The sequence below is a fragment of the Glycine soja genome, chromosome 17 (genome assembly GCF_004193775.1).
Source record: "Glycine soja cultivar W05 chromosome 17, ASM419377v2, whole genome shotgun sequence".
NCBI lineage: Eukaryota > Viridiplantae > Streptophyta > Magnoliopsida > Fabales > Fabaceae > Glycine > Glycine soja.
In genome coordinates, this window is record NC_041018.1 from 27,531,664 (window position 1) to 27,584,259 (window position 52,596).

General features: G+C 34.0%; 1 protein-coding gene across 5 annotated transcripts; it reads left to right on the forward strand.

Moving 5' to 3' along the window:
- The first annotated feature begins 8,679 nt into the window (after positions 1 to 8,679).
- Positions 8,680 to 34,951, forward strand: LOC114393808 (protein FAM135B-like). Of its 5 annotated transcripts, XM_028355264.1 has the most exons (17): positions 8,681 to 8,861; positions 9,493 to 9,866; positions 9,954 to 10,039; positions 11,870 to 12,024; positions 15,208 to 15,272; positions 15,368 to 15,547; positions 16,204 to 16,258; positions 22,272 to 22,517; positions 22,939 to 23,072; positions 23,868 to 24,033; positions 24,149 to 24,208; positions 24,410 to 24,658; positions 31,647 to 31,905; positions 31,988 to 32,193; positions 33,071 to 33,121; positions 33,742 to 34,028; positions 34,487 to 34,951. In XM_028355264.1, the coding sequence occupies exons 2-17, from the start codon at positions 9,763 to 9,765 to the stop codon at positions 34,488 to 34,490; spliced, it is 2,307 nt and encodes a 768-aa protein (XP_028211065.1). In that variant the 5' UTR covers positions 8,681 to 8,861; positions 9,493 to 9,762; the 3' UTR covers positions 34,491 to 34,951. The 5 variants fall into 5 exon arrangements, with proteins under 5 accessions (XP_028211068.1, XP_028211065.1, XP_028211064.1 ...); XM_028355267.1 differs by lacking the exon at positions 34,487 to 34,951 and having other exon boundaries at positions 8,680 to 8,861; positions 33,074 to 33,121; positions 33,742 to 34,153; XM_028355263.1 differs by lacking the exon at positions 34,487 to 34,951 and having other exon boundaries at positions 33,742 to 34,153.
- The last annotated feature ends 17,645 nt before the right edge of the window (positions 34,952 to 52,596 follow it).

A 52,596-nucleotide genomic window follows, 5' to 3' on the forward strand; every position in this document is an offset into this window, starting at 1 on the left:
CCTTCATGAGGTTAATGAGCCATGTTTTGCGAGCTTTCATTGGAAAATTTGTTGTAGTGTATTTTGATGACATTTTGATCTATAGCAAAACATTAGAGGAACATGTTGATCATTTACGTGTTGGTTTTAATGTTTTGAGAGAAAATAAATTGTATGCCAATCTTAAAAAGTGTTCTTTTTACCTTGAATCTGTTGTGTTCTTGGGTTTTTTCATTAGCTCAAAAGGAATAAGTGTGGATGAAGAAAATGTAAAGGCAATTAGGAAATGACGTACCTAAGAATGTGTCATACCCTAATTTAATCTGGGAACTATCGTTTATTGATCTTTTGATCCTTGCTAGTCAACTTACGGTATTGAACGCCAGTTACAGTGCGAAATAGATGATCATTCAATGCTTTGATCAGGATGCGAAAAATACCTGTCGCAACCTACTCTTTTGCGGGTGAGCGAGGCGAGGCTCATTGGTGCGTCTTCCATAGGAGGAAAATGCGCGGAGTCGCCACCAACGTTTATTGAAAGGAAAACGTTAGAAAAACCAAAGGAAACCGGTCATGAAGAATATTCCAGATTCAAGAGTTATCTTTACGTTTGAGGAAGGTATTAGCACCTCTCACGTTTGTCCCAAAGGACAATAGCCATAGATTAAAATTGTGTGAAATTATGTATCTAAACTTTTATTTCTTTTTTATTTTTGAGGTCGACAAAAGCGGGGCTCTTGCTCCTAGGTACCCTCCATCGAAGAGGAAATCAGACCTACGTAGTTCTTTCAAAAGGCACGAATCAAGCGATTCTTTTTACTTGGAAGGTGGTCATTTAAGGCGTTGGACCTTAAAACATTTTCTCAGTGATTTTTGCGGACAAAGCTTGATTTTGTGAGTTGATTTTAGCCTTAGTTTCACTTTAGTTATTAGTCAATTCAATTAAGAAAGAAACATCCCAAAGAGAAACGTTCGATTGATTTTTTTGTTTTATTTTACTAAAAGATATTTTTATTATTATATTATTATTTTACCTCTTTTTTGGTTTCCAACGTGGTTACGGCATGACCGAACGGTCAGATTTCATTTTAACAGAAATTAACGGATGTTACAATTCAAATGATCGGTGGAAATTTATTTTATTTTTTGATTAGGCGAGAAAATGACTTAAATAAATGACTAAAGCACAACAAAAGGGGTACAGAAAGTAAATAAAATGAAAATAAAAGTACGCAAAACAAGTGGGGGCCACCAAGGGTACATAGAATGAATTGAAAAGTTCGATTTCAGGAACTTACCGGTTGAAGACCGAAGAACGACGAAGAGCGAACGAAAGACGGCAGAAAATCTTCATAGAATCACCCACGAAAACATTTCGGATGCGTTACGGAAGCGCCTCGGCTTGAATTTTCTTCACGGAAACAATTTTTTCACTAATTTCAAGTGATCCACAGATACTAGGAGGGTTGCACATTTTTCTTCTTCCCTCCTCCCTCTATTTATAGGAAAATGAGGGAGGAGCTTGCCACCCAGCTCGCCCAGGCGAGTTAGGTTGCTTCCTCTAGAAGGCACCGCCTTCTAGAGGAACATCCTGGAAGGCCCAAGTGGGCTTGGTTGCTATTTGCATCCCCTGATTACTAAATACACCCCTTACCTTTTTTTGCTGATTCTTTTTCCATAACGTTACGAAATTTTACGAATTCCGCAACAATACTTGTTTTCCTTCCGTAATGTTACGGAACCTTACAGATTACGTAATCATCCCTTTCTTGGCTTTTGGAATGTTACGGAACCTCACGAATTGTGTAACAATACTTCTTTTTGATTTTCGGCATGTTACGGAACTTTACAGATCGTGCAACAATGCTCTCTTTTGACTTCCGGCACGTTATGGAACTTCACGTATTGTGCAACAATGGGTGCCAAGTACCTCGAAGCGGTCAAGCAAAGGTTGCATGCCATCAAACAATGGTCCCCAGACGAAATTAGGGTATGACAATACCCAACGGGAGGGGCAAAAAGGTCATTTTAGGCATTTTTCTGGGCCCTGGCTCGCCCAGGCTAGTCTCTGGCTCGCCTGGGCCCACAAATAGCTTAGGGGTGAAGTAACCAGCTCGCCTGGGCTGACAAGGTTACTTCAAGATGAAGCAACAGCTCGCCTGGGCGAGCTCCAACTCACCTGGGCGATCTGCCATGACCCCTAATGCCATCTTTTGCTATAAATAGGCGTGAGGGAGGCTGAGTAAAGGGTTCCAAGGTCTAGCATTGAGAAAAATTGAGAGAAATCAGAGAGAAGAAGAAGAAAGAAGAGAAAAACGAGGCCGAATTGCGACCATAATCGACTTCTATATCGTTCTTCATTCGTCATCCGGTTAGTTTTTGTTTTAAGGATTTGAATGTGATCTATGCACCCTTAGGGGTCTTTTTTTGTTTTGTGCATCTTCATCTCCTTCTTCTAGCATCAGAAATCCCATTTTCTTCTTGTAAAGTAAGTTTTAACCAATCATTATTGTCGCAAGTTATCTTTAAAAAAAAAAGATTGAAGGTTAATAAGCAAAACCAAAATAAAACCAACTCATAAACTTCTTCATTTCATCAAATATCGCTTGAGATTGTTTCAAGGTCCTATGCCTTAATGATTATCTCCGCCTTTTATCAAAAATCAAAAGATCATTTCAAGATCCAATGCCTTAACGACTCTCCCCGCTTTTCAAAGTTTAAAACATCGTTTCAAGGTCCAACGCCTTAAACGACTTTTGTTCACAATTAAAATCAATCTTTCAAAAAGTATAAAATCAATGTAACACACAAACTTTCGGACTTAAAGAATTATGTAGGTCTGAATTCCTCATCACACCTGATGATACGTAGGAGCAAGGGCAACACCCTTGTCAACTCCAAAAAATAAAAAAATATAAAAAGGGAAAATAAATAATATTGAACTCATGTTTTTGCACACACGATTAAAGTTGGAAATTGACAAATCAACCTGCATTGGTGCAACCATAGCCACCATTACTGTTGCCATGATGATCGTCGTTGTTGCCACCCTTATTATAGCTATTGTGCGTAGAACCACCTCTAAAACCAAACCAACTTTCAGGATCCAATTGAGAACTTAACTTGTTTGGCATAGTGTAATTTTCAGAATGCAAATTTGCTCTCTGATGTGCACGAGTGTAATTAATCGAAGGCAATGCTACTTGATTATTGATCATCCAGACGAGACTCAATGATCACAATTATCGAGTGATAATCTGGAGAAATACCTTTAAGAATTGAATCAACGAGCTCTTGAATCATTATAGGGCTTCCTAATGAAGCAAGAGCATCAGCGAGTACCTTGATTTGAGATAGAAACTATTGCATCAACTTGCTTCCAAGTTTCATTGCTCGAAGTTGAATGTGCAACTGACGCGTTGTGGCGATGCTCTGCTTGTGGAAGTAATCATGGATGTGCTCCTAGACTTCATAGGAGTGATTATAACCGATTACATGAGAAAAAATCAGTGTAGAAAGAATGGATTGAAGCCAGATTAATAACACCTAATTTTGCTACTCCCATGCCTCATAAACTGGATTTTCACGTCCAACTTCATGATCTTCTTTAAAGAGAAATCAAAGTGGAATTTGCGGATTAGCAATGAATCATTGAAGTTTGTTTGATTTGATAATAGGCTTAACTAGTTGACGCCATAAAAGAAAGCTTGAATCTTCTACTTTATGTGATATGTAATTGGGGAAAGAAGAAGCAAAATGAAATGCGTTGTTGTTCGTAGCCATTGAAGATCTCTTCAAGCTTTAGATACCATATTAGAAAACTAATGGATCATATTATAACTCTAATTAGATCATAAAAAAGGAGAAAAGAGAGAAGATAAAATTCAAAGAAGGAATGAGAAAAATATTATTGAGGTGATTCAATCTTGAGTTACAACACTCTATTTATAGAGTTATGAGGTTGGTTGCAATATAGTTAGGTAGTTAGGAAACAATTAGTTAGTTATGACAACCATCAACAATTGTCAATAACTAACTTTACAAACTGACACAATGTGCTAACTACTAACTTGAGATAGTGTAGTTGAATATTGCACTTCTCAATACAATACTCTAACAAAAGGTAACTCATGCTTAGCTCTTTTATCCTGAAAAAGTTTATTTTGTCTTAATTATACTCCCTCTCTTTGTTATTTTGCCTTATCATTGTTTGTCACAAAGCCAAGATAAGCATATCCATAGATCAATATGTTGAGTCACACGAAGTAATGGAAACAAGGAAGAATGTGCTTACAAAAAAGATAACCACTTTTGCAAAAAAGGACAGTACGACACGTTTCTCTCTCTTCGCTAGACTAGTACATGTTGCAAGAAGCACATGTCATGTTTTGAATGAGACAATTTGGGTTCACACTCTCATAACACAAAATTATTCTAAAGCCTATATACCAAGATTTAATTTTTGAAGAATAAAAATTAATATATACAAGAATACGAAAGAAAAAATTGTTACATTCAAAAACTCTCAATATATTGGGTGAAACACCTCTAAATTTCCCTCATTACCAAAGCATCTCTAAGCATGCATACCCAATCAAAAAAGTAGACAATGAAAGTAGTATCATTCCCTCGAGGACTTTGACAAGTAAAGAAGAAAATTCTTCTTGAAGATATGTTAGTGGAAAACCATAATCTGAAACTACAACTACTTCGAACTCATCTTATAGAATGATGGTGGACTTTCACTTGGGGCAACCATGAAAAAGTGTATTGAAGAATGGTGAAATAAACCTATTATGAAAAATGAATTTCAAGGACCTCAAACTACAGCAAAATGGATGAGTTTCTATATATTATGAAAAGGGTAATGAGGGAAAAAGATCCCCTCATGACAAAATAACTTCAGATGCCAATTTTGAACCTGCCGATGAAAAGAAAGATGTTGAACAAGCATATAAAAGGTTGTGTAAGAAGGAGTTTCTAACTTAAGCAATCTTCTTGAGTTGCATTTTGAGCAAGCTACTATTAAAGCATTGAAATAATTGTTGTGGTACTCACCCAACTTATGATCTTCAAGGAGAAAGAAGATTAATCTTCTTTAAGGAAAGCTCTTATACATCGTGCATCAACCAAGAGTCCTTTAAACAAAAACTCACTTCCGCTGCAAAGATGATGAGGAAGAATTTAAGATGATTAGAAGCCTATTCCTGCCAAGCTATAACTACAGCGAAATTCCATGAATGATTACATGGAAAAGCTTCTATATTTTGAAGAATGGTTCAATTATGAATGTGTGTGAGACTCATTCTTTTCCTAAAAAAGATCATCTAGAAGAGCCAAGTAAGATCTCACGTTCCTACACTGAAATATAAACATGCCACTCGAGTGGGAAGAGTCTTCAAAAGTACATTGAATAAAAAGTTACAGTACACTATTGCAATCTATTCTTGACTTGTCTTGGCTGCTCATAAAGGCATCAAGATCCTCCATTTGAAGATCAAGAATGCTTTCATGTATAATCATGTGGCTAAAGTAATCTATATGAATCAACCACATAGATTTATTTAAAAGAGCAAAACATAAAAAAAATCCAATAGTCAAATTCATCCAAATCATAACAAAATTAAATGCTTCGGGATATTCACAACCCATCCAAGAAAATAAACTTGCTAAAATCATAAACCTTAGATCATACAACCTACTCGTGACTTATTTTTACTCATACAATAGAAGAGAAAGAGAGAACCCATTCTCCATAACCTTTAAAGAATCAATTCCTCAACATTGAAAAGGAAGATGATCTTGTGACCACCCCCATGAACACATTGATCCAATGACATTGTCCACCATGATCTCCACGATAACTCTTACTATGGTAAAAACTTGGGTGAGATTTAAAACACAAACTCAAGTCGCCTACATGCCTCGAGGTTGGAAACTCAAAGGGAAAGATAAAAATATTAACTATAAGGGGCTTTGCAACTAACATTGAGCCCAATATTAACTTTGGTGTTCCTAAGGCTTGGTGGTCTCCTCTCTATATATAGGAAGAAAGAGATTCATAAGGTTATTTTGCCCAATATGAGATTTAAAAACATGTTTTTCTTGATCATGTGAAACTTTGGGTCAATTTTCACTAAGATAGTGGTCGGATTTGGTTTATAAGGTGTAGGAAAGAATTGTAACTTTTACATCAAGTTTTCCAATAGCACATACAACACCTTAAACAACACACATACAACTCAAGATATGACATAATCTTTCTAGGGTTTTAATCATAAAACTCCACTAGACTTGGAAACTTTTCAAGTTTATCTAACACTCCTCTAGCATCAAATACAATATAATACAACTATAATGACAATGACACTATCAACAAGAAATATAATACAATAACAAATAATCATAATATCATTATCACTAAATACAATGCACAAGAAGCACACATGTACATGGACATGCACAAACACAAGACAAATGGTAATATAGAACAATGAAAATAATAATATTAACAATCAAATTACAAATAATATAACAAGGTCTTGATAAGGATTATCCTTAAGGTATGTACCCAGACCCAGTACTCAAAACTTGGGGTTTACAATAATTATGTTGGCCTTCACCATCACTCTAGAACAAATGTTGCAACCTTCCTTCATTGTACATTGTGAGTTTTATAAAAATCACAGGATTAGTCATTTTCAGACCATGAAGGAACTTTAAAGCTCTAGTAGCATTTATATACTCTTATCTTCTTTTTTTGGCAATGTGGTTGTGAAGATCTTTCTTACGGAATTCAACACTATCATACCCACCACAAATGTTGGCAAATGAACCAAATATTTGAGGAACCCTTATCCTAGCTTTTTTAAGATTCTCAATTTGCAAAACATTGCCTACAATCATCCTTATATGCGAAGGTAACATTGAACAAGAATCTTCCTCCAACAGCTCATGATTATGGTCATCCATAAATTTCTTTACTTCCCAACGCAACCAGTTCTTCTTAACATTAACAATAAACTTAGCAACACAACCACATCTACTATCATTTTTTGGTTTACGCTTCCTTAATTAAGTTGTCAATCCCATGTCTTCTCGATGACCCTCTCTATGACAAACAAATGTTTACTATATTTTTCCCCTTACAACTTTTAACAACATTGCTCCTCCTCACAATAAACTCACTAGTATACCAATAGTAAAACAACTAAACTACTTCCAAATCACCAAATAAATACCTTGCCACTTCATCACTAGGGACGAATCTAGGAAGGGGGGGGGGGAGATTTTATTTGTACTTTAATTATTCCAACTTCTAACAAATAAATATTTAATAAATAATAACTTTTCTAAAATTATTTATTAGTTTTACACATAACATTAAAATAGTTTATTTTATTTTATTTCAAATGATACAAGAAGAAAATACATATGTTTATAACTCATAATTTTTTAAAGTTTTGAAATATTTTTTGGTCTCACAAGCACAATAATAATTAAACATGACTCACAATAATAATCTTACAAAAAAACTTATCAAATATAATAATAGCTAAAAATCATCAAAATTTATAATGATTATATATAATATATATAAATATGTTTATCATAATTAATGTTAATAATTAGACATATAGATAGATGAATGACACTTATAATCATATACAAAACAAAGTTAACCTAGATAATAGTAATTGATAAAAAAAATTATAGAAATGTCATTCTTATAAGATCTAATAATTAGTATATATATCTCTTTGAGTTAGATTATAATTATTGAGAATATATATTATTACTGTGAAAAAAACAAAGACAATATATATTATTATAAATATTAGTATTAAAAAAGATTATTATATAATCAATGCTAACAATATTAATTATCAGATTTATTAATTATATATATATATATATATATATTATTTTTACTGAAGTAGTATTTAATTATTAATTAGTATATTATTACATATTATTTTTACTAGAAATATTATATTAATTAATTAATATATATTATTAGTAATTTTTTTTCAAAAAAATATTATTATATATTATTGTTGAAAGAAGTTTGAGGGGGCTAAAGGTCCTGGCTGTCTCTCTATAAATCTATCCTTGTTTATCACCACTACTATTTCTCATATCAATGTTTAAAATATCAACTAAATCATTAATAGTCTATGGTACAACTTCAACATTTTTCTCAAACAACCCTCATTGCAAACTATTAGTCAATGGAGTATCATCATCATTAAATGAATTATCAGATCCATCACTAACATCATTATTTACTTCCCTAATATCATCATCATCGTTCACTTCAAAATCATGTATTCTCGTATTACAATATAAATTATTTATTAGTATAAATATAAAATATAATTTCTATTATAAATTTTAATTATAATATACTTTATGTATTACAAAATATTTATTAATTTCAAATTTTAGTTATATAAAAATATTTATTTTGTATATTATGCATACTAAAATACTATTAATTACCTTAAAAATTATATCTATTATAATCGTTACTTGATTGAAAATTCTAGTTCTAGATGGTGAAAAGATTTATTTTATTTTATTTTATATATAATTGAAATCATATATATATATATATATATATATATATATATATATATTTTATAACCAATCAAAACGCACACAAACTGTCCAAAATTCAAAGTGCAACAATAACAGTACGAGTTGGCGCAAACCAATCAAAACGAGGAACAGCACACGTCGTTCAAATCCGCATAATAACATCTCAGATTACCTCGGCGTGCGTTTCTTCCTCTCTTTCTTTCTACTTTTCGCAGCAACAGAAAAAACCATCTTTCACACAACCACGAACCCTAGCAATTCCCACACATTCCCAATTTCAGGTCTCTCTTACGTTTCCTATTTGCATCTTCTTCTTACTATCGTTCTATTTCATTGCCTTATCCTTTTAACTTTTCACCGTAGAAGCCTCGTTTTCGGAATTTCCGGTGCCCGGTAATTCTTATTCGATATGCATGCCATTTTGTGCCTGAAAACGTGTTTAGCTACGCCCAATTAATCACCATATTAGTTGTTTTTGTTCTTTTTACGAACTTAATTTTTATACTATCGAATTATTTGTTGCTACGGTGTGTTTATTATATAGGAAAACCGTCTCAGCATAAATTTGACCTTATTTTCCTCTTTATATCATGTGAATTGATTTGTTTCCATGATTCTAAGGTTATTCAGACACTTCAAAGTTTAGTCATATTAGGCTGACCGCATATGCCATGACATGAACACCTTAACAAAAGTTTGGTCACCACCTAGGAAGCAAGTGAATATTAATCTCACTAAATAAACTGCCTATGGCGATTGTTTGTCATGTGTATTCGGTTTGCATGTGCATGTGCACGTGTGTGTGCTGTTGTTGCTTCTTACAAAAGCTCGCTATTGTCAATGTCTTTGTTGTGTCTTTTTATGTTACTATCTCACTTTGTGATAGTGTCCTGTTGTTGTTCTTATTTGCAGCTGTAGTTTACCGTGGAGGGAGCTAGTGAATGCTACAGATTACAATCCAGTGTTTCATTTTTATAGATGGTTAATTTGGCCAAGAATTAGCAATATGCAACAAATATGATTTGATATGATAAGAACTGAAGGGGGGCACATGAATTCACTGCTTATTATGACTTAAGAGAATGAGATACGTGTGTTATTACAGGTTATCGTTGCACATAACTAGGATTATCTGTTGGTGTGAAATACAGAAGCTGGCCAGCAAAGTGGCTTCCTGATGTAATGCCACACTCTCTTAAGGTCAGAGCGGTGGCTATGTTTGAAGCTGTACAGGAGATTGCCATATACATTCATAGGTTTCACAATCTTGACCTTTTTCAGCAGGGGTATACACCAATCTCTATTTTCTTTCCAGTTTTTGTTATGAAGTTTCCTTGGTTACCTAATTGACATGCATATTTTGGGTTATGCAGATGGTATCAGATTAAAATTACTATGAGATGGGAAGATGATGAAGATGTATCTTTTGGAATCCCAGCTAGAGTTGTTCAATACGAAGGTAATTTGTCAAGATTATGCATTATATTACTCGTGTTTGAGGGAACTGGTTATGTATCATATAGTACTAAACCGCATATTAAATTAAAATTTGCCAATTATTTAACCTGCTGATAAGTATTGTAATTGTGCTGCACTGCTGCCATTTCATTGGACAAGGGGTCCTCACCCCAGAAATCACCATGTCATTGGTAACTTGCATATGTAACAAGTTTCATGTGTATGACATGTATATATCAGCTTGAGGGGGAGTCTTGATTAATGTAAATTTCCCTTGTTGTATGTTGTTACTAGAATAGTTATACCAATTATTTACAATAAATACATCTATCCCTGTATACCTATAGTTTATGAAATCCTAAAAATTGAGGGATATGGTTTTGAAGTACATTCAATATCAACAAGGGCTGAGAAGATTTCTCTTTAGAAATTAAATAAACTTTAGAGTGCGTTTGAATGAAGAGTTTTAAAATGTCAAAGAGTTTGAAATGCAAAGTAACTCAAATTAAAAGCAATCAAATCCCATTCGATTGTGAAATAACTTGTTTGGATTATTATACTTTTCAAGTGTTTTACAGTCTTTGTTCATTTAGTTTTATTCTCTCTCTCTCTCTCTGCCACACATAACCAACCCAAGAAAAAATCCATGGTCACAGAGAATTCTTTGGTTTGATGATATCTGTTTTGAGAAACGACTCTTTGAAATCGAAGGTTTGTTGATCTTTGTTTTGAGAAATGATTCAGAAGGGTTTTGAAGTTTCTCGCTTGCGATTTCCAAGCGAAGAAGTCGATTCCTGAAAATGTGTAGATTGTTGTCGCTTGTCTTGTTGTTGCTTGTGAGCATTTTAAAGGATGTTGAGAGGATCTAAATGACACCGTTTTGTAGTTACTCATTGTTGTTTTAGTGACTTGGCAAAGGTGGAACTCATTGGTTGTGTACTTGTAGAAGTGCTTTTGGAGTTGTTATTAGTGTGTTTGGCAATGATGGCAGAGAGGTGTCTGAGGATGTTGGCAGTAGGGAATCTCTTCAGTTTGTGCAGTAGTGTGAAGGTGAGGGATGACAGGGGAAAACGAAACGTCTTCTATTGGATGAAGGTGGAGGACGAGGAATTTAAAAATCCCACCTATTTTAGTGCAATTTTAAATTCTTAATTTTTACAAAGAATAACATATGGAAATTTCTTTAAATTTTGATATTAAATATCCAAACAGAGTATTTTATTGAATACCAATAATTTCTTTATTGAATACCCTAAAAAATTGCATTGCTCTTTTCAAATGCTTTTTCCAAAATTGTACCAAAAAAATGCTTTATTCGTTCACAAGGTTAGGGTTTAAAGTATTATTTACTTGAAATTTTACTTGATGAACTCAATGATCCTTGTCTGTAATGAAAGTTGATACTTGACTTGAGGCCCCTTGTAGTTAAAAAAGTGGATCTGGAGGCTATTTAATTTGTAACTATTTGAACTATAAATTTGGATGTGTTGTTTGTCAAGAACTTTTTGGGAAACACTGAAGCACATGAGATTGTGGTATCTTGTTTTGTAATTTTTCTATCACACTTTTTCTTTTGATCGACAAATGTTAGTTTGTTAGCTTTTGTAAGAAATTTCAGTTAGGGGGATTCAAACCCATGGCCTCTCCCCCTCCCTTTTCACTTCACCCTTTCCCAACCATGGGCCAACCTTATATCTCTTCTTCTATCACACTTTATATTTTTCTTTGTGCACCTACATATTTTCTCATATGAAAACTTTTTGCAGAAGCTATTTTGTATGTGCTGAATTAATAATAACACTGATGTGGTAGAAAATTTTATGATTTGCAGCTCGAGATCTGGGTCCTAGCAGTATATATGGTATTTGGAGGATTGATGATACAGACAACAGTTTCTCAACACAGCCCTTTCGGATAAAATATGCTAGGCAGGACATTCATTTATGTATGATGATCTCATTCAACTTATCCCTTGGTAGATTTGAGGTGATCTTTCTATCATTTCTTCTCTTTCTTGAGGTTATTGAGGGGAAAGGATATATTGTGAGATGCCAATATTGGGCGTCAAGTTATCTGTTGGGAGATCTCCTAGATCATACCACTCTGTTAACAAGGTTGACATGTAATTACCCGTAAATTGTTTATGCACTCAAGCAAAAATGTTCCTGCAGTGACACAAGTGTCTAGTGATCTTATACAACACAAGACCCTGAATGACTCATTTAGTTACAAATTAATTGATGTGACTATGTGAGGACTGCTTGTAATATTTAATAGGTTTAATCTGGCCACAGTGATTTACGTTTGTGGTTGAATAGCTGTGGCTACCATATTTCTCTTTTGTTTTTTTTTTTTGCTACTGCCATTTTACTTGCTAACTAGGGTTGATAGGGTTCCTATTCATAATGACTTGATTGAGTAGAATGAGTCAAATTGGTTAAAATTTAAAAATTCACTTAGTAATTTGAGATTTATGAGCCAAGATATTCCCTAAACCACTAAGATGAGCTCATGAATCCAGTCTAGACATGACCAAATCAATGGCAGAATTGGACATAAAGGAACAAGCAGGTGTTTTCCCCCACCCTAGCACCATTAGATTATACTCCCACCATAGATCCCATCTATCCTTTTGTATTTGTCATGGAACAACTCTCCCACCCAAAAGCTTAAGTTATTAGATGAATAAGGCTCACGGTTAGTTTTATATCTCTAGCATGCTCCCTCACTTAAGAGCCCTTTGGACTTTACATATGGATCATACAAGCCATCTCTACCTTCTGCTAGACATCAATTTTAATAATGTGAACTGCAAAGATGGAACCCTTGATCTATAATGATCATACTGGATTTGATACCATTTCAACGACTAACTCCAGCAAAAGTTTAAGTTGCTAGGTGAAGACTAATGATTGGTTTTAAGTCTTTGACAACAATGCTTTAAATTTCAATATCTTAACCAACAGAGGTTTCATGTTTATTAAATTGTTCAAGTGTCATATTCAAGCCAACCAACTCATGAAAGAAACTTTGTTTATTTTTTCTCCATGATATCACCTAGGACTTGCTTATCAGATTTGAACTTGCACATGTTCATCTTGACATTTATTTGAAATAATGATCAACCATTGGACAAATGTAAAAAGGAATTTAATCCCATGGTTGAGATGAAGAGGGGTTCTAGAATAGCCAAAATTAAATTACTTAACCCTTTCTAATAAATTAGCAAGGTTGCCCAACTTGTAGTTCCTATATTGGGTCAGACAAGGGAGATAGAATCATAAAATCTGAGATTATGTTGGAAATAGGAGCATTTAATGATTAATTGATTATAACTCTTCCAAGTAGCTTAGTTGTGTTTCACTGAGTTCAATGTATCTTAGGAGTTAAAGAGTAGTTCTCTTTATTATCTTTGTAATCATTATTATTATATATAGATCATTCTAATGAGTAGTATACTCACTCAACTAAATTTAGAAGCTAAAATATGTTTCTTTTTTCTCACATTCTTTCTTTCTCTACTCACGTGGTATCAAAGCTCCAAATCTAAAAGGGCTTTGCTTTCTACCACAAAACCACTCTAAAGAAGGTCTAATAGCAGATAACAGTGTGGAGTTGTTGCTCTCCAAAAGCTCCCCCCCCCCCCCCAAAAAAAACATCAACAACTCATAGTAGTTAATGCAAATGCACTGTTGACTTCTATGGTTTGACTAGGCTGATAAGTTTTCAATCCCTTATAAACTTGACTGGGCACTGAGTGTTGCCAAGTTTTACTGTATTATTCAAGGTTTTAAGTATTGGTCGCGGTCGCGTTGCAGTTTCGTCGCATTTGTTAATATCGCGGCAAATCGTGGATAAATGTGATGGATATGGTCCCAATTGTGGACGTGTTGCAGTCGCGGACAGTTAAAAATCCTTGATGTTGCAGCCCAAATCACGGTCCCGGATCGATGTTTAAAACCTTGGTATTATTATTGCCTTTTAATGTGAGTGTTAGATTTTTCTAGCACTCAATCCAAAACACAGGCCAAACAGCCCATAGCAGAGTCATCACAAGGAGATCCAAAGCTATAAAACCCAATGCTCAGTTGTAATTCATTGCAGTGCTGAAGTTGTGCATAGCTCCATGGACCTAGGTTGAACATCACTGCTATAGGAAGGAATCTAGAATGTTTGAATGGACTGGAAAGGTGAAATTAGGTTTGAGTTTATGTGAAGCTAGTTCTCATAACACTGTTCAATTGTTTAATTTTGGGTCAGTTAGTGTTAGTAATGTAATATAAAACCATTTGCGTGTCTTTATCTAACAAGCTTTTGGGGTTGTTAGTTCATGACATGGTTTTGGAGCCTATTTGATCAAAGTGTGTCGACAGTTTGATCCACATCACCCACCCCTTATTTTTCTAAGGCTTAAATATATTTTTTTATCCCTGCAAGATAACACTTTTTTCATTTTCGTCCTTGCAAATATATTTTTTTTCGTCTTAGTCTTTGCAAAATGTGTTTGTTTGTTTTTCATCCCTAAAGTACTTTAGATACCGCTTTGAACAGTAAAAAAGTGCTTTGAACACACACAAAAAATGCTATCTAAAGCACTTTAAGGACGGAAAACAAAACAATCATATTTTGTAAGGACTAAAACGATTTTTTTTTATGTGAACGAAAATGAAAAAAGCGCTAAACTGCAAGGACCAAAAATGTAGTTAAGCCTTCTTCTAATACAAAAGTTGGATTTGAGCACAAGGTAGGTGGGCTTGTGCATTGTCCATTCTTTTCCCAAAGGGCTCTTTTGTGATGGGACATCTTGGAGATGTAATATAGAACCATTCATGTGTTGTCAACTATAAGTTTAATTTTTTGGGAATCGTTAGTTCATGATAGGAAGTTTTGTCTGGTGTGTTTTATTTTAACAGCCCCACCTACCAACATGTCTTTTTTGGAGTTTGAGACTTCTGCTGGACATGTTAGTGTGTGATTTTACAAGTCTGAACACAATTCCCATGTGATCCTATCAGATCATGTTCTGATGCAGGAACAGGATCACTATAGCTGGAGGAACACAGAGCTGTCTAATTCTTTAATTAAGAGTGCACTTGTTGTGACTACCTTGCTCTTCAATTCAATTTTCTTATCTAATTTAACTGTGTTTTTGTGGTTCCTAAATTGCAGGTTTTACCTACAACAGCTGTAATTTTAAAATTTGAGCTTATGTATGCTCCCACATTTGAAAATGGGTGAGTGATTATGATTAAAGTAGTACACTTTCCTTTTTGATTGATCTTTCCTTAGTGAAATTTTCACACTGACTTGAGTGCATCATCATCTACAGTGCTGACTTGCAAGCTTCGCTGGATGCTTACCCTGCTGCTGTCCACGAATTCCGAATTCCTCCAAAAGCTCTTCTAGGATTGCATTCTTATTGTCCTGTACATTTTGATGCTTTACATGCAGTGCTGGTTGATGTCAGTATACATGTAAGTTTACTGAAAGCTGCATCGACGGCACCCAGGTTTGTCACATTAACTAATTTTCAGTATGAATCAATTAGACTTTTATTTTAAAATTTCTATTTCTTCTGAGAAGTTTACTTAATATACTCCCTCCTCCGTTCCTTTTTAATTGTCGGATTTTTAACCAAAATTTGTTCCTATTTATCTATTGTTTTCAAAGTCCAAGATAACATTAATTTTTTTTGTCAATTATACCCTTATTCCAATTAATTATTTACATTTTTTTTATAAAATTGAATAAAAAAGGAAAGAAATGCTTCAATAGAGAACATAAAGGTTGGCTTGGAAAAAGGAACGTTGACTTGGAGGGAGAAACGAGTCAATCAATAGGAAAATGGGTGTTTTGTTTTAGGGAGAGAGAAATAGGTCAACCAATAGAAAAACAAGTTAGTTACGGAGAGAGAGAAAAAAGAGTCGTGATAGTTAATTAGGGAGAGAGAGTTGGGGAATGGTTGAAGTGATTTGTTTCAAACCAAGGACACAATTGGAAAAATGCTTGCAAATTTAATAGGAAAATAGTGGAGTCATTAATTTTGTTGGCTGGAGTGCAAAATCATTAAACGACTATTATAAAGGACCACGGGAGTATTTGATTGAAACTTTTTCTATGAATGTTTATTACATAGAGTAACCTGTTTCACTTGCTTTGTTTCAGGAATTCTCGTAATGCTGAATTTGTTGCTAATAAAAGTTACGACACATTGGATCAAGTATGTTCTAAACATTAGATGTCTCTTTTTTGAGATCAATGTTGAAGTTCTTGTTAATTTGCTATGGTTCAAAATACTTGTTGCAAATCTAAATTTGCATTCATTTATACCCTGGGCTTCTAGAAAACTGGCATGTTACTTGGCGCTCAAGCATATTATTTGTGCCATTGTTATCTCTTTTATTGCATCCAACTTTGCATAGTCAAAAGTGGAAAGTTAATCTTTGCATATATTCACCTATACTGATGTACATGTTATATGTGGGTTGCTTTGTGTTTTGTGCTTATATTATGACTTTACCAAGTTCTACCTTATGCATTATCTGAACCTATTTACCATGTGGATGATAGTTAGCATATGCAAAAAGAAAATAGTTTTACTGTTTAAATAATCCATCATTCGAAAAAAATAATAACATTTAATATGAAAAAGTTTCATGCCCAAAATATAGCTTTAGAAAGAGTTGAGTGGAAAATAAAGAATGTGATGATCATAAAAGGCACTTCTTGTTAATGCAAAGATTTTGAGATGTTTGACTTCCAGGCTCTACTAAAAGCTTTCTGCCAGCACCATAAAGGGGTAAAAAGCATTTTAAAAGATGTTTGTGTAGGAAGTGCGGTAAACTTATGTTTTGGTATTATAGTAATCAGGGATCAGATTCTTATTTATATATTTTTTCGGCTTAAATATGTTTAAGGTCCTTGATAAATGATCGAATTTTGTTTTGGGTCCCTAATAAATTTATTTTGTTGTTGAGTCCTTGATATATTAAAACTTTTGCTTTGAGCTCTGTTGTAAGTAATGACGTGATACAATCCCAACCATTGATAATGTTGGAAAGATTAATTTATTAGGTGACGTGTCATCACTTAATTGATAGTATTGATTCATAACAAAAGTTTCAATATATCGGGGACTCAACAACAATATTAGATTTAGAGAACTGAGAAAATAAGAGAAAACATTGAGAATAGAAAAAGGAAAAACTGATATTATTGATTCTGAAAAAGTTAGTCTATAATGCAGTTACAGAGGAGGTATTTATAAACCTCTAGACCTTGAAGCTAATCACAAACTAACTAACAGAATTCTGTTAGTGAAAGAAAAGTAGTTAGCTGTCTAACTGTCCTGCAATAACTGTTTGTAACAGTTATTTTTATACATTCATTCTAATACCCCCCCCCCCCCCCCCAACTCAAAGGGAAGGTTTTTCTACAGAAAAATGCTTCACATTGTGTTTGTCCCTTAGTGCTTCAAATCTTGTTGAGGAAAGTGGCTTGGTTAAGACACCTATCCATTTATCTAAGGCAGGAAGACGCACAACTGAGAGTTGTTTGGCCAAAATTTGTTCTCTTACAAAAAAGACATCAATTTCCATATGCTTTGTTCTACTATGGAACACTGAATTGTGAGCTATGGACACTACACTTTGATTATCACAGTAAATCACAGGAGTTTGAAAAGAAACATGTAATTCTGTTAGAAGGATTCGAATCCAGGTTAATTCAATAGATGTTTGGGTCAAGCTTCGATATTCAGCTTTAGTGCTGGACCTTGCCGTGACTTTTTGCTTCCTGGACCACCAGGATATCAAGTTTGAGCCAAGAAAGATAACTGCTCCTGATGTGGAACGTCTTTCATCAATATCTGATGCCCAATCAACATCATAGAAAGCATAGAGTGCCATAGGTTTTGAAACAGAAGCAGGTTGAAGGAATAAACCATGAAATATAGTACCCTTGAGATATCTTAATATCCTTTTGACCACAACGCAATGAGAATCCAATGAATTAGCCATATACTGACAAACCTTATTAACAACATAACTAATCTCAGGTCTAGTAAGGGTAGCATACTGCAAGGCACCCACTACTGACCTATAGAGAGTTGGATCATGAAATAGATCAGCTCCATGTTTGGACAGTTTGCAGTTTGCAGTTTGCAACCATAGGAGTAGAGATAGAGTGTGTCTCAACCATTTGAGTTTTATGAAGTAGATCTCAGACATACTTACTTTGAGACATCAAAATAGACCTGTTAGGAAGATACTTAATCTCCAGCCCCAAGAAGTAGTCTAAGTGACCTAGCTTTTTAAGAGAAAAGGCTGTATTCAATATCGAAGTTAACTGTAGAATGAGAGTTAGAACTTCTTGTGATGATGATATCATCTACATAAACTAGAATGTAGACAATGTGTTGTTGATGTGTATAAATGAACAAAGAGGGATCACACTTGCTTCCTACAAACCCAATCTGTATTAGTGTTGACCTTAACCTGTCAAACCAAGCCTTGTTAAGTTTACAAACCAAGGATTTTTCTTCAACTTCAAAACCTGCAGGTTGAGTCATATAGACAGTTTACTCAAGTAATACATTTAGAAATGCATTGTTGACATCAAGCTGAAATAAGTCCCAGCCTTGTGAGAGAGCAAGAGTTAGAACTGCTCTAATTGTAACTGGTTTTACCACAGGAGAAAAGGTTTCATGAAAGTCAAAGCCATGAACTTGATGAAATCCCTTAGCAACTAGTCTAGCTTTGTACCTATTGATTGAACCATTAACATTTTCTTTTATTCTAAAGACCCACTTGCATCCAATAGCTTGTCTACCAGCTGGTAATGGAACTAAATCCCAAGTTCTGTTTCTCATTAGAGCATTATACTCCTCCTGCATAGCTGCAAACCATTCTGAACTTTCCAAGACTTGATTTACACTTTTAGGTTCAGAATGAGTAAGAAATAATGAAGGATGCAGCCTAGGATTGTGTATTCCAGATTTAGACCTAGTTTGCATAGGATGAGTGTTAATGAGAATTAGAGTTGATGCAGACACAAATTCACTATGAGACATAGTTTTTGATGATTGAGGATGAGTGGGAGAGAGTGCAGTTGGTATAGATTCACTAGACGACACTATATTGGACGATTGAGGATGAGCGGAGGTGGATTCAAGTGAGTTTTGATTTAAGGCAGTAGCAGAGAAACCAGGAGGAACATTGGGAGCTGAAAGGGAATTGGAGAAAGGTATTTGGGAAAGTGAAGGTGTAGAGGCTGAAACAGGAGGAGATAGGTCAGGATTGAGGCTGAAATAGGAAGTAATATTCTGTGTTGAACTGGAGGAAGAAGAAAACAGATCTAAATATGGAAACCTCAACTCATTAAACAAAACATACTTAGAAATGTAAATTCTACCAGTTGAAGACATACATTTTTAGCCTTTATGTGAAGAAGAGTACCCCAAGAAAACACACTCTTAAGACCTGAAATCTAGTTTGTGAGTATGATAGGGTTTCAACAGAGGAAAGCATGCACAGCCAAATGTTTTAAGAAAGTGAAAATCGGGCTCTTTGTTAAAAAGAGTGACAAATGGAATAGCAAAGTTGAGTGCTGCAGTGGGTAACCTATTAATCAAATAGACTGCAGTGACAAGCATAATCCCAAAACTGTAGAGGTAGAGTTGCACGATGAAGTAATGTGAGTCCTAGATCAACTATATGTCTATGCTTCCTTTCAACTACACCATTTTGATGATGAGTGTGTGGACAGATTAGCCTATGCGAAATGCCATAGGAAGCTAATAAAGCAGAGAAGGGTCTATATTCACCACCCCAATCAGATTGAACACTTTTTATTTTAGTGTTAAGTTGAAGTTCAATTGATAACTTGAAAGTTTGGAAAACAAACAGTTTCAGCTTTGGTTTTAATAGGAAATATCCAAGTATATCGTGAAAAGGCATCAATAAACGATACATAGTATTTGAAACCAGAGTAGGAGATTAAATGATAAGGCCCCCATAAATCTGTGAAGACAAGTTCTAAAGGAGAATAAACTGAAGTGGAAGCATAGGAAGATAGCCTATGAGATTTTCCCACAAAACAAGAGGCACAAAAATCTGAAATCACTTTATTAGATGAAGAAATGTTACACTGATCAAGAACAAGTTTTAGTACATGACTATTAGGGTATCCTAACCTAGCATGCCAAAGGTTAACAGTGCTAGGAGATGAAAAATCAGAACTAGATGTAACAATAGACTCTTTATTAGTAGTAGAAGATGTTGTTGGTAACAACTGAGGTTTGTGATCCTGGAGTTTGATGCTATGAAAAGAATAGAGACCATCAGCACCCACAGCACCTTGAAGGAGCACTTTATTGGTTCCCTGTGATTTGACAAGGCATAAGTGAGGGTGAAATTCAAAGAAAACAACATTGTCTTTAGCAAACTGACTAACACTTCGCAAATTTTTCGAAATGGAAGGAACATGTTACAACTTATTAAGTTTGAAAGTAATATGAGAGTCATTAGGAGACAAAAAAGATGAAGAACCAATGTTGGAAATACTCAAACCTTCACCATTTCCTATAAAGATTTGGTCAGGTCCATTAAAATGTGACAGGTGTTTGATATGCTGTGATTCACCAGTTACATGAAAACTAGTTCCAGAATCTGGAATCCATGTTGAGCTAGCTTGACCATTACCCTGAGGTGTCAAATTGGTAAGCATCACACTAGGCTGGCTGGACTACTGAGTAATTGGTTTAGAGTTAGGATTAACCCAAGTATTTGAGGTCCTACCCGAGGCAATCGAATAAGGGATTGGTTGGAGTGTAGTTGGATCAACAAAGGTGAGTGACTCATGAGGTTGAAAATTCATATCAGAACGAAAGTGGCACACATTAGCAGTGTGACCATACTTGAGGCAGATTTGACACTGGAAGTTAGCAAATCTGCCTCCACCGCGGCCTCTTTCAGAACCACCGCGACCACCACCTCGATCAAACGAAGTATTACGACCACCGTTACTTCTACCATAACCTCCTCTAGAGCCACCAGAATCATTACCTTTATATGAGCTTCCATACGAATAACCTTGAGTGTAATTCAGGGATGGAGACGCAAGCATTTGAGTGTCTCGATTGTACCGAACAAGACGAGTTTCATGGCCATAAGGCAGAGCCTCAATCTTTGCAATTGATGGCATACGTTTCTTGCTTTCAATCATAGAAACTATTGGTGCATAATCCGAAGGTAGACCTTCAAGAATAGCATCGACATGCTCCTCATGCCGTACCGGAACTCCAACGCCGGCAAGCTCGTCAACGTAGCCTTTAATTTTGTGAAGGTACTCATCCATTGTTTTCCCTTCAAGTGAGACAGCACGCATCGCGGTTTGTAATTGCCGTGCCCTAGACTTGGTGTGAAGATTGATATGCTCGCGAATCTTCTCCCATACCTGATAGGAGTGCTTTGAGCCTAGCACACGAGAAAGGACAGACTTCGAGAGTGTCGACTAAAGCCAAACAAGCAACGTTTGGTCCTGCACTTCCCAAGCTTCGTATTCAGGATTAATGCGATCTATGATTCGATCATCTTATGTGAGAAATTGAGGCGGAATGACTGGATTAACCACAAACCTCTGCAACTTATGCGATTTAATGACTGGTTCGACGTGTTGTCACCAATGTAGATAGTTGGAATCATCCAATTTCTCAGCTATCGTTGTCGGAAATGAATGCGAACTGAAACCTTGAGATGCGGAAGCCATGGAAGTGAAGGTGCAGCTTGAAAAACTGAAGAGAAGAGCTTTTACGAAGAAACAAGCTCTGATACCATATCAGATTTAGAGAACTGAGAGAACAGAGAAAATAAGAGAAAACATTGAGAACAAAAAAAGGAAAAACTGATATTATTGATTCTGAAAAAGTTAGTCTTTAATGCAGTTACGAAGGAGGTATTTATAAACCTCTAGACCTTGAAGCTAATCACAAACTAACAGAATTCTGTTAGTGAAAGAAAAGTAGTTAGCTGTCTAACTGTCCTGTAATAACTGTTTGTAACAGTTTTTTTTATACATTCATTCTAATAAACAAAAATATTTATTAGAGACCCAGAACAAAATCTGATCATTTATCAGGGATCTTAAACATATTTAAGCCTATTCGTTCTATTGGTTTAGTACTTTTTAGACATTAATTTTTGGGCATTAACTGAATGCCTTATGTGACTAACCAGGGTTTGAGTGATGCTGCCTCTGTAAAGTTGAAAGCCTTCATGATTGTTAAAGCATTATTAACAGCTCATGGTATATTACTTGAAGAACTACAAAAACTTAGCAAAGCAGTTGATCAGGCTATTGATATTCCAGAGTTTGTGTCAAAAAGGAACGATATGAAATTAATAAATTCTGTTCCGCAAGCTAATCAGTTTACTACAGAAGTTGAAATTTCAGGTCAACGCATGCCACAAAATGGTCTCGAGGTCTTTCCTTAACTTTATTCATCTGGCTGTATTGTTTTTCCATTTATGTCGCTCTTTATGGTTTTATTAAGGCTTAAATAATTTTTAGGCCCTTGATATATACTTGATTTTTGTTGAGTCCCTTATAAATTTTTTCATTGTTCCGAGTCTCTGATATATTAAAAGTTTTGTTCTGGATCCCTGTCGTCAGTTAAGTGATGACGTGACACATCTCAATGATTGATATATATTGGAAGAGTTGTTGAGATGGTGTCACATCATCACTTAACTGACGACAGAGACTCGGAACAAAACTTTTAATATACTAGGAACTCAGAACAACGGAAAAATTTATTAGAACTCAAAACAAAAATCAGGTATATACTAGGAATCTCAAACATTTTTAAGCCTTTTATTAATTAAATGGTCTCTTCTTGTACAGGGAGCAGACAGAGCTTTAGATTTTGAGACTGCTGAAAAGCTTCGTTCCTTGTCAAAGAGAGAGCTGTTGAACTGTTATCATTCAGTGGGAAATCGATTGTTGTATTTATGGAACATATTTCTGAAGTTCCACAGGTATGCCTATCATACATATATCATCAAAATTAACCAAAAATGTGTGGTTCTCTAAATTTTACGTTTGAATCTGTTTCAATTTTTTGGTTAAGAGGCCTATTTTTTTTTTGTGTTCACACACCTTTTAATGAGCAAGCATATATATTTTGATTTTAACTGCCCATTTTGTTTGTTATGGAACATTTTCTGGAGGCAGATAAATGACATCATTAGCTTCTGTTCCCCTCATTCAGTTTTTTTTCTATACTTGGTTTCAGATGATAGTTTTGCGTACAAATCTGCATTCAGTTTTCACATGCTGACATGCATATAATGTGAGAATGTTCCAGTTAACTGTGACAATTATAGTTTGTCGCCTTTTTCATTACCCCTCTATGAAGCACGAACTTTAACATGGACACTGGACATGACAGATGCAGACACTTCGATCTGACTAATGTCTAAAATATAGAACACAGGGACATCGAATACACACAAACAAAAAGATTTTAATTAAATGAAATATGAGTAACGTAACAAAATATCTAAATTGATGATATGTTCATCTTTTTAAACCAACTTTCTATGTTATTTCAAGTGTATTAGTTGTGTAAAGGTGACAGCTTAAGTGTTTAAGCCAACAAAAAGTAATTTTTGAACAAGACACCTAATAAGTAGTGTCGGACAAGTGTCTGAGTGTGTCGGTGTTGAAAATATGTCTGACATGACAAACAAGAGAGGTGTCCGTGTTTCATAGTTATCCATGCATGAGTATATATCATGAAATTTAATCAGCTACAATATTCTTGTTTTTAGGGATAACAAAACAAAGATTCTAGAATTTTTGCATGATGCTTGGGCTAAGGATCGAAAAGCTGAATGGTCAATATGGATGGTGTACTCTAAGGTCGAGATGCCTCATCATTATATAAATAGTGGTGTACACAGAAGAGTTTCCAGTTTGTGGAAACTACCTGATGAGGTAAATACTTGACTGTTCCTTCGTATCAGGAAAGATGCTTTGTGAAGTTGGAACTTGGTAAAAAAAAATTTGGTGCAAATAACTAAAAGCATATTTTTTCCCTTAAATTATGCAGCCTCCTCAGACTGCTGCTACACGTGCAGAACTTCATCGAAGAAGCATTGCACAAATGAGGGTAGTTATTAGCTCTTGTACCATTATTTATCCATGTGTCAACATCTCATTATTTACAATAAAACTATAATAATTTATAATATCAATATCTAACTATATCCTATATAATCTCTTAACCATTTAATTTTGAGACCATTCCTGGACCTCCCTAAGCCTATCCTAACAATTTGCATATGGCCTATTAATGGATTCAATTTTGCAGATTAACAACCGGTCAATTCAAGACATGCATATATTCGGTGATCCTTCAAGCATACCAATTGTCATTGTTGAACGTGTGATGAATGCACCACGTCGGACTATCAGTGACAATTCATACTTGAGACAGGTAGAACTTGTAAATTCACATAGCTTTCAAACTGGACTCAACTTGGACACTGCAAACAAGATATCTGCTCCACAAACTAGTACCCGTGTGTTGAAGATTGTTGTCTTTGTGCATGGGTTTCAGGCAAGTCTTACACTTGAGCTCCTCTTTTTTTTTTTGGTCTAAACCTTCGGTTCATCAAGGGGAAAGAGACCTTGACTAGTCTGGAGTTCAACCAAGAGGTAAATAAAGTTTGACCAAGAACTGTTTCTGTCAAGGATCAAACCCGAGTAGTATTCGAATGATTCAACCTTAGCTTGTTGTATTGTCCAACTTAATTTATAGATTGAATCTCTTAGAATGTGAGTTTGGGTCTAACTCAACCTCAAAAACGAGCTCATGGGGTGAGGGTTGCCCTCCATTTATATATTCTATCTTTGTCTTACTTGAGAATTTGAATTGTGTGGTAAACTTCACACACACACCACATATTGCTTTTATTAATCATGGAAATATATAGAGTACAGAGAAGAGAGAGAGAAGACAGCTGTTGAAACTTCTCATACACTCGAGATGACAATACATTTAGACTTGACACACACTCAGCCTCACTTACACACTCAACATTCCCCCTCAAGCTGGAGCATATAAATCATATGCACCAAGCTTGGAACATATAGACTGAATTCTGGTTCCTCTTAGGGACTTAGTCAAAATATCTGCTGGCTGATCATTAGAATTAATGAACTCAGTGATAATCTCCTTGGAAAATAGTTTCTCTCGAATAAAGTGACAATCAACCTCTATGTGCTTAGTCCTCTCATGAAAGACTGGATTGGAAACAATGTGAAGGGCTGCTTGATTATCACAGAATAACTTCATTTGCCCAACTTCACAAAACTTCAACTCTTGTAGAAATTGCTTAATCCACATAAGTTCACATGTGACCATAGCCATAGATCGATATTCAGCCTCTGCACTGGATCGAGCAACAACAGTCTGCTTCTTGCTTTTCCAAGAAATAAGATTCCCTCCAATGAAAACACAATATCCTGATGTAGATCTCCTATCCATGGGACAGCCAGCCCAGTCTGCATCACAGTATCCAAATACTTGAGTATTACCTTTGTCTTCATATAGCAATCCTTGTCCAGGGGCTTTCTTGACATATCTAAGAATTCGCATAACGACATTCCAATGATCGACATGAGGACTCTGCATGAATTGACTAACCACTCCAACAACAAAGGAGATATCAGGTCTTGTAATGGTGAGATAAATGAGTTTTCCCACCAGTCTCCTGTATCTCTCGGGGTCAGGATAAATTTCACTTTGATCTGCCAAAAGCTTCTGATTTGGATCCATAGGACTATCAGCAGGTCTACAATTCTGCATGCCTGTCTCCTCCAAAATATCAAGTGCATACTTCCTTTGTGAAATCACGACACCATCTCTTGATTGAGCAACCTCAATACCAAGGAAGTACTTTAAATGTCTCAGGTCTTTGGTCTGGAAATGGCTGAATAAGTGCTCTTTAAGCTGGATTATCTTAGTAGCATCATTTCCTGTAATCACTATATCATCAACATAAACCATTAGATAAACATACTTTCCAGGAGATGTATGACAATAAAAAACCGAATGGTCCGTCTCATTTCGTTTCAGCCCAAAAAGTTGAACAATATGACTAAATTTACCAAACCAAGCCCGAGGAGATTGTTTTAACCATAGAAAGATCGATGTAGCTTGCACACAAGGCCATACTCCCCCTGAGCAACAAACCCAGGAGGTTGCTCCATAAAAATCTCTTCCTCAAGATCACCATGAAGGAAGGCATTCTTGATGTCAAGCTGATGAAGGGGCCAATGGCGCATGGCAGCCATAGCAAGAAGCATGCGAATTGTGGTGATTTTGGCTACAGGAGAGAAAGTATCACAATAATCAAGACCATAAATTTGAGTGTAGCCTTTAGCTGCTAATCGAGCCTTAAGCCGATCAACCTCACCATTGGACCCAACCTTAACAGTATAGACCCATCTGCAACTCACAGTTTTCTTGACAGGAGGAAGAGGAACAAGTTCCCAAGTACCATTATTTTCAAGAGCCTGCATTTCATCAATCATAGTTTGTCTCCATCCAGGATGACCAAGTGCCTTATGAACATTAGAAGGAACAGTAAGAGAAGACAAAGAGAAAACAAAAGAGAAATATGAAGGAGATAACCGATGATAACTCAAAAAATTATAAATAGGATGAGGATTACGAGTAGATCGAGTACCTTTCCTGATGGCAATAGGCCAATCTGAATCAAGATGATGAGAAGGAGTAGAGGAAGAAGGATCCATGGTTTGAGGATTTGTTGGAGGCGGATGGGAATCACAAGGAGGAGACTCGGGTATAGTAGAACCAGCTTGTCATGACCTGCGGTGATATGTAAGAAGAGGTGGAGGAGTAACTTCAATTGGACTCGGTGGAGCAGATGGAATTCCCCTAACATTTTGACTAAGATTATCTAGTGGACAAGGATATGGAACTGGAAGAACTTGCTGGAGAGAAGAAGAATAGTCCATGGAGGGTGAGAAGAAGGGTTTGTCCTCAAAGAAGGTTACATCAGTTGACATATAGTATCGTCTCTTGATTGGAGAATAACATTTGTAACCCTTTTGAAGACGAGAATAACCCAAAAAGACACATTTGATGGCCTTAGCAGAGAGTTTATCTAAACCAAGAGAGAGATTATGAACAAAACATGTACAACCAAACACTTTTGGAGAAACATGATACAATGGATCATGAGGAAAAATAATGGAATGAGGGATTTGTTTTTCAAGAGAAGAGGAAGGCATTCTGTTTATTAGGAAGCAAGCAGTAAGAACTGCATCTCCCCAATGATGTGCAGGAACATTGGTGTTTAACATTAGAGAACGTGCAGTTTCAAGGAGATGACGATTCTTTCTCTCTGCTATGCTATTTTGCTGTGGTGTATGAGGAAATGTAGACTGATGTAAAATATCTTTTGAGGATAAAAATGAGGACAAATGATGAGAAAAATACTCTTTGGCATTATCACTTCTGAAAATCTTAATGGTTTTACCAAATTGGTTCTCAATTTCATTAAGGAAAGACATGAATATAGGCAAAAGTTCAGATCTGTCATTCATTAGATAAACCCAAGTACATATGGAGAATTCATCAATGAAAGTTACAAAATATCTAAAACCAAAAGATGTAACACGACTTGGTCCCCAAATATCAGAATAAATTGTAGAGAAAGGCGAGTTACATCTTTGTGTAGTTTTGGGAAAAGACGATCTAACATGTTTTCCTAGTTGACAAGACTCACATTCTAAGACTCGAAGATTCTTAAGAATAGGAACCATTATTTTCAACTTGGGAAGACTTGGATGACCCAGACGATCATGCAAAAGCATGGGTTCTGAAGTTGCAAAACATGACACAGGAAAGCTGGATTCTAAGTAGTAGAGTCCTCGTGATTCATGTCCTTCTCCAATCAGACGACCCGTACCATGTTCCTGAATAACAAAAGAATTAGCATTAAAGGTTACTGAACAGTTTAAAGAACGAGTCAACTGACTTAAGGAAATTAGGTTATAGGGACAATGAGGAATAAATAATACAAAGTTCAATTTTAATGAAGAAGACAAAGAAACTTGACCAATTCCTTGAGATGTAACTTTGGACCCATTAGCTACAGTAACAAAGTGAGGAATTTTTGGAAAAGACATGGATGAAAAGGATGATTTGTTACCAGAGATATGATCAGAAGCACCTGAATCAAGTATCCAAGGACTAGAGTCTTTCACAGATTGAGAAATACATGCTGATGAAACATATGGTACTGAGGAAGATTGTGCTTGATTGTCGGCTTTTGTAGACTTGAGCCGTAGATACTCCTGGTATTTCTCATCAGAAAATTTACTCTGATTTTTCTATTTTAGAAACATGAGCTACCTTGTCAGGAAAACCGTGTAAGGAATAACAGTTTTCTTGTGTGTGACCCATCCTCTTGCAATATGTGCATTGAGGACGTCCACTCCTTCCACCACGGCCTCCTCTATTGTTGCGACCTCCTCCTCTTCCACAAGATGCAGCCGTGGCTGATGTTTCCACAACTTCAGCTAAATTTTCTTCTTTCAAAGCTTGAGGCACACGAAGAAGTGCAAGAATTTGATCACGCACATGATCAAAATCTGAATGTAGACTTCTCAAGATAAGGACCATGTAGAACTTGTCCAGCTTCCTATTCACTTCCTCCAACGATTTTGCTGCAAGAAATCTCTTCAGTTCTTCCACTGCTGCTCTAGCATTACCTACATGCGCAATCATATCATGGTTGGTTTGTTTGAGAGCAGCAACTTTCTGGGTTGTATCAAACAAACTTTGAATGTCATTGGCAAATATCTCTTGTGCCTTTTTCCAAAAGGAGCAACATGTTTTGAATGATCTAAGGATCTCCAAAACATCCGGTTCAACAGATTGCCATAGCACTGCACACAACTGAAAATCCAGCTTCTCCCATTCAGCTCTCTTGTCATTCGGAACAGCATCAACTCCCTTTTCCAAGTGATCATGATATCCTTGGCCGAGAAACCATAACTCCACGGAAGCAGACCAAGACATATAGTTTTTCCAGTTGAGTTTGGCAGTAGTAACGGTGGGAGTTCCAGAGAATGAATAAACAAGACCGGAAGAAGCCATTTTTGACAAGGAAAAAGCAAAACCCTAACGGAGTAGAGAGGAGGAAGCACAAGATGACACACAAACACTGCACCCAAGATTGGAACGTGGACAGGGGAAGACGGCGCTCCCTTTGAGACAGGTCTGGCACGATTCCGGTGGCCGGAGATCGGCGCGTGGGCTTCACACACCGGGAAGAGGCGCTGCTGGAGAATCTGGCCACGCGATTTGCAGGGTTGTGTCGTGCTCCTCGAGGCGCACAAAACCCTGAACTCGCCGGTGAATTTGATGGCGGACAACGGCGGACGACGGAAGGCTGCGACAACGATGGTGGCCGGAGAACCCGCTCTGATGCCAACTTGAGAATTTGAATTGTGTGGTAAACTTCACACACACACCACATATTGCTTTTATTAATCATGGGAATATATAGAGTACAGAGAAGAGAGAGAGAAGACGGCTGTTGAAACTTCTCATACACTCGACATGACAATACATTTAGACTTAACACACACTCAGCCTCACTTACACACTCAACAGTCTTATCTAGCCAGTGTAGGACTTAGGTTTTTCCAAACACACCCCTTCAAAGTCAGCACCTTTGGGCTTGGTGTGTGAATAATATCGTCGGTGGCCCGTTTAATGGATCAACATTAGGCTCTGATATTATCTTAAAATGTAGGTTTAGGCCTAACTTACAGAAAAGTGTTTGGCGTGAGGGGGTGTATTGGGAAAAACTCAAGTCCCACATTGGTTAGACACCAAGCAAATATAGAATATATAAGTGAGGGGCAACCCTCATCCTATGAGCTAACTTTTGGGGTTGAGTTAGATCTAAATCCACATTCTAAGATGATATCAGAGACTATCCTAGATCCATTCAAAGGATCATGCACCAAACCCAAAAGTGTTGGATGTGAGGGGGTGTATTAGAAAAAACTCAAGTCGCACATTGGCTAGAGATAGTGTCAAGATAGAGTATATGAGTGGAAGATAACCCTTTCCATATGAGCTAGTTTTTGGGGTTGAGTTAGGCTCAAACCCACATTCTAAGAGGGGCAAGCAAAAAATGAAGAATTGGCTGGTTGTCTTTTAAAAAAGCTAGCAAACCAAAAACCTTGTAGTGGCAAAGACCACTTTGCTATACTATGCCACTATAGTGGTGTGGCACTATAGCGTGCTATATTTAAAACCTTGGATCAAAGTGCCTTTGTTAGGATATAAGGAGAAGGGATTAGTTACGGTAGTTAGACTATTAATGAGTTAGTTAGAGGGGTTTATTAGATATAAATAGGGGAAGATAGGAGAGAGGGAGATCTGTATCATTTTGTAAATTGATCATTAGCCTTGGAGGAGGGTTGTCTCTCCTGCTTTCTGTTCTTTTACAATCAAGAAATTTCATCTTTCTTTTACTTTCTTCTATTTTCTAATTTTGGTTCCTAACAGCCTTACTTCCATTCATTGGCATTTTCTTAGACAGTTAGACCTCATTACTCACTAGACAGCTTTGTGGGTGAGTTTATGCCTTAGCATTTCCATTCTTCAATAGGTATATTATACGGTCCAACTGCTTTTACATTGTCCATTTTCTTTAGTGCTCCTGTTACCTTGAACTCCTTATTTCTATGATGCAAGATACTATTTTGATCCTCCTCTCTAGTTTATAAATTATCCAAGTGCATTATAGTTGCATGCCTTTCATTAAATAACTTATGGAATAACCTTCCTTTGGTCCTTGATATTTCATTTTGTAACCAAAACTTTACCTTGTCCTTTATGCACTTCACTTTATCCAATTCTATTCTTTTCTCTCCCCCTAATCATGGTTTCAACTATTTCCATATATATGCATGTAAATGTAACAATATTCCATGCTCCAAAATGAATCTTGGTTTCATGAAATATGAGAACTATTGCTTATTTTCTACTTCACCTGGGGGCTGGTACAACCCTAGCAAATTTGATAACAACACTTGAGCCACACAGGATACAAAGCATTACTTACTGTCAAGGTTTTGAATATTGGTTGCGGCTATGCTATAGTTTCGTTGCGTTTGTTAATATCGCGGCAAATCGCGGATAAATGTGGCCGATATGGTCCCAATTGCAGTTGTATTGCAATCACTAACAGTTAAAAAATCATGATGGTTGCGGTCCAAATCGCGGTCATGAACCAATATTTAAAACCTTGCTTACTGGCAATGCCTAAATTAAAATCACATTGTCTATCCATGCCATAAAGATTCAACAAAGTTTTATGTTGGTCATCATTTTGTCAACTTCCTAACACAACCATGCTCTTTCATCTTGACTTGGAACTGGCTATGTAGAGAATTACATCAAAGCACAGCATTGACAGATTTACTCTATTTGTATCTTTTTCATTGTTGAAAGATGGTTGAATGCTTATTCTTCATCACTTAAAATGTTGTAGGGGCATCATCTGGATCTACGGCTTATTCGAAATCAATGGCTTTTGATAGATCCCAAGGTAGAATTTCTAATGTCGGAGACTAATGAAGATAAAACTTCAGGAGACTTCAGAGAAATGGGTCATCGGCTGGCTCAGGAAGTAATTTCTTTTGTTAGAAAGAAAATGGACAAGGCCTCAAGATATGGGAATTTAGGAGATATTAGGCTAAGTTTCGTTGGACATTCTATTGGTAACCTTATTATAAGAACAGCACTAGCAGGTGTGTCAACATTTTAGAAGTGATGGTGTTCGTCAAATCATCCGCTTGAAATTAGGGGCTAAATTTTGTCCTTTGTTTGCAGAGAGCATGATGGAGCCATTTCTAAGATATCTATATACATATGTTTCGGTATCTGGTCCACACTTGGGGTATCTTTACAGTTCAAACTCTTTGTTTAATTCTGGATTGTGGCTTTTGAAGAAACTAAAAGGCACACAGTGTATTCATCAACTCACCTTCACAGATGATCAGGATATTCAAAATACATTCATCTATAAACTGTGTAAGGTAAGAACTGTGTCCTTTGGAATCAAATATTCAGTTGGAAATTATATGAGCAAGATTTGTCGAATTATACTGTTGGAAATTATGAATTTAATGTTTGTGCACTGATGGTGTAAAATAATTTTACATTGTCATCTAATGATAAATTATTATTTAAATTACTTTAAAATAATTATTTTAAAAGTCAGTAAACTTATCATACATGACGGGTTGTGATTGGATGATTGTGTAAAATTTTTTATACTGCCACTGCATAATCCTTTTTCTCTAAAAATTATATTGTTTCAAAAGTTACTTTGTTAGCATCCAATGGTTATTTTTGTACAAATAATTCTACCAAAGAATTGATGAACATAATTGGTTGGAAATTATATGAGCAAGGGCTGTAGTGAAGATGCATTGTCATAATAAATGGATTGAAAGTGACTAAGACAATGTTCAAATTTGTGTGTTTTAAACTGAGACTTGGGGGGTTTCTTTGCAAAAGTCCCAAAGCCGAAGAGCTGCACGCTTCTTTCCTCAAAGTCCTAGATCATTCATATATGGCTTAAATACAATTTTTAGTTCTTATAATTTAGTGTGATTTTTATTTTTTTCCTTGTAAATTTTTATTTCTTGCAAATTATGTTTATTTTGTTTTAAGTTCTTTAGATATTTTGGATAACATTTTTTTCACTATTCAAAACCTTATTTTAAGGATTAAAAACAAAATAAACATAATTTATAAGGACTAAAAATAAAAAAATAAAAAAATTTCACTAATGAAAAAAACACTAAATTATAAGAATAAAAATGTATTTAAACCTTTAAATATTATGTGTAGTTTAATTAATTGGATGATAAGCTTCTAATACTGTTTCACATTTCTCTTCTTTTTCAGCAGAAGACTCTGGATCATTTTAGGCATATTATCTTGCTATCTTCCCCTCAGGTTTTCCCTTGTCTTGTGACTCTTAAAATCATTTTTAGACATGCCTTTTACTGCCACTTCTTAACTTGCATTTAAGGTATAATATGGGTATTTTAAATTGGATTTGATTGACTGACTCTGATATATAAATACATGTGATGCTTGATCATCTATTATTACATAATAAAAATTACGTGTCTTATGATCACGGCGCATCTGAAATGAATCCAAATAGAAAATAGGCTTAAATAACTTTTAACTTATTGAAATATACCTAACTAATTTTTGTTTTAAGTTTTTGATAAAAAAATTTATTGTTATGAGCTTTTGATATATCAAAAGTTTTATTTTGGATTTCTATCGTCAATTAAGTAATGATGTGACATCATTCCAATGATATATATATTTGAAGAATCGTTAAGATAGTGTCACGTTATTATTTAATTGACAACAGAGACCCAACAAAACTTTTAATATATCATAGACTTAAAATAACAAAATTTTTTATCAAGGATTCAATAAAAATTGGGTATATATATAGGATCTGAAACCTATTTAAACCTAGAAAATAAACAAGATTTTCTGGATTTTTCACTTTGTCAAAACAATACGTTGGCAGATAAACTAATTTTTTTTTCCAGGATGGTTATGTGCCTTACCATTCTGCTAGAATAGAATTATGCCAGGCTGCTTCACGTGACAAATCAAAGAAGGGTAGAGTGTTCCTTGAGATGCTGAATGATTGTTTGGACCAAATCCGTGCCAATCCCTCTGAACATCGAGTTTTCATGCGTTGTGATGTCAATTTTGATGCCACTTCCTACGGCAAGAATTTAAACTCTTTCATTGGGCGTGCTGCACATATTGAGTTTCTGGAGTCTGACATTTTTGCAAGGTTCATAATGTGGTCATTTCCGGAACTATTTCGGTAGAGTTTCCTGTCGTTGGCCCTGTTTGCATTCAGGTTTTCCAAGGGATTCAGACTAACAAGTAGGGATGCTGAAAAAAACTAGTTTTAAAAAAATATCTATAACAATAAGTAGGTTTATATAACTAGTTATATAAAAGTAGGTATAAAACTATAATTATAATTAATTTTATAGTTATGAATATTTCAAATTATCTATTTTTATTTAAAAAATAGTTATAATTATAAAATTATAATTAGTTTTATAGAAATGGGTATTTTAAATAACTTATTTTTGTTCATCCATTATTAGTTATGTAATTTATTTTGAATATAACTTATTATATAATTAGTTTATTCATAATTAGGTATATACTCATTTTAAAAATAATAACTAGTTATATCAAATTATTCTTATATTTTAAAATTTAGTTATGATTATAGTTATAATATCGGCTTATAATCTAGTTATTTATTAGGTAGGTGATAGTTATGTGAATACTCAAATTTTGAGCATCCCCTACTGACAAGCTTCCTACCACCTTCAAGAGACCAGTTGTGGCCAGATTTCACTCACAAGATAATCAAAGAATGGCAACCATCTTGGTATGTGTAAATTGGCAGGAGGATATGCATCGAAGCTGCATATTTAGTCGGCTTCAAATGTTTATTTGCAATACTTGTATACATATATAGCTTTAGAAACAGTTCTTAGTATAGTGATGTAATTATTTTAGGTTAGGTAGATAAGCTGTTAATGCCATGGGGAAGGGATTCAGCGCGCATGGGAACGCAATAACAAAAATAATTAGGCATAGATTATCTACTAAGAAATAGGCATATTTTAAACTTAAAAAACTGAATTCTCACTTATGTTAATTTGCTTTACTTTCTCTTTGAAGGAATAAAACATTTCGTTGCTCAATCTACGCTTCTTTTGAAAAGGGAGTTCTCATTGAATACAAAGACTGAATTCATATATATCCTTTCGTTTATGGAAGCATGTGCGATTAAACTAGCATTCCCGTGTGTAATTTTAGGCTTAAATATGTTTGAGGTTCTCACGAATGATCGATTTTTATTTTAAGTCTAATAATTTTTTCATTACATTGGATTTTTTGTATTAAAATTTTTGTTGAGTTTTCATTGTTAATTAAGTGATGATGTGTCATCACCTAATTAGGGTTACACATCATCACTTAATTAATTACATAGACTTCAAACAAAAGTTTAAATATATCTTGATTTAATACAATGAAAAAATTTATGAAAGATTGAAATAAAAATCAATTATTTATGAGAGAGCTTAAATATATTTAAGTCTTAAATGTATAATCTTTTGTTACTTAAAACAATTATTCACAAAAATTCAAAATAATTAATGCATCTTTAATAATTTGTACAAATAGTAAATATGGTCAATTCTAAAAATAGGCATACGATTTTGTAGATACTTAGGTCATAGTAATTATAATTATAATAATTTAAAAAGTATGATCTTTATTTACTATTATAAAAATATAATGAACTTAAATGATTTGAAAGAAATTTTTATTTATCATTAATTAAAATAATATAAAAAGTTTGATCTTCATTATAATTAACAATATAAATTATAATTAATTAACAATATAAAATAAAATAAGGTATAAGGAGAAATTTTTCCATCCATTTTTGTCTGCCAGAATTTTTTGTTTTCCAATCTAGTTTCAACAAAAGCTTCAAACCACTTGTTAAGTCATAAGATAAATTAGGACCCACAATAATTTTGATTAGATGTATATAAATACAAAGGTCAAAAGTTACATCTTATGTGTAATTAGACAAAAAATATTTAACTCCCCTTACTATCTCATGCCTGAACAACCATTGAATTCCTTTCATTCCGGTGTGACTCTTCTAAGGTTTTACAGTAATCAATTATCACAATTCTAGAAATGCAAAACAAGGGTATTTTGATAAAAAAAAAAAAAAAATCAATTACAAGTTTTGGTAATCAATTAAACCTATTTTATTAGTTAAATCTATAAATATCCTCACTTGTTCTTTCTCACTAGTGGCTCTTTTTACAATCTTTTTTGAAAATACTTTCTAAGAGTCATCTAAAGGGATTTTTCTGCATTTCTTCATAAGAGATCGACATGACAAGGATCTTTGAATCTCCATCATGGGTAGATATTCGTTTAAAGAGCTTGAATAAGTTTTGATTTGCACATTAAAGGTGTATTCAATCCCAATTTTGATATCTTTGTAGGAGTTTAATCTTTGTTAGGGTTTCAACTCTTGATTTTTCTCTTGTGTGTGTTAAAGGTGTATTCAATCCCAATTTTGATATCTTTGTAGATGGGTGTGTGTGTGTGCGTGCGCACATATATATAGGTGTAGACTACGGCGCACAAATTGAAATTTTGGTTCATACTGCACAAATTTTCTTAACCCTTGGATCAACCTTAGTACAATATTTTATCAAGGACTTTTTATTCTATATCATTCCTCTCCAACTCTCTCTCCTATGAAACTTGCCACCAAAAACTGCACGCCGCTGACGGAGGCAATGCTACATTTTTTTTTGCCGACAATTCATTATGTCACAACCTTGGCTTGTTCTTGATTGCATCAGTATTGCCCTCACCCCGCCACCTTTTGTTAGGTTTGGATGACTACTATTCTCATCTATTTTAGATTTTGATGAATAATACTAAGTATAAATTAATGATGTTCCAGTGAGTTTTTGACAAGTGAACATGTTCAAATATTAAAGGACTTAACAATAATTTGTATCGTCCAAGAAAGGTTGCTCTGTTTATTATCTATCTAGCGTCCAACGCGTTAAAATCAAAAGGCATTCACTCTATGACAATTAGTGTTATACTTTGTGTTTTTTGTTTTTCCATGCGTTCAACGAGTAAGCAACTCACTCACCTTTTGGAATGATCAGAATTGGGAAAAAAGTTTGTGATAATCGAAAAAGGGAAGTACATGAATTTTATCCTATACAAATTCATTTTGCCTCTCTCTATTCTGAATTACTAGCATTTGAATTTAAGGAAAGAGCAGAATAGAAGAAAATAAAAGGTACTCACAAAATATTCTCTAAAGGTCATTTTCGCTAAGGACAAAGAGCACATGGTGTTGTTTGTACTATTGTGCAATTCCTTGCAAATTAGAGCACGCCATGTAGTCTTATCTTCCCCTGTGAGACAACGGTCTTTTCAAAGAATCGACATTAATGCCATAATGGATTCTTCACTGAAGTCTAAAAAAGGCAGTCTCTACCTAGAAAACAAGTGTGAGAAAAATTGACGAAAAAGCAAGAACTTATTTGAAGTGAAACTCTGTTGAAATTACTGGACGACTAGTACAAAGTTTTCATCTGTTTATTCTTTGCGAAGAAAAGTCATTTTCTAATTGAGCTTTATTGTTTATCCACTCTTTAAGTGTTGTTGAATACTTGTATTTATACAAACTACTTTTTGTGAAAGCCAGGAAAGATTTAGTGTTAAACAATACTTGGGTTTCTTAGATTCAAGGGGAGTCTAAAAAAGTGCTAGAGGTAGTATTAAGAATACTTGTAAAGCCAGGAGTGGCAAGTCAGAATTCTTATTTTGTAATCAAGTTTTGATTAATAGAACTCTTTACTGTTGAGTAAAGGAGAATTGGACATAACTCAGGTTGAGTGAACCAGTTATTGAGTGTTTTATTAACACATTCTATTACTTCTTTAATACCAAGTATTTATTTGAAAATTTGTTTTGAAAAGACTCTATATTATTAAATCACTGGACAATCAAACTTGTCTTTATTAAAATATGTTTTTCTCTTCAGTGGATGACCTATCTGTCTTCTACTTTTCCATCTATATCTGTGTTAAAAGTTGTAAAAGTTTATTATATATTTGATTAACACACTATTTAACCCCTTTCTAGTGTGATTATTGTCATTTCAGTTTGTATCACCGCTTGGCCTTAAAGGGTTAAGTATCTAAAAATACTAAGGAAAAGGTCCAGGATATCAAAGATATGTAAGAAGGATTCTTCACCAACAAACCACCTTTACTCAGAGGCATAAAATATGATTACTGGAAAGAGCGTATGATAGCTCAATTTGAATCTATTCATATAGATCTATGGGATGTGGTGGAAAATGGAGATTGTATTCCATATGATGATCAACTGAATGAGATTCCTAGAGGCCAATGGATGGAGGAGCAAAAACTTAGATTCCTACTCAACTCCAAGGCTCCAAATGCAATGTTGTGCATGCTATCCGAAGAACAATGCACCAAGGTACATAGTTTCAGAAGTGCCAAACAAATGTGGGACACCTTGGCTGTAACATACGAAGGAACATCACAGGTAAAGATGAACAAACTCAGTCTTCTCACTCATTAGTATGAACTCATCTTTATGGAAAAAGCCAAAGACATACAATGTATGTTCAAATGCTTCCAAACCATTCTCAATGAACTAAGATCCTTAGATAGAACTTATGATAATTATGATCATATTGACAAAATTTTGAGAAGCCTATCCAGGAAATGGGGGACCACAGGTAACAACACTAAGAGCCTTAAAGAATCTGTATTCTATGTCCCTTGAGGAACTAGTTAGTACCCTCAAGGTTAATGAACAGGAACTTCAATAGGACGAATGAACCAAAAGAGAAAAGTCTTTGGCTCCCAACAACCAAAAGAACAAGAAGGCAACATCTTCCAGAAAATAAGTATCGAGAAGTTCGTCCAAAGCTCTTAAGGCCAATGATTCATCTGATGATGAATCTGAGGAAGATTCTGATGAAGATGAGTTCGCCTTCATTTCACGAAAAATCCAAAAAATGTGATGAAACAAAGGTAGCTCTAATTGGAAAAACTTCTTAAGAAGAATGCCCAAAGAAAAAAAATAAAGACAAAAGCTCTATAATTTTTTACGAATGCAAAAGGCCTGGACAGTTCAAATCTGAATGTCTAGAACTGGAGAAAGGTCAAGACAAGAAGAAATAATTCAAGAACAAAGAAAAAAAAAGGGCCTTATGAGTACCTAGGAAGATCTAGATGACATCTCAACTGATGAAGAAGCCAACATATGTCTAATGGCAGATAGAACTTTTGATGAATCTGAATCAGATCAGGAAGATGAAGTAAATTTCGATGACCTAGATGTTCTTAGAAAATCTTATCATGAACTTCTATCTAATTCATCTATTCTCTCAAAAGCTTACAAACATTTGCAAAAAGATTTCAAGAATTTATCCAAAGATCATTTAAAACTTGAGAAAACTCTTCAAAATCAATAGAAATTTCACTAGCCGCGTCCACTCAAACATGTGGAGCTTGTATGACTCTTAAAGAAAAAGTGCCTGAGCTATGTCTTGAGATTGAGACAAGTGCTAGGGAGAAAGCTAATCTTTGCAAGAACTTTCAGGAGTTGGAAAACAAACTAAAAGATCTTCAAAATGATCTGAAGGAGCTAAATGAACTTCATGATTATCAAAAGGAAGAAAGATATGATTTGCAGAGAGAATGTGCACAAGCACACAAAGATTATGAAGATCTCAAAATGAGTAAACATAATCTTTGGGTGGAATGTAAAGAACTCAAAAGATTTGTGAAATTCTTGAATGATAAGCTTTTGAAGAATCAAGAAGTTAAGGGTCAACCTCAAGATGTTGTCAAACTTCATGAGGAAATTAGAACCTTGAAAACTACATTAGCCAAATTTGTCAATGGAACGAATAATCTTAACAAACTGTTAGGATATTGTAGATGTTCCTTAGACAAATTTGGAAATGGATATGATGGAAAGGTATATGTTCATGATAAGGATACCATTGTTTGCTACTTCTATGGAAAAACTGGTCATATGACATTCAAGTGTAAAGATCGACTTAAGAAAGGTACAATCAATACTTTTATAGCTAACACAAAAGGACTCAAAAAGATTTGAATACTTAAGAAAAATATTATTCTTGTTGCAGATGTCCTTGATAATAAGAAGCAGACACTTATCATGGTACTTGGACAGTGGTTGCTCATGACACATGATACAAGAAAGGTGTATGTTCCAATGCTTGACTCCCTATCATGGTGGAACAATCACTTTCAGAGGAAATCAAAAGGGAAAGATAACCACAGTGGGTAACGTAAGTATTCAACCCTATCCTTCTATTGATAATGTTCTATTTGTTGAGGGCCTTAAACACAATCTACTGAGCATAAGTTAGTTATGTGATAGTGGATATAATGTCTCCTTCAACAAAGATGAGTGTGCCATCCTATGTAAAGATGGGTCTCCTCTATTCAATGCCAAGAGAAAAGGTAACCTCTACAAAATTAGGCTGGGTGATCTCACAGATCAAAAGGTATCTTCCTTACTATCTATTAAAGAAAATCACTAGCTATGGCATAAAAAACTTGGTCAACATTCTAAATAAGAGTTTTCTCCACAAAGCAAACTAAAAACTAACTTTGTCAGATCTTCACAAGTTTGTTCTTTTTCACCTGATGGAGAATCTACCTTTTGATCTTCCGCACACCATCTACATCAAAATCTTGAGAAACCTAAAAGGCGTGGGTGGTCTAGACGACATCTATTACGCTGCTCTCATCAACAAGATGTTGTGGGATCAAGGCGTGTATCATGTCTTCAACAAGATGGATGATGATTCTAAGCACACCTTAATAGACAAGGGTTTAGCCATTGCTAAACAAAAAAAAATTTAGCCAAACTAACCTAAAATCTAGGAAGGTTGCTTTAGAACAAAGCCAAAAGAAGGCTCCTCAGGTGGACCTGGACGCCATAAACAAGAGGAAGCAAAAAAGGCTAGCCAAAGCCATTGCTGACAAAGATCAAGGTCTGAAAAACTTTGGTATCTCCAAAAAGATATAGAAGATAACTGAAGAACAAATGATAGCTCATGTGACTCGACTCCATGAAGCTCAGAAAAAAGAAGAAGGTTGAAGAAGAAGAAGATGAAGTTGTTGTTGCTGCAATGAAAGAAAATGATGCCTCCATCCAAGCTAAAGTGTCTGCTAAAGCTATGGATGACACCATTGTACGTTGGGTCATCATTGATCTTACCAACACTTGTGTCATGGATGAAAACTCTTGAGGTATCCAGTGAAGCTATAGCTGATGAAGTTGAACCGAACACTTTAGAGCTTGCATCCAAGAATTCAACAACTTCAAATGAGGCTACTTCTAGAGAAAAGGGAGAACCACTTGTCATCATCATCTACTCCACCAACTCAGGTCCTACTCATCTGAACTATGCATAACCTGCTACTGTTACCAAGGATCAAGTGCTAGACATGATAGGGCAAGCAATGGAATCCTTCACCGAACGACAATGTCATGAAAATGAGAAATTCATGTTCTCCATGCAGAATGTCATCACTACCCAGTTCTCCAATCGTGGTATTGTTCTCCTCCTAAACATTCAACAGGCTCAAATGTCTATGCTTGGAGTTGTTACTGCACCTGCATCCGTACCTCAACCTCCACCTGCACCTCAACCTCTTGAACCTCCACCACTAACCTTAGGCCCAACACCACCACCTCCTCCATCCTCACCTTTACCTTCTCAACTTCCATCACCACCTGCTCAGGAATGACAATGATGTTCCTCATTATTACTATCTTAAAATCCAATTTTTGCTTATGACAAAAGGGGGAGAAGAAGGAATTTTGAGTGTAAAGAGCTATCTTTATTAAATAAAAATGGTTTTGGAGTACATCCATGTGTTTTTTCTTTAGTTATTTATTTGTCTGTATTTATTATAATTATTATTCCGCTGCCACACAAGTCATATATATTTATCTGTCATATTTTTTCCATGATTGAACTCAAAGGGAGTTTAAATGCATTACATTCATTCATCTTACTCTATTAAAACTCTGATACACATCAAAATTTATGTTGTTTGTCATTATAAAAAAGGAGGAGATTGTTAGGTTTGAACGACTACTCTTCTCGTCTATTTTGGATTTTGATGAATAACAAAAGTATAAATTCTTGACGTTTTAATGATTTTTTGACAAGTGGACAGGTTCAAATATTAAAGGACTTAACAATACTTTGAACTGTCCAAGAAAGTTTGCTCTGTTTACAATCTATCCAGCATCCAATATGCTAAAATCAAAAGGCTTCTACTCTCTATGATAAGTAGTGTGATACTCAGCATTTTTTTGGTTTTTCCATGCGCCCAGCGAGTAAGCAACTCACACACCTTTTGGAATGATCAACATTGGGCAAAAAGATTGTGATAACCGAAAAAGGGAAGTACATGTAATCTATCCTATACAAATTCATTTTGCCTTTCTCTATTTTAAATTTCAAACATTTGAATTTAAGGAAAGGAAAAAATAGAAGAAAATAGAAGGTACTCACAAAACATTCTCTAAAGGTCTCTTTTGCTAAGGACAAAGAGCACATGGTGTTGTCTGTACTATTGTGCAATTCCTTACAAATAAGAGCACACCATGTTGTGTTATCTTCCACTATGAGACAACGATCTTTTCAAGGAATCGATGCTAATCCCGTAACGGATCTCTCACTGAAGTCTATATGGTAGTCTCTACCCAAAAAGCAAGTGTGAGAAATATTGATGAAAAAGAAAAAACTTATATGAAGCAAAACTCTGTTGAAATTACTTGACGACTAATACAAAGTTTTCATCTGTTTATTCTTTGCTTAGCAAACTCATTTTGTAATTGAGTTTTATTATTTATCCACTCTTTAAGTGTTGTTGAATACTTGTATTCATACAAACTACTCTTTGTGAAAGCCTGGAGAGGCTTAGTGTTAAACAATATTTGAGTTTTTTAGATTCAGGAGGAATCTAAAAAAGTGTCAGAAGTGAGATTAAGAATACTTGTAAAGTCATGAGTGACACGTTAAAATACTTGTTTTGTAATCAAATGTTGATTAGTAGAACCCTTTTTGGAGAGCTGGACGTAACTTAGGTTGAGTGAACCTGTATAAACCAAGTGATTCTATTTCTCTTTTATGGTTTATTGAGTGTTTTATTAATACTCTCTACCACTTCTTTAATACTAAGTGTTTATTTGAAAAACTATTTTAAAAAAACTCTCTATTATTAAGTCTCTAGACGATCAAACTTGTCTTTATTAAAAATGTTTTTTTCTTCAGTGGATAACCTATCTTTCTTCTACATTTTCATGTATATGTGTTAAAAATTATAAAAATTTATTATATCTTTGATTAATACACTAGTGTCATTGTTGATATTTCACCTTCCTCTACTAACTACCAAAACAACAACAAGAAAAGAGTTAAAAACAAGGGGAGGGGTAAACAAATCAGTTATATATATACACACACACAACATTTGTGCAATTTATAGGGTTTTTTTTATTAAAGATTACTTCACGAAAAATAATTTTTCTTCTTCGAAAACACTCTTGGATGACTGCAAAAAAAAAAAATTACTTCATCAAAATGAACTGGACTAACAGTATCCAAGAAATAAAATTATTCAACCTTTGTTGCTTTGGATGATATGCAGACACCGATACAGAGGAATAACAGTGCAAGTATTTGAACTGCTTAAAATAAAGAGTCTAATCATATTAAATGGATGATTAATTGAAAGGAATAGGGTTGCACAACTTAGAATGATAAGAACAGAATTATAAAAAAATGTTATTCTTTGCCAATTTGTAATATAAGCATTGATAAAGTTCAGGTTGAAGAATGGATATTTGAGTATATGCATGTCCCATGTTCAAGTTTTGATAAATATTTTGGATACTGACCACCATTTTTCCTTCCACCAAACGCCATAATGCATCTCGCTCTGTAGAATATCATCATCACAACAGCCACGACTTACCCACCCGAGGTTGCACTCACACAGTGCGATAGAAGTGGCAAGTGACTGTGACGCGCGAAGGAATCGAACCATATCCTTTTCTTTTGTTGGATCAGGTTTTTTGGCGGAGACATGGTGATGCCAATGGTTGCTCTCCTGCCTACGACGCCCGGCAACAAATCATAAAGAAGTTGAATCTGCAGGGCGGAGAAGGGGAAGCAATGTTTCGGAGAGAAGCACCTCTCTAAAATGTCGCAACCATCCTCCGTTTCCCAGATATGGGAAAAATTGAAGCACTCCCTTTCTCAGAACTAGACAAAAATACATTCATCAGCAGGTACAAAACTCCCTTTCTTCGATTTGGAACCACCGAAGCAATAGGTCCAGTCGCCGTAGCGTCTCTGCGTATGCGCCTCGTCATTGACGAGCAGGCACAAAAATCTAGGTTCGTCATGCACGAGTATCGGCGGTGCGTGCGGTGGCTGGAAATTGTTGTCGAAGGAGGATCACCGGAGGTATGGCAGAAGCGAAAAGGAACAAGCCGATGGTGGTTTGATCTATGACGGATTGCTGGTGCTAGGGCGAGAAATCTAATGAGGAAGAAAAAGGTATATGGTGTGGTATATCCTTAACATGGTACAACAACAACGAACAACTCAAATCCTCAACTCGGTACATGCAATAAACCATTGAGGGAAGGCTGTAACTAATTATGATCAATGTAGAAGATCATGTTGTTTATCATGATATAGATTTAGGTGGGTAGTGGCTCACCATATATGATTCAAGGCTTGCAACAATCTTGGTCTCATTTGAAAATTCCCATTTACATATCCCTCAAGCCCTAAGTGCAATGGCACCCCACTGACCTTTCCAGCATTAGGTTGAGGTCTCTACTAAGACTCACAGCTTACGTGCTTGCTAAAAACATAGTCGCAACTACAAATTCATGCATGAGTGCATGTACATCACAACAACAGTTCAACTCACGACATTTAACACCCAATATCTATTTAACTTCTACATTTAGTTTTTTAGCGGTTAAAATGCCCTCTGTCTAGTGAATTGAAAATCGTGGCCTTCCATTCAGGTGGCCAATCCGATTGTAGGTTCTACTAGCACATGGCACAATGCTTAGAACAAATTGTGGCACCCCATCTATTTGTAGGTTTAATGAGTGCATAGCATGCTATATAGGTTCCATTCCCAACTTTTGAACCATTTTAATTTAGATCTAAGAGACTACTTGGAAGATATGAAATTTCCAAATTCGTTTGGAAATCAAAGAAATTGTAAATTTCCTAAGCATCTCTAGGCAAGTGTACTTAATCGTATAAGTAGAGAGTAAAAGTAAAATATCATTCCCTCGAGGACGTAGTTTGGTTCAATGCCTAACACTTTTATTTTCTCTGCTATTTAAGCTAACAAATTTTTGAGTCATTTTCCAACAATTTAAAATCTTAAACTATAGAAATTTGGAAAGAAAATTTTTATAATTTTTCTCACAAATTTTCATACACAGATAATTGAAAGCAAACAGTTTTAAAAATTGTAAGGGATCAAATTGTAACAAAAAATAAGTTATTTAGCCTTTTAATTAAAATATATATTACTATCTTCAAATTTAAGTTAAATTAAATATTTTTTATATTAATTTGGTTTACTAAAAATATTATAAAATAATTTTTATTTGTATGATTAAATAATCATATTTAAAATTATTGACTTAAATAACCTTTTGGTCTCCATAAAATAAAGTATTTTTTAATTTTAGTCCCTTAAAGATTTAAATTTTTGTTTTTGTGTCTTTTGTTAATTAAAAATATTAATTGAGGATATAACAACAATGTTGACAACCTATTGAATAATCACATCATCAAGGAGGAGTCTGAAAAACAATCACATGTAATTTTTTTTTTTTTTTTTACAAATTATGTTTTTAAATTTCTCATCTACTAGTTTGACATTTACATGTGCCATTGTCTTGCTAGACTCTTTGATGATATGACAAGTTAACAAGTTATCAATTTCACTATCATGTTATCATTTAACATTGTTACTTGACAGTAAATAAAGACTAAAAAAAATCTTTAAAAAACTAAAATTAAAGGATTAAAATAAAAAATAATTATTTATAAGAACTAAACAAGTTATTTAGGTAATATATATATATATATATATATTACCTAAATAAGAGAGGATTATATTGCAGTTAAAATGCTAGTTATCAAGTAAGAGAGGATTCCAATTTATCTTATAATAACAACAAGAGTAAATTACAATGAATACCCCTATGGTTTGCTTTTATAACACCCGGCATTTTTACCTTTTTTGAACCCTACAAAAATATCATAATTATTGGTTTTTTGTTTTACTAGTCACCCTTTGATGTTTTTTTTAGTTAATTACAATGACCACCTTGTAGTTTGCCTTCATTATACTCATTATCCTTCTCTTTTTCTGCATTACTTTTAACCTTATCTATTAACTTCGTGAAACTTTGATTAATAAATTTAATAAAAGACAAAAAAAACATTCATTTATGAAAGAAAAAGCAACATAAGAAAATGATGTTTAAATAGTAACATGAAGAATAGGGATGATCATTGTAATTTGCTCTATAAGTAATGTCAAAAAACAGAAGGATGATGAGTATAATAAAAACAAATCACATAGATGATCATTGTAACTAACTCAAAAACAAAAATCAAATGGTGCTTGTTAAAACGAAAAACCAACCATTATGATATTTTTTTAAGTATAAAAAAAACAAGCTAAATTATATCTATTACATATTATCGAACTTTAGCCTAATAAACATTTATTTAATAATACACAAAGGAGAGGTATAAAAAAATAATACACATAAGAGAAGAAAAATAGAAATTATACTTACGGACAAATTTATTTAATTTTTTATTTTTGTTTCTTCTCTTTCTCTTGTGAGTGTTTATAAAAAATGATTCAAATAGAGTTATTTTCAAACTTATAGTGATTCGATTTTTCAAAAAGATATTAAATTATTTATTCAATTTGATTGTATAAAACCAAATCTCCTAATGAATATAAGTCTACGCACACAAATTTTCTAACATGATTGACCATAATAACTAATTAAAAACTATCAACTTTGCAAGCTAGCCGTTAGTTTTTGATTCGTTGAGCAGGGCGATAGTCCCATCAAAATTTTTCTTTTAGACCCAACAACAACTATTCACATAAATAACAACAGCTTATGTCTCTTATCGTGATTTAGAGTTCAAATCTAGTTATCCTTTGGATAAGAAATAAATTAATGTGTGCTCGAGATTTCTGATATATATATATATATATATATATATATATATATATATATATATATATATATATATATATATATATATTCTTTTTTATGCATTTGCTGTGACGGTCTATAACTTATCCATAAAGAAATCAAAAGAACAATCATGTCCGGTGGTTGGTTTACCTAATCCGAAGAAAAAAAGAGGTTAATTGCGATGCTTAATTTTCCTAAATATATAAAAAGTGCAGTATTATTATTGACTTTAGAGACTCTAAAAGATTCTTTTCAGGGAACACTCCTTTTAATTTATATATCACACGGGTTGTAGTTTTAGCCATGAAGTCAAGGTTTTACAAAACAGTTATATATATATATATATATATATATATATATATATATATATATATCAGATATATATATCAGATTTCTGAAAAAAAACATTGATGTAAGGATGAACACGAATATATTTAAACGTATTTTAATCATACATGTAAGAATTTTGACCGTTCAATATAAATTGTCCATTCCTTATTAAATATAAAAGAAACTAACCGAATTGATATACAAGTATCTATGACATTTTATGCTACTAATACATACCAGTACAGTATTCTATATTATATTCGGATTCATATATCCACCCTTGCAACAAAATTGACAAATTCGATCTTAACCCAACATTTTCAGGTTCAGTAAAACAACATCAGCGCATAACTTCGTCAAATCCTTAATTATAAATGCTCTACTGAAGATACTAGGATGGGTAGAGCAAGTAGCAACGTAGCAGTACTTGGTACTTTATATATTAGATATAGACTATATTTGATAAAATATTTGAGTTAATTTTTACTTTTTTTTTTATTAACTACTTCAACCGAACCAATTGTCATAGCCGATCAATCAAACATGATTAACCATAATAACTAATTTAAAACTATCAATTTGCAAGCTAGCAAAGGTTTTGATTCGTTGAGCAGAGGGATAGTTCCATCAAAATTAACTACTTTGCATAGCTTCTAATCAATTTAAAAGTTAATTTTACATAATACTTATAATTTAATAAATTAATTTTTTAATTTTCAATTACCATTTTTTAATTTTTAACTACCAATTAACTTTTTAACTTTTAATTAACTTTTCAGTTAATTTGAACGAAAATAAACCTGTGATTCCTCTTTGTGATTTTTATGACTTTGACTTTATTTGTACTGTTCATACCTAACGCATAGAAGATGTTACGGGATAAATTTTTTGGCAAATTCTTTTCCTCTTCCGTATCCCTCAGCCCACGAATCCCGTGTAGCACTGTTTGTACCTGCCAAAAATATCTGGAATAATTAATAGTATAAAAGTAAACATCTATAATAAAAGTTACAAAAATATAATTGTAGTCCTGAACGTCAAACAGTGATCATTTGAGTTCGTCGAAATTGCCAAAATAAGGATTAACATAATCGATGTTTGATGACTTTAATTTTTTTTATAATTTTAGGGACTATTTTAATATATATTCTAAGAGAAATAGTCATTCTTTTTTTTTTGTGAGTTGATAGTATAATTAAGGACCAATATTATATATAATATATACCTGCATACTATCTTTTTACAATATCTTATAAGTTAGTTTATTGAATTAAATGACATTGGGGCATTCAAACGTGTACCATAGAAAAACGCCCTTCTAAATCCTTTATCTTCATTATTTATATACCGGCTAAGATTTATATTAACAATATTAAGTTATACTTCTAAATAAAGTGGAAAATTAACTTTATGAAGAAAAAAAAAAAAAAAGTGGAACTGATGGTGCCTTCCTTCCAAATATAATAGTAGTAGTAATCTCTATCTATTATACAAGTAAGCCCCTCACTACCTCACTACTTGGGGCTCTGTCCTTTTGACGCATGTCCAATTACCGGACTCTGTCTTGTTGACACCTGTCCAATAATAAATAATTTTTTATGCTTCTTTGCTCATTGCTCACTTTAGTTGACGTGTTAACACCTGTCCAATAATAAACCCTCTTTTATGTTTCTTTGCTCATTATCACGTGAAGGCTTCATCCTTTTATGAAGAATTGTGTTTTACAAGACCCCTTCTCTCTTCTTTGTGTCAGCTGGTGCAATTCCTTATTTCCACAACCACCAAGCCACATGTCACTTTCTAATTGCCGGATTTCACCGCACCATTTAATTCTCCTTAATTCCAAAACTTTCTTCTCTCTCTTCCATTTCTCTTGAGACCTGTCCAATAATAAATCCTCTTTTATGCTTCTTTGCTCATTGCTCACTTTAGTCGACGTGTTGACACCTGTCCAATAATAAACCCTCTTTTATGTTTCTTTGTTCATTGCCATGTGAAGGCTTCATCCTTTTCTGAAGATTTGTGTTTTACAAGATCCATTCTCTCTTCTTTGTGCCAACTGGTGCAATTCCTTATTTCCACAACCACGAAGTCACATGTCACTTTCTAATTGGCGGATTTCACCGCACCATTTAATTCTCCTTAATTCCAGAACTTTGTTCTCTCTCTTCCATTTCTCTTGCATCCGTCCACATTCTCCCTCCCCCACCCCCCCCCCCTTTCTCTTCCTCAACTTCTTCTCTTTTCTTCTCTATCAATATTCAGTTTCCTCTTTTTTCTCTTCCTCAACTTCTCCTTTTTTCTTCTCCACTTTTGTTTCTCCTCCTTTATTCTTTTGCATCCATTCTGTTTTTGTTTCTCTTCCTTTATTCTTTTGCGTCCGTCCATATTTTAATTTGTTTCATGTCAATATTCTATTTTCCCCCTTTTTTTATCTAATTATTTGTGGTTTGATTTTTACGACGGTACTAAAGGTTACAACGTTTTGTCCATGGAAGAGTTGAGATAGGCTATTGAAGAATAAATGTTTTATTTTTATCTATTTTTTTTCCTTTTTTTGCCTAATTTTTTGTGGTTTAATTTTTTGTGATTTGATTTTTGGAACAAGCTAATGATGGTGTTGAAAGTTACGGTTTGTGGCTTCTCGCAATATAAAAGTTTGCATTTTTTTTGAAGTTGATGTCGACGCACATGCTCAAAGATATGGTTTAAAGAATAAGGATAAATTCTTAGGTGTTGAATTTGTCTGAACCGGGGCACGTAGGTATCTATGTTTTTTTGAGTCATCTCTATACATAAAATCCGTCCAACTACATATTACACGTGTTGCTTTGTTATGTAATGGAAGTCTTTTTTATTTTTTTACTTTACCTGTTCTCTCTTACTTTTTACTGGTTAACTGCCTCTGCAAAGAATAGTAGAACCATACTACAACTACAACAACAACAATAATAATAATAATAATAATAATAATAATAATAATAATAATAATAATATACCTTCAGGTTTATTTTTTCAATTTACACAACAAAAATGACTCTAACAATTAACACACACAGAAAGATTTTTCTATCTAAGTTTGTATAGAAATGATTAATTAAAAAGATCAAACATTGAAACGGAATACAGCACCGAAACTCACACACACACATATCAATTTATACATGTGTGGATAGAATAAAGGATTAGCTATGTTTTTATTTCATAAACTTTTTTTCAAAATTCAATTTTTACTTCTTAAATTAAAGTTTAACTGGTCAACATTTTAAATTTTTAAAAAATTCAATTTTTAATTTTTAAATAAAAGTTTGACTAGTTAAGATTTTAACTTTTTTTCATTAAAATTTTTAGTCCCTAGTTTTTTTTAAAAATAATTTTTAATCCTTGAAATCTCATTAAATAAATAAAAATGACTTCAAGCTTTTTTTTATCAACTAAAAATTGAAATTTTTAAAATTTTAGTGATCTTGATTAGTCAAATAAAAATTTAAAAACTACAAATTTTAATAAAATTAAAAAAAATTGAGATCTATACCAATAAAAAATTTCTTTAAGATCTAAAAAATCAAATTTCGAAAACATTTAAACACTACAAACTTAGTTAATCTTGAATAAATTTTGGAAAGTGACAGAACCGTATCCCCTGTCAGCAACAAATTTTTTGAGAATATATTCATAGATTAGCGATGGGATTTAAGATACAATTATTCCCCCCTCTAACCGTTTTTGACACAAATTTATTATTAAATAAATATTTAATTACTCATTTAATTTATTTTTAAATTTATTTATTTTGTTCTCCCTAGATTTTTAATATCTGAAGTTTATATTTTAATTCTTAAAATGTGTATATCGCTTTAACTAATAGAGTTAAAAAAATTAACAGTAAGAACATTTTGAGAATTAAAATATAAATTTTAAGAACTAAAAAATTTATCTATTAAATTTCAGGATTAACAAATCTACTTATTAATTATATGGAGGGTAAGAGATAAGTTTTAAAATTATAGGGACTAGATAGATGATTAAACCTTAAATGAATAAATAAAAATTAGGGAGAGACTTTATGACAGAATATTCCCTTCTAATTATTTAATGATTACTAGAAAATATTTTTTGATGCTAGTTATATTTTAGATTTTAATTTTTTGAAAAGTTGTTTTCATACTAAATTTTGATGCTTCCCTTTTTCCTCTTATGTTGTGATCTGTCTCACAATACTTCTTCTATTGGCACTTGAAAATTATTTTGAATAACCGAAATGATAAAGCTAAGAGAAAAGTTTGCTGCCAAATTGAGGGGATAGTGATAAGATAAATATACTCAAATTAATTTTGAATTGTGAACTTTTATCATTAGTTAAAGAGCATGATTAGAAGAAAGATAGGGTCAATGGAAAGTCAACTAAGATTCGCTCACCATGGGCCTGACAAACTTGGAACAATTAGATAAAACGGCTTCAAAGGACAAAGATAATGAAGATGAGTTCAATTGAACCCTTGAAGATAGGAACAAAACTCGGAAACAACGAGGCGTGAATGAGAACCACCTTAGCTGAAACCTTTGTAAAATAGCCAAAATTGATAGTACAACTGACAATTAGTGGACTAACGTGATCTAGGATGTTCAAAAAGCAGTTATTTTCATATTTTTGTATAAATAGGTGTTTAGAAAACATTAGGACACACAATCCAATCAAATCAATATAATTATCTTTTTTTGGTTATTTTTTTCAAGTTTACTTGCTTTCTATTTTTCATTTTTCAAATTCATTTATCTTTTCCTCCCAATTATCTCTAAAGTTATGTTACAGTTCACTCTCAAACAAGTACTTTTCGAAAGTAACTTGGGAACCTATTTCAGTTGAAAGGCAGATTTCCCCTTTCAATCTACAAATCGCTTGCTTGATCATGGATTCAAATTTTGGAATTGTGTTGTAGCAATTCGGGATGCCTACTTCTCTAATGACAATTTAGGATGCACTATGTCTATCGTGTTGTCTAATGATGCTCTTATGCATGAGGAAATGCCTATTGTTATGACTACCTTATTTATACAACAACAGATAGACATGGAATACATGACATAATGTACCGATTGTTTGGGAAACTAAC

Bases quoted from the DNA above. Each gene is read 5' to 3' on its own strand.
- LOC114393808 (XM_028355264.1), top strand. From the start codon at position 9,763: ATGCCACACTCTCTTAAGGTCAGAGCGGTGGCTATGTTTGAAGCTGTA. The intron at 12,025-15,207 runs GTGATCTTTCTA...CCTAAATTGCAG, and splicing joins TATCCCTTGGTAGATTTGAG to GTTTTACCTACAACAGCTGT. The intron at 16,259-22,271 runs GTATGTTCTAAA...GTGACTAACCAG, and splicing joins GTTACGACACATTGGATCAA to GGTTTGAGTGATGCTGCCTC.